General features: G+C 43.8%; 1 protein-coding gene across 3 annotated transcripts; it reads left to right on the top strand.

Moving 5' to 3' along the window:
• Positions 1-31369: 31369 nt before the first annotated feature.
• On the top strand, positions 31370-61894 carry FERMT1 (fermitin family member 1). 3 transcript variants are annotated; one of them, XM_036322423.1, is made up of 15 exons: positions 31370-31672; positions 34652-34820; positions 36217-36450; positions 40132-40278; positions 41553-41766; positions 44161-44263; positions 47715-47822; positions 49479-49610; positions 51649-51698; positions 54018-54142; positions 54943-55049; positions 56158-56379; positions 57209-57333; positions 58492-58633; positions 60579-61894. In XM_036322423.1, the coding sequence occupies exons 2-15, from the start codon at positions 34670-34672 to the stop codon at positions 60750-60752; spliced, it is 2034 nt and encodes a 677-aa protein (XP_036178316.1). In that variant the 5' UTR covers positions 31370-31672; positions 34652-34669; the 3' UTR covers positions 60753-61894. The 3 variants fall into 3 exon arrangements, with proteins under 3 accessions (XP_036178316.1, XP_036178315.1, XP_036178314.1); XM_036322422.1 differs by having other exon boundaries at positions 34649-34820; XM_036322421.1 differs by having other exon boundaries at positions 31371-31671; positions 34607-34820.
• Positions 61895-72089: the final 10195 nt, after the last annotated feature.

Genomic DNA, 72089 nt, shown 5'->3' with positions numbered 1-72089 from the left:
CCGGTCCAGTTTAAGAACCCATTGTGGCCCTCGAGTCAAAAAGTTTGCCCACCCCTGAAAGGTCCAAAGAGTTCACTCAGGACTTGATTTCTTCTCATCTCTATTTTATTTCCATGAAGTCAGCTTCATCTTACAGCTGGCTCCCCTTGTGTTTGCAAGAGGGCTTCCCTCAGTTCCTGCTTGAGTTGGGGAGGATGGGCTATGGATGAGATCCGGTGCAGGGCAGGAGCCGTAGAGGTGGGCAGCTTCAGAACTTGAGGGCTGCGGGTCAGCCAGGAATGACCTCCTTCCAAATGTGATAAGGATCCCTTGAGAGATGTCAAAAAGGGGACCCACATCATCAGATTTGCATTTTATAAAAATCACTCCTTGCCCAGCCAGAGTGGTTCAATTGGCTGAGGATCATCCTGTGCACCAATGGGTTCACAGTTCAGTTCCCTGTCAGAGCACATTCCTGGGTTTCAGGTTCAGTCTCCAGTTGGGCATATGCAAAAGGCAACCAAGTGATCTCTCTCTCTCTCTCTCTCTCTCTCTCTCTCTCTCTCTCTCTCTCTCTCTCTCTCCCTCTCAGGAAGCATGTCCTGAGGTGAGATTTTTTGTTTTTAATTTTGAATCACCACTTATGTGGAGGATGAACTGGAGGAGAAAGGTGAAGAGGGAGGTGGGTAGGGGTGGGACAGTCATCAAGAAGACCAGTTGTGAGACTACAGCGGTGTCCTGGGCGAGGTGAAATGACACTGGGACTAAGAAGATGTGGAGAGCATTAAGTGGATTCCTGAGCCTCAATCTTAATATAGTCAAGAATCTCCCGGCATTTGAGGAAAACTTCAATCATGAAAATAAGAAATGAAAATAAACAAGCAGACTAAAAGAACATGGGAGGAAATAATAGACATAGGGGTTGGGGATCAGAAAAAAAAAATGTTTTTTATGAATTATATTTAAAATCCTTATAAATAACAAAAGATATCATAGTATCCATGATATAAGAATAAGAGTACATAAGAAGAAACATTTGGGAACAAAATGAAAGATATCTAGGAAGTTAAAATTAACATGGCATAATATTTTTTAAATATATTTTATTGATTTTTTACAGAGAGGGGGGGAGAGGGATAGAGAGTTACAAACATCGATGAGAGAGAAACATTGATCAGCTGCCTCCTGCACACTCCCTACTGGGGATGTGCCCACAACCAAGGTACATGCCCTTGACCGGAATCGAACCTGGGACCCTTCAGTCCACAGGTTGATGCTCTATCCACTGAGCCAAACCAGTTTGAGCAACATGGCATAATATTTAAAAATCAATAAAGTATTTGGAAAATAAAGATGTGGAAATCTCCAGAAAGCAAAACAAAAAGTGTTGTTTTTTTAAATAGACTGCCTGGCCAGTGTGGCTCAGTGGCTGAGCATCAACTTATGGAAGGTCATGGTTCAATTCCCGGTGAGGGCACATGCTGGGGCTGAGGGCTTAATTCCTAATAGGGGATGTGCAGGAGGCAGCCACTTGATGATTCTCTCTTATCATTGACTAGAGGCCCAGTGCACAAAATTCATGCCCAGGTAAGGTCCCTAGGGGCTGCTGGCTCCCGGCTGCCGGCTGTGGCCTACCTTCATTCCACGCCACCCCCTGGTGGTCAGCACACGTCATAGTGAGCAATCAAACTCCCAGTCAGTAGAACTCCTGAGGGGACACTTTGCATATTAGGCTTTTACATATATAGATGTTTCTATCTCTCCCTCTCCCTTCCTTTCGCTGAAATCAATAAAAATATATCTTTAAAATATAGTAAACTAAAGATAACAGAATCAATTTATTAGTTCAGAAGAGGGATGAAAATTATCAAAGAAATTATTCATGGTATAGAGGACCTCATTTAAAAAAAAATATATTAAAACTGATAAATGAATTCACTAAAGTAGCAGGATACAAAATAAATATCTGGGGACCGGGGGGGCGGGGGGAGGAGATTATTCATTAAATTTCTCAGAACATGAACACATGAGTTTCTGAATGGAAAGAGGCCCCTGAGTGTCCAGCACAATAAAAAAAATAAACTCGCATTAAGGTACATCACCAAAAAGGTTCAGATTTTTGGAGGCAAAGAGGAGTTCTCAGAAGGAGAAAAAAAAATGGTTACATAATGAAAATAGAATAAGAATGGCATTAGACTTTTTTCAAAAGCAATCATGAAACCGAAAGAAAGAAAGAAAGAAAGAAAGAAAGAAAGAAAGAAAGAAAGAAAGAAAGAAAGAAAGAAAGAAAGAAAGAAAGAAAGAAAGAAAGAGAAAGAAAGAAAGAAAGAAAGAAAGAAAGAAAGAAAGAAAGAAAGAAAGAAAGAAAGAAAGAAAGAAAGAAAAAGAGATTTTTCTATCTAAAATTCTGTACTTGACTTTTGGTAAACACTCTCTAAAATGGCTCCCATTATCCCTGCCTCCTGGATTCATGCCCTTAAGGAACCTTCTGTCCTTGAATATAGGTAGTCAGGACCTAGTGACTGGCTTCGAATAAATCAAATACAAGTGTTGGAATGTCACTTCTGAGGTTAGGTTACAAAAGGACACGGGCTGCCTCCTGCCCCCTCGCTTGCTCACTCTGGTAGAAGCCAGCTGCCATGCTGGGAGCTGCCTATGGAGAGGCCCATGTGGCCAGGAACTGAGAGAGACCGCCAGCTAATGGCCAATGAGAAACTGCGGATTCAACCCCTGCGGACTGAATCCTGCAAATTACCACATGCGTGAGCTTGGAAGCAGATTCTGTTGAGATGACTATAGTCAGCTGACACCCTGACTGCAGCCTGTGAGCCAGAGCACCCAGCCAGATCCCTGATCCACAGAAACTGTGAGTTGACAAATGTTTGGTTTGTAAGCCACTACGTTTTGGGGTAACTGTTATGTACCAATAGATAACTAACACAAAACCCATGCTATCAATCCAATATAAGACTAAACTAGCCCTAACCAGTTTGGCTCAGCGGATAGAGCGTCGGCCTGCAGACTCAAGGGTCCCAGGTTCGATTCCGGTCAAGGGCATGTACCTTAGTTGCGGGCACATCCCCAGTAGGGGGTGTGCAGGAGGCAGCTGATCGATGTTTCTCTCTCATCGATGTTTCTAATTCTCTATCCCTCTCCCTTCCTCTCTGTAAAAAAATCAAAAAAAAAAAGACTAAACTAAAGACAACTTTCCAATATTCAAGGTCCCAAAGGATTTACCTCACTTCCTCCACTTTTTGTTAAAACAAGAAAACAAACACATGGACTCAGGAAAATTTAGGGAATCAAAACAAAAGAGAGGAAAAGGGAATCCCCAAAATGATGAAAAGGGAAGCCCCAGGGCATCAGCTGAGTGACAGCTCTAGAAAGCAATGGGCTCAGGTGAGAGCCCAAAGATAAAAGGCTCCAGGAAGGATGTCTTCAAGAAAAAAACATGACATTAAGAGATTATCTGATCTTTTTTAATAAATTAAAACATGTACATTTTTCTTAGAGAGTTTGGAGTACATTTGTCATAGATATATGAAAAGTAAGGGGGAAGAGAGAGAGAAAATGATTAATGCCTAAAAAAGTAGTTGAAGAAAGGAAATTTATTATATTATATTATAACTAGAGGCCTGTTGCACAAAGAGATTCATGCAATAGGCCTTCCCTTCTCCTGGCTGTGGGCACCGGTTTTCCTCCAGCACCCAGAACCCAGGCCTTCACTCTGGCCGGAGCTGCCTTCCGTCCTCTGTCTTCGTGGCCCCGGCCGGAGCCACCTTCCGTCTTCCATCTTCACTGCTCCGGCTCGCCTTCAGTCTTCACTCTGCCGCTTGGAGTCTATGTATGCAAATTAACCGCCATCTTTGTTGGTTAATTTGCATATCATGCTGATTAGCCAATGGGAGGCGTAGCGAAGGTACGGTCAATTACTCTGTTTGTCTATTATTAGATAGGATAATATAATAACACGGACATACATATGGCTTGATGTGTTCATTTGCTAGAGCTGCCATAATGAAGTACCACAAACTAAGGGACTTAAACAACTGAAATGTGCAGTCTTATAGTTCTGAAGGTTGGAAGTCCGAGACCAAGGCATCAGCCATTATTGTATGTGGTTCTAGTATGGAATTTGAGATATTGGACAAATGGATATCACTACTTATTCTCAAATTTGCTCATTTACTTCTCAAACTTAGAATTTCTTGGTAAGTCACCTGTGTCATGGGAGAGGCACGGAACAGATTTTTTCCCACAGCCCTCAAAAGGGCAACTTTGACTTGCAGAGAATAAAGGGGGGAGGGGACAGGAGAAGGCAAGCAGGCCCTTTAGACTGGGATGCAGATCTGACATCTGAAAAAGGAGAAAAGGAAGGGAGGATTGAGTAGGAAGATCCTCAGACCACAGCTCAGTTTTGAGGAAATTTAAGGCAAATCTTTGGGGAGAACCTTAGTCAAAGTTGCCCTGGAGTCACACAGCAGACAGGTACAGTACCCCTGCCGCACTGTCACGGCAGCGTGGTCTGGCTGTGATGGATGCAGAGGTGTGTCACTTGGAAATGTCAATCAGCTTCACTCCCTGCAGCAGACTCTCCTGAAGGGCGATGGCTACCGCGGGAGGCAAGCACAAAGAACATCCTTTGCGCCTTTGTCTGTACCAGCAAAAAATGTAATTCCCCTCAATGGCCATTTTGAGGGAGGTAACAAAATAACTAAATAGCCACACTATAAACTATTAAAAGGAGCCAGATAGATTTCTATGTATTGACATGAACAGATGTTCAAGACATATCACAGGAGTGAAAAAATAATAAGCTTGGAGGGAGTCAATGGGGGGAAAAGGAGGGGCACGTGTAATACTTTCAACAATAAAAATTATTACCAAAAAAAAGAAAGAAAACCTGCAGGGCTCTTTTCCTTCTACTGTGACCACAAAAGACCTTGCCTTAATTATGAAAAGCATTATTGCTTTTGACTATACATAAAAAATTCTGATCAACTTCCCATCATCATTTCCCTGTTCTTTGGGTATATTTTTAAATACTGCACATGTTAAGCAAGTATACACACAAGACATGATTCCCTTAGCTGCCTTTGGTAAACCCATGAATTGATGTGCTAATTTCTCTTTCATCAGCACTTTCCATTGTTCCTTCCTCAGCCACTGCTTGCCTTAGACTTTAGCAACTGTATTTCCATGGAAATGTGTATCTTTCATGAAAAGAACAGCCATTGACATCAATGATCTCTCTCAGTTTTGATCTTTGTCCAGGTCCTGCCTTCCACTTTTGAAATCTCATCCTTTCCCTTTGTCCATTTTTTTCCCTGGGAATAAGATAATCACTTTATTTTAGGGTCTTTGAACCCCCCAAGTATTGTATTTTGTTTGGAAAAATTATGGTGAGTTCTTCTCCCTGATTTTTTCTGTTGGTTGGTTTTCCAATAACTTGGAAGAATTTGCTCTGGGTCACTCCCTTCTTTCATCTGATTGGCCCCTGCCACACCTTCCCCTCTCCTCCCACCATGACCCGTTTTACACATCTCCCAGGTGGCTTGCTGATGTAAGTGGCCAAGAACTAGAGTCATTTTAACTGACAATGAATCATGGATAATAACAGCTCAGGCCCTGGCGTCAGACCTCCCTGGGTTCACATCTTGGCTCTCTCACTTACTAGCTGAATGGCTTCAGCCAAATTAGCTAACCAGTCCTCACCTGAAAAGAGGAACAGTAATGGCAATTACCTCTGAAGGGCATTGTGAGGGTCAAATGAGAAAAATGTACATCAAGTGCTTAGAGCTCTCTCTGCTGCTTGTTCAACTGGTCAGCTAGCCACAGAACCAACTGTTAATAGTGCTGCGCATTAAACAACTAAGTCATCAGAGGTGGGACCCTGGTGGGAAAGAAGAAAGTGCTTTGCATTTCTTTAAAGCAACAAGTTTATGGCCGTTCTTTCTATTTAGCAATAGGCACTGGGAACTGTTCCAGACACCTGCAAAGTGACCAAATTCTAGCTCTTAGGTTTGTGGAGACCTGGACGAAGTTAAGAGAGCCGTGACTCAGCAGAGTGACGCTCACTCTGCCAAGTCAGAATGTCACCATTACCGAATCTCAGCAGGAAACAGAATCCAGGGTGCCTCAAGTTCAATGAATTCCAAGTCATTAAAATCAAGAGGAGAGGACTGGGATTTTAACACAACATGTTTATAACATTTGTCACTGAAACGGGCCAGCTGCTTACGGGGACCATAAATAGTTCTGTCATTTCCCAATTTCCAGCTCTCACATTTAAAAAAGATTTTTTTTTAAGATCAAAACAATAAAAACAGAGGGATCATAAGATGATATATGACAGGATGTTAAGCAACGATAAATGACCTTTTAATACGTACACTCACTTAGTCATTGCTCTCAGATGGTCAGGCTTTCAAGTTGGAATTACAAATAATTCCTTCCGTCAGAGAGTCACAAACAACCCACTTATCAAAAATTGTCAAATAAATCTGTCACTCAATAGGGGTTACAAGGCATTCGTAAATGTGGCAGACTTCCCGAAGTAACAAGCCCCCCAACACCCTTGACTGTCTCTTAGGAGGAGAAAAAGCAAACGATTGAACCGTTGCCGGAGACTTGGAGATTCCAAAGACTGACGTGGCAGCCAAGGGGTCGACAGGAGCCAAGGAGGCCAGCTGCAGGCTGAGCCTGCAGGCTCAGCACTTGGCCAACACACATAGAGACTGTTTATTCTCAAGGCCCACCTGTCAGACAGGCTGTGCAGGTGTTGGCTAAACAGTGGTTTTTGCCTCTCTGGCCCTTCCATTATTCCTAAAGAGAGAGGACTGTAAAACAGAACCAGAACACCCACCTGGAGTCATGGACCCATTGAACTTTTAACCCTAAGGAATCCTTAATGACCATCTAACCCAGCGGTTCTCAACCTGTGGGTCGCGACCCCTTTGGGGGTCGAATGACCCTTTCACAGGGGTCTCCTAAGACCATCGGAAAACACATATATAATTACATATTGTTTTGTGATTAATCATTATGCTTTAATTATGTTCAATTTGTAACAATGAAACTGGGGGTCACCACAACATGAGGAACTGTATTAAAGGGTCGCGGCATTAGGAAGGTGGAGAACCACTGATCTAACCCATTCCCCCTTTATTTCACTCAGGAGAAGATGGTGCCCTAGAAATATCCCAGGTATTCATAAAGGCAGAGTCCAGAATAGACCCTGGACCTCCCAACCCCAGCCATTTCTTGGGGGCTCTAGGACAGTGGTTCTCAACCTTCCTAATGCCGCGACCCTTTAATACAGTTCCTCATGTTGTGGTGACCCCCAACCATAAAATTATTTTCATTGCTACTTCTTAACTGTAATTTTGCTACTGTTATGAATCGTAATGTAAATATCTGATATACAGGATGGTCTTAAGCGACCCCTGTGAAAGGGTGGTTCGACTCCCAAAGGGGTCGCGACCCACAGGTTGAGAACTGCTGCTCTACTAAAGCAAGGGAAGAGATACCACCTGTCTTCAAAGCTGCTGTTGTTGGTTCAATGTGAAGGACCTCACACATAATGCATGCTCAACAAATGATAGTGCCTACCCTTCCCCAGGGTAAAATATTACATTTTAGCTGGAGAATTAATATTTTAAAAATTGCAGTGTCAACTAAATTTGAAATAGAGTCACTTGCGTTTTTATCCAGAACATTTATTTAGTTGAAATAAATGAACAAATCTTTAGATACATTTATAGAATTTTTTTCAATTCCAATAACTGCCAAAAGAGAAAGTTTCTAACTCTTATTTGCCAAGATAAATATTAATGTAACTATTCCAACCAAATGCGCTTGCCATTAGCAATTGCCTTCCAGAGAGATTTTGCCGGAAACATATTTTTAGCCCCCCGCCCCCTTACAGGTCCCTCAAACATGTTTCATCTTTTCTTCTTATGAATTTAGCATAAGATTGTGTAGTATGTTCATTTTCTCTCATTCCCTCACCTAGCAGGGGGACTTATACTGTGTCAAATGAAAGCATGGGCTTAAGAATCAATCACTCAGATCTGGATTTTCAGTTGGGAGACTTGAATGAGTTGTTTCAAATCTCAGTTTCTTCATTTACAAAATGGGTATAATAATAGAGTTTACAGCCCTGGCCAGGTTGCTCAGTTGGTTAGAGTGTCATTCTCTGCACCAAAGGATTGCGGGTTCAATTCCCAGTTGGGGTGACTGCGGGATGTTTCTCTCTTGCACATGCTCTCTTCTCACTCTCCCTTCTTCTCTCTCTAAAATCAATTTTAAAAAATACCCAAGAGTGAGAATTTAAAATAATAATAATAATAGAGTTTACCCATAGGGCTATTGTGAAGGTTAAGTTGATTTCACCAAATATTTAAGAGTTTACTGTGTGCCAGGCACTGTGCTAAGCCCAGCGAATTCAGTAATGATGAGTGCTCGAGGCCCTCACTGGAGCCTAGAACAAGAGAGAAATAAGCCCTAAACAAATAATCACATAAAGAAATATGTAAAGACACCTCATCTCCATGAGAGGCAAAGTGACTGAAAAGGAGGAAGATCCACTGGGAATTTTCAGAATAGGTAGGTAAAGCAGAGGGACAAGAGATCCATTTCCTTACACCTGGTGCTTCCTCTGGGAGAGGCAATAGTAAGGCCGATGAGACCCAGAATTTGGGTGAATCATATCAGCAGTCATAGGATCTGTTCTTATCCCAACTCCTCCCAGGAAGTTAGTCAGGAGTTTCCCAAAACTGGAATATCTTGTAGAAGCTACACCTATTCCCAAACTACATGGAGGCGCTACCTTATGTTGTCACCTAGACCTGAAGGGAGTCTGCTGTTCACCTAAATGGCATCAGTTGGGATATCCCACAGCCTTTTTCTGCCTTGAGGGGGCTGAGGTGGGAAAATGACACAAATCCAGGGAATAAAGGAGCTGGGGTGATTGGGTTACCTGGTGGCCTGAAAGGTCATTGCTTTTGGAGAGTAATCCAAGCAGCGTGGTAAGAAACTCTCTGTAGGAAGCAGCCTCACTGGGAGGGGCCTGTAAAAAAGAGAAAATTCCAGTGGGGTTTTTTTGTTTGTTTGTTTTTGTTTTTTACAAATTTCTGACCTATTCCACTTTGTTTTTAAAACCTGTTAAATTGAACTTTTAAAAACAAAATACACCCAAATGAAAGAGAACTTTTATTTGACTGCTGGGGAGAGAAGGGAGGCTTATTTTGAGCAGAATATCTTTCAATGTCTCTTTCTGTTTCTAATTTCTCTACTTGAGGCCTTCTCCCTTAGAAGGCCCCATTCGAGAGAATTCCCTGGCAGCCAGCCCTCAGGAGCTGACTTTGGAGGTCAACCAGCCTTCTGCGGCTGCTCTCCAAGGCCCTCAGGCATGGAGTAGGGAAAGGTCAGGCAGAGAGGGGAGGCTGATGGCACTGCATTGTGTTGGCATTGCTCCGGGTCCAGGGAATGTCCAGCAGGAACAAATTCCATGAGCCCAGATCCCAGAACGAGTGGTTTTTCCCAATGATTCCTGTCAACTCCCCTTTAAACTGACAGAATGCATGTTTCAGATGACTGGAGGCCAGCCAATGCCGGGGCAGTGTGTGTCTGTGTGTGTGTGTGTGAGAGAGAGAGAGAGAGAGAGGAGCCTAAGAGAAACCAAGTCCAAGGCTGATGCTTTATAAATGTGGGGCTAATTACTTGACAAGGGGGCAAGTCAGGAGACACATAGAAGGACATTAGAGAAAGCCAGTTCCAAAGGAGGCTGCGTCTCCATTCTGCCACGCTAGAGCCACAGATTCCAGCGAAGTGGAGTGTGGCTGTGTTAACACTGACAGCAAGACCTTGTAACACTTCTCATCTGTCACATTTGTTTTCTCACAACACTCTGAGGCAGGTGGGACTGCTCCCATGTAATAAATAAGGAAATGATGGCCCTTGAGGCAGTGAGCGCTTGTGCCCTCAAGCCAGACCCAAGTCTTCTGACAGTGTGCTGGTACAGTCCACGAGACCACCCTCATCCGAGGGCATACGCGGCTCACCAGATGCCCTTCGCAAACCTTATGTGACTCTGACTTTAGCTCTGCTATGTGAAGAGTTGGGAAGGCGTCATCTTATTCTTATAACAAACTGGAACTAAACAAACTGAAAATCAATACTTTTCTTAAACTCATTATAAAACTGAGGTCCCAGAGCAAACCACCATCTCAAAATATGAAGAAACAGACACATCCAGAGAAATATAGCAACTGGCATCTGTTTATCTGATGCGGAAGCCACTGGAGGGGGAAATGGGTATGAATATTTAAATAGACTTTGAATGAATTACTGGAGACTGAATGTGGACTAGCATGAGAGTAATAAACTCCTGAGGCTGAGTCATGTGGGGCCCCCACAATTTCATGAGGCTTCTCTATAGGAACCCCTGTTCTCATATTGAGAATCTGAAAAGTATCTTCTCATGGCCTTGATAAGAGTAGGGATAAAGTAATGATAGGGAAATACACTCAGGACCTTCCCCATAACAAGGGGAAAGATTGCTAGAACCTTACCCCAGCTGAGGGAAGAACCTTCCTCCTACTCCAGCCCCTCCAACTCCTGTCTTATCTAAAGGGAAGAAACGCAGTCAACAGGGCAACGAGAAAATAGATTGGGAGCATCACAGCCATAGAAGGGAGCAGGAGACAGGGTAGGTGGGAGAACTGTACCACCAGAGACACAGGCCCACTAATAATTGGATACTTTATCACAAGGCTATAGGATACTGCCCTCATCACAACCTACCATTATAAGGTATAAAAACAGTGGGTGATAGCTGAAAGAGTTGCAAGACACAGTGTCTTTCTGAATTAACATAGAGATGCTCCAAAGAGAAGAGAAAAGACAAAACAAAGACACCAGAAGAATTTGAAGCCTCTGGTACCTATAGCTGCAACGAACATTAATCACAGTCCAAATCCTAGTCTGATAAGCACAAAACTTCATGCTGTAGACCCGTTTATTTCACGTCCTATTACCCAATACAATAGGTCCGGCTTTGAACAAAAAAATCACAATGCATGCAAAAGAAAAGAAAAGGGGAAAAAAGACAGTCTGAAGAAACAAAGCAATCATGAGAACCAGACTCAGATAAAACACAGATGTTGGAATTATCAGACAGGGAATTTTAAGTAACCATGATTGAAATGTTAAGGGCTTGTAATAGAAAATGCTGACAACATGCAAGATGGGTACTATATGCAGAGAGATGGAAACGCTTTAAGAAAAAGTCAAAAGAAAATACACAGTATCAGAAATGAAGAGTGTCTTTGACGGTATCATCAGTAGATTTAACAGGGCCAAGGAAGGAATCAGTGAACTTGAAGACAGGTCAGTGGAAACTGCTCAAGCTGAAATGCAAAGAGGAAAAAGAAAGAGAAAAACAACCCACAAAACATCCAATGACTATGGGACCATTTCAAAAGATATATACATAATTGGAATACCAGAAAGAGGGAAAAAAAAGAGAGAATGGAGCAGACGAAATATTTGAAGTAATCTCAAGTACTTTCCAAAATAACAATAAACAGCAAACTATAGATCTAGGAAGCTCAGCCAGTACCACATAAGATAAATACAAAATAAAAATTATCTATTCTATTCTATTCTATAATATCTGCAGAAAAACCAAAGACAAAGAGAAAATCTTGAAGGAAGACAAAGGAGAAAAACAAAAAACTAACCTATAGAGAAATATGGATAAGAATTTTAGTGTAGCCCTAAACAGTTTGGCTCAGTGGATAGACTGTCAGCCTATGGCAGTGATGGCAAACCTATGACACGTGTGTCAGAGGTGACACACGAACTCATTTTTTTGGTTGATTTTTCTTTGTTAAATGGCATTTAAATATATAAAATAAATATCAAAAATATACATCTTTGTTTTACTATGGTTGCAAATATCAAAAAATTTCTATATGTGACATGGCACCAGAGTTAAGTTAGGGTTTTTCAAAATGCTGACATACCGAGCTCAAAAGGTTCGCCATCACTGGCCTATGGACTGAAAGGTCCCAGGTTCGATTCCGGCCAAGGGTATGTACCTTGGTTGCGGGCACATCTCCAGTAGGGAGTGTGCAGGAGGCAGCTGAGTTGATGTTTCTCCCTCATTGATGTTTCTGACTTTCTATCCCTCTCCCTTCCTCTTTGTAAAAAAATCAATAAAATATATTTTTTAAAAAGAAAGAATTACAGTGTACTTCTCACCAGAAAGGTGAGAAAGAAAAGGGTGAAATCTTTATATTTGCTGGGGACGGGGGGGTGTATTACCAGTCAATATTCTCTATCCAGTGAAGTTACCCTTCCAAAGTAAGGAGAACAGAAACAGACTCATAGATACAGTGAAGATTTTGATGGTTGTCAGATGGAAGGGGGATTGATGAGATGAATTGGCCCTGTATGGTGTAGCTCAGTTGATTGGGCATTGTCCCCTGCACTGAAAGGTTGGCAGTTAAATTCCTGGCCAGGGCATATGCCAGTGATGAGAGTTCAAACCCCAGTAGGGAGTATGCAGGAGGCAGCTTATTGATGTTTGATGTTCACTCTCAGACTGACGTTTCTCTCTTCTTCTCCCCTCCTCTCCCTAAAAATCAATTAAAAAATCTTTTTTTAAAAAAGTACCAATTGGTTGTTACAAAATAGTCAAGGGGATGTAAAGTAGAGCATAGGGAATATAGTCAGTAATATTCTAATAACCATGTATGGTGTCAGATGGGTGCAAGATTTATGAGAATAATCACTTAGTAAGTTGTGTAATGTCTAATCACTTGAGTGTAAACCAAAAACTAATATAATAATGTATGTTAACTGTAATCTAAAATTTTTTTAATGATTTACAATAAATATATAGCAGTGCTCTAACACAATATATTTCACAAACCATGTGTTGCCTGTCATTGAGTGTCTCTCCTTAGGGGCAGGGGATAGGAGGCCAGCCACCTCCATCGCTGCCATCTTCAACTTCTAGCCTCTAAAAGTTCTTCAGGGATTGTCTTCATTCCAGCCAGCTTTCTAGGCGGGAAAAAGAACATGGTGATACAGAGGAGGTGATGCAGGCCTCATAGTAGCACACATTGCTCTACCTACCTTGCATTGGCTGGAAACCAATCACATGGCCACACTCAACTGCAAGGGATGTTGGGAACTGTAGTCTGGCTTCATGCTCAGGAGAGGAGAAGAAAATTATAGGAAGCGGCTACACTGTCATTGCCACATTAGACCCTGTCTCTATGTCATTCCCTCTTCACTCATCTGTGAATGGTTCTGTTACAACCTTCCTTTTAGGATTCTTATAAATTATCATCCTAAATGCCTCTGTAGTGGGTTGAATAGTGTCCCTCAAGAACTTGTATTCACCCAGAACCTCAACTAAATATGATCTTACTTGCAACAGGGTCACTGCCGATGTAATTAGCTGAAGGTCTTAGGTGAAATCATCTGGATTAGGGTGAGCCCTCAACCTAATGACTAGGGTCCTTATAAGAAGAGGAAAAGACAAAGAGAGACAGAAAAGAAGAAGATGGGACAGAGGCTGGCATTAAGCTGCCACTAAGGAACACCAACAGCCACCTGAGGCTGGAAAAGGCAAGGAGGAATTCTTCCCTAGAGCCCTTAGGAACTGTGTCCCTGCTGACATCCTGACTTCAGACCTCTAGCCTCCAGAACTGTGACAGAAGAAACTTACGTTGTTTTAGACCACCAAGTTTGTGGTCATTGTTATGGCTGCCCCAGGAAACTAAGAGAACCTCCCTCTCCATCACCTCCTGCATTCACCAGGTCTGGCTAATTTTACCCACTAACTACGTCTTTAATGTGTCTCCACTCACTACCAGTGACCAGTCCCTCACCGCCTTTCACCTGTTGTGTTGCAAAAGCCTCAAAATTAAATGGCCTATCTCTGATTTGCTCCCCCATCAAATCCATTTCTATAAGATCTTAACCTGACCTGAGTCGTTTCACTGTTAAAAACCCTTCAATGGCTCCCTATTGCCACAGGAGAGGGGAAATCCAAGTTCCCCACCATAACTACCTCGCCCTGGCTCCTGGCCACACCGCCTCACACACCAAGCTGCTTGCCTTTTCCCACGCTCCCAGGCTGACTCACACCCCACGCCACTGATCACACTGCCCTCTTCCTGGACACTTTCTTCCCATCTCTTGTCCCATCTCTTGGGGCCTTCCTCCACCGAACCCCCTCCATTCATCAAGACTCCATTTATATCACTTCAGCAGGAGGCCTCAGAACCATCCCCAGGCACTGATGAGGGCCCTGCACCTGTCATGTTGTGTGGGAAAGATCTTCTTCTGGGTCAGGCTACCTCACAAAACCCTGAATTCATAGCTACCCCCTAGTCACAGTGGCTAATGTGCGCTATTATCCAAAGTCCTTTGCATATATAAATTTGTTTAACCTTCACAACATTCCTATGATGTATTATCGTTCCCATTTTCCAGATGAGGAAACTGAGGTGAAGAAGTAATCTGATTAGGGGCCCTCAGCTAACAAGTGATGCTGGCAAGATTTAAACCCGCATCCATCTCCAGAGTTTTTGTCCTCTCCTCCATCCTACTTGTTTTTGTTGCCTGAGACACATAGAAGAAACATACTCTAAATATTTACTGCTCAGAGGAATAAAGCTTCAGTTAAAAACTAAGGAAATCCAAAAAGAAGTATAGACTGTTGTTCCTAATAGTGAATCAATATTGGTTCATTAGTTGTGACAAATGTACCCTAGCAATGTAAGATATTAACAATAGGGAAAACTGGTTACAGGGCAGATGAGACCTCCGTACTACCTTGGCAACTTTTCTGTAATTCTAAATTATTCCAAAATAAAAACTTTATTTTTTTAAAAAAAGCTTACTATTCCAGGCCAAGTTGGTAATGAGAATTTCTACAAGGAAGGATTTCATTTCTTTGGCTTAAGATTTCAACTACTAATTTGATTAAATTAAGGCTGTAATAAATTATATAAATTAAATTAAAATGAAATTTTCTATATATAGTCTTGTCAGTCATTTATACTTTTTATCCACATTTTCTTGGCTTCAGCTCTTGGTACAGATTTGTTCATGGAAATTTTACAAAGGAACAAAGGGAAAAATAGTATGGTAATTTTATTTATTTATTTTTAATACATTTTTATTGATTTCAGAGAGGAAAGGAGAGGGAGAGATAGAGACATCAATGATAAGAGAGTCATTGATTGGCTGCCTCCTTCACACCCCACATTGAGGCTCGAGCCTGCAATCCGGGCCGGGAATGGAGCCATGACCTCCTGGTTCATGGGTCGGCACTCAACCACTGAACCACGCCAGCTGGGCATAGTTGTAAATATGTCCACAGATTCTTTTATACTGGAAGTGGAGCCCAATTCCTCTTCTTCACTTCTAAGGAATAGAATGTGACAGCTGTGACGTGTGACTTTAGACTGGATTATAAGAGGCATGTGGCTTCTGCCTTGCTCTTTCTCTTAGATCACCCACTCTCGGGGAAGCCAGCCACCACAGTGTGAGGGCTCTCAAGCAGCCCTGGGAAGAGGTCCGTGTGGTCAGGAACTGAGGTGTCCTGCTTACAGCGACGTGAGAGCAACCCTCAGTAGCAGATCCTGGAGTCCAGCCTTCGTCCGATCACAGACTCTGGAGGGACCCAGAGCCACGGCCACACAGCTAAGTCACGCCCAAATTCCCGACCCAAAGAAACTGTAAGATAATGAATGTGTATTTGTTCAAGCTGCTATGGTTGGAACCACCTGCCCCTCAAATAGAACTGTCCTTGACAGACAATTAGTCTAGATATAGGGGCTCCTAACTTTGTCATTGTACTAGTTTCCTATTGCTGCTGTAACAAATTAGCATAAATTTAGTGACTTAAAACAGCACCGATTTATTCTCTTACAATTCTGGAGATCAGAAGTTCAAGTGGATCTCAAGGAGCTAAGATCAAGGTGTCGGCAGGGCCGTTTCCTTCTGGAGACTCAGGGAGAGAACGGTTTCCTTGACTCTCCGGGTTTCTAGAGGCTGCCACTTTCCATCCGTGGTCAAACCAGCAAGAACATCAGTCCTACCTTTTTCGGTTATCACACCCGCCTCTCTCATTCTGATCCTGACTCCCTCTTTCATGTACAGTGGGGCCTTGACTTATGAGTGTCCCAACTAATGAGTTTTTTGAGATACCAGCTGTCTCTCCGCCGGTTTTTTGCATTGAGTTGATAGAGTAATTTGAGTTAACGAGCTCCTTAACGAATTCCTTAATGAGCTCGGTCTCGGAACGAATTAAACTCATAAGTCAAGGCCCCACTGTATAAAGATCCTTGTGATTACATTGGGCCCACCTGGATTCTCCAAAATCATCTCCCCATTTCAAGGTCAGCTGATTAGCCACCTTAATTCTATCTGCATGCTTAATTCTTCTTTGCATGTAGTATAACATGTCACAGGTTCTGGGGGTCCGGACATGGGCAGCTTTGAGGAGCCCACCGTACTTATTCTGGTGAAACCTATGAACCGCTCTCAGGATAATGTTTTTAAATGCACTCAATAACATGCACATGATTACATGAATTCCACTGAATATGGTTATCAAAATGCTTTTTTTAAAATTGTGATAGAGTAATATGTGTGCTTCTCTTTTAACATATAAGCTCTAACAGTGAATCTAGTAACTACCTTAATTTCAAAGTGGAGATGAATGTATGTGATATTTCAAAATTATCTGCATTAATGTGGTATTAAAAGTTGTGATTTCTTTGGGTGACATAGTCCCAGGTACATCTGCCTCTGTGGTTTGTTGCTTACACTTAGAACCAAAGGAAATGCTACTTTTCTCTTAGAGGTTAATGGGTTTTTCCTTTTCAAACACACTGAATTTAGTTAAGGAACCTAGTAGAATCAAGGCATTTGCTTACTTTAAAAAAGAAAATAGTACTGCAGTAAGTTAAAGTAAAAGGCCATTATTCTTCTCAAATCCCTAGAAAGTCCCCCTTTTCAATTCATTTCAAATTTTATTAAGCACCTATTATGTACAGGGACCTTCAAATACCAAATACAAGCAAGGAAAACAACAAAAGTAATGGAAAGTCAGTGACAACCTGGAAATAAAGCAAGAATTCTGATAGTTTGTAGAGGAAAATATGTCCTCTAACTTAAAAAAATGTACATATTTGTGTTGCAAATCTAATGAAATTAAACCAAGGTGGGGGAAGGGTGGGAGGAAATGAGGGATACAGGATTTGCAAGCATGACAACAGTGACATCTAGTGGAAACTCTGTGGTGAAACAGCTCAAGCTTCTACCAAGAAACTCTGCCGATAATATAGAGAGCCCCATTCATTAAACATTTGTTGAATACCTATTATAGATTAACTCCTCCTTAGCCCAGGCTGGCAGCCCACTCATGTTCTTTTCCTTCCCTGGCTCCATCTCACACCATAATGGCCTCACAGGTACACAGCCAAGCCAAGTCCCAGATACAGAGCAGGTAAAGAAAATGAATCTGGCTAATCCTGTCTTTCTAAAACAGACTGACTGGATATTCAGTGCCAAAGTAAAAACCCACGCAGGTAGGAGATGACCAATTCTAGGTGAGGAATATTTGTCTGTGGAGACAAGGAAAAACTGCACTGCTGTAGCTTATGATATCGGAGGCCTGGAGGTGGGGTCATTGAATCCTCCACAAACTTTCCATGCTCTCTCCCACCTGGGTCATTCCTTCCCTTCCTCCAACATACCCAAAGTGCCTTAGAGTCGTGCAAGGGCCATGAGAGAAGAAGGGAAAGAGAAGAAGTAAGAGGGACAGTTTTGGAGGAAAGTGAGATCCCTGGCCACCCGCCGGACCTTAGGTGCACACACTTGTGGTGGGTCCACCGAGCAGGGGGCGACGGGTGGTCCCGGACTCTGTTCTCCTCCGTCCTGAGGTCCTACACCTCAAAGTCAGTTGGGAATCCACTGGAATGTGGGTGGTCAGAATCCAGTGACTGGAGAAGAGGCCCATGCAGGCTCCAGAAATATGTTTGGGGCCATTGGTGCAGGGAATTCCTGAGTCTCTGGCACTCAGAGTAAAGTAAGGTCTAGTTAGACGACAGGTGGACACTTCTCTTAGCCCCATGGACTCCTCAGCCAGTGGGATGGACGTGCCAGAGGAGGGCCATTGTCATGACTGAAGCAACTGTTTAAACATTTCTGGACCACACTTTGATAGCAAGGCTATAGCAGACATATTTTTTCTGTACTCAATGTTCCTTTTTTGGCGGGGAGGGGGACGGGGGGGGGGGGGGGGCAGAGAGAACCCTTCCCACCTCCATTCCATAGGAATCCTCCTCAGTCTATGTGATTCACTTGGGGGTGGTTCCACCCTCCCAAGAGCAGGTACATGCCCCAGGCCAGGCTGGTGGGGAGGCTTTCCAGGACATTGTTAGAACTACTCAGCTTTCTAACTTTGCAGGCCAGAAGGGAGTGGCAAGAAATATTCAAAGTGATGAATACCAAGAACCTACAACCAAGATTACTTTATCCAGCAAAGCTATCATTCAGAATTGAAGGTCAGATAAAGAGCTTCACAGATAAGGAAAAGCTAAAGGAGTTCATCACCACCAAAGCAGTATTATATGAAATGCTGAAAGGTATCCTTTAAGAAGAGGAAGAAAAAGGTAAAGATACAAATTATGAACAACAAATATGCATCTATCAACAAGTGAATCTAAGAATCAAGTGAATAAATAATCTGATGAACAGAATGAACTGGTAATTATAATAGAATCAGGGACATAGAAAGGGAATGGACTGATGATTCTTGGGGGGGAAAGGGGTGTGGGAGATGCGGGAGGAGACTGGACAAAAATCGTGCACCTATGGATGAGGACAGTGGGTGGGGAGTGAGGGCGGAGGGTGGGGCGGGAACTGGGAGGAGGGGAGTTATGGGGGGGAAAAAAGAGGAACAAATGTAATAATCTGAACAATAAAGATTTAATTAAAAAAAATAAAATAAAGAACTACTCAGCGTTTCCAGTGAGCATGGTGAAGGTCATCCTTCTCACCACGTTGAGTCAGCCTGAAAATGCTGTGATCACAGAGGAAATCAGCCAAGAGACAGCGAGTTAGAGGCAGGATTCTGGTGAAACCCTGGGTTCAGCCATTCCCCTGGACTTCTCACTTATGACCAATAAACTCCTTTCTCCCTGAGCTGGTTTGAAATGGGTCTCTTTGCTTGCAATGAACATTTTCCTGTTGTTATTCTTGATGCTAATGAAAGCTATAGACAGCAACTTATTTCCAAATGGAGACATTATTGCTCCCATTTCAAAGGTCCACCTCTCCCAGGAGCCTTCCCCAGGCCATGGGATCAGCAGGGGGCCTCCTGCATTGAAACCCACAGCTCCCGCTGCCTGGGGCCTCTCATCTGAACTACTCATTTACAGCACCATTTACAACACCATAGCAAACCCCAACAATGACAGATTAGATCTCCCAGCAGCCCAGGGAGGAGAAAGGAGACCTGGGAGAGGGAATGATTTTTAAATATTTTTTAATATATTTTTTATTGATTTCAGAGAGGGAGGGAGAGGGAGAGAGAAACATCAACGATGAGAGAGAATGGTCAATAGGCTGCCTCCTGCACGCCCCCCCCCCCCCCCCCCCCCCCCGGGGAATCAAGCCAGCAACCTGTGCATGTGCCCTGACTGGGATTTGAACCGTGACCTCCTGGTTCATCGGTCAATGCTCAACCACTGACCCATGCTGGCCGGGCAATTTTTCTTTCTTTTAATTTTTATATGGGTAGTTTTCTTTCTTTCTTTCTTTCTTTCTTTCTTTCTTTCTTTCTTTCTTTCTTTCTTTCTTTCTTTTTTGTCTTTATTGTTGAAAGTATTGCATGTCCCCTTTTCCCCCCATTCACCCCTTCTAGCCCGTGCCCCCGCCCCCGGACCCAGGCCTTCACCACCCTATTGTCTGTATAGGTCAGGCAATTTTAAAATATTTTGCCCAGCCAGAGTGGCTCAGTTGGTTGAGTGTTGTCCTGTGCCCCGAAAGGCTGCCAATTCTATTCCTGGTTGGGGCACATACCTAAGTTGCAGGTTCAATCCCTGGTTAGGGCTCATAGGGAAGGCAGCGGATTGATGTTTCTCTACAGTTCCATACCCTGCTCCTTGCCATCCAGCATTCTATTCGCCAGAGGCAACCACTTCTAATTTTTTCAGCTTTCTCTGGTTGTTAAATCTTTATCTCTTAGAGTCGAGCCTCAGTATTCGCAGATTCACTATTTGTGAGTTCCCCTGCTGACTAAATTTATTTGTAACTACAAAATCAATACTTGTGGCACTTTCATGGTGGACAGCAAAAAAATCCGGGTCAATTCTGACATACTCGTGCCCAGCTTCTGAGATGGAACAACACTCCACCTTCTTGTTGTTAATCCTCACTCAAGGATATTTTTCCATTGTTTTTTTTCTTTATTTATTGATTAAGGTATTACATACGTGTCCTTATCCTCCCCATTACCCCCCCAACCCCACTCCCTGCTCATGCCCTCAGCCCCCCGGTGTCTGTGTCCAGTGGTTATGCTTATATGCATGCATACAAGTCCTTTGGTTGATCTCTCCCCTTTACCCCCATCCTACCTTCCCTCTGAGGTTTGAGCATCTGATCAATGCTTCTCTGTCTCTGAATCTGTTTTTGTTCATCAGTTTATGTTGTTCAATACATTTCACAAATGAGTGAAATCATGTGATATTTATCTTTCTCTGACTGACTTATTTCACTTAGCATAATGCTCTCCAGGTCCATCCATGCTGTTGCAAATAGTAGGAGTTCCTTCCTTTTTATAGCAGCGTAGTATTCCATCGTGTAGATGTACCACAGTTTTTAATCCACTCATCTGCTGTTGGGCACTTAGGCTGTTTCCAAATCTTAGCTATTGTAAATTGTGCTGCTATGAACATAGGGGTGCATATAACCTTTCTGATTGGTGTTTCTGGTTTCTTGGGATATATTCCTAGAAGTGGGATCACTGGGTCAAATGGGAGTTCCACTTTTAGTTTATTGAGGAATAATAAAGTGGCTGCACCAGTCCGCATTCCCACCAGCAGTGCACGAGGGTTTTTTTCCCTCCACATCCTTGCCAGCACTTGTTTGTTGATTTGTTGATGATAGCCATTCTGACAGGTGTGAGATGGCACCTCATTGTAGTTTTGATTTGCATCTCTCAGATGATTAGTGACTTTGAGCATGTTTTCATATGTCTCTTGGCCTTCCTTATGTCCTCTTTCAAAAAGTATCCTTTAGTTCCACTGCCCATTTTTTGATTGGGTTGTTTATCTTCCTTTTATTAAGTTGTATGAGTTCCCTGTTAAATGTTGGAGATTAAATCCTTATCGTAGATAACATTGGCAAATATGTTTTCCCATGCAGTGGGCTTTCTTGTTGTTTTGTTCATGGTTTCTTTTGCAGAAGCTTTTTATTTTGATGTAGTCCCATTTGTTTATTTTCTCTTTAGTTTTTATTGCCCTAGGAGTTGTATCGGTGAAGATATTGCTTCAGCATATGTCTGAGATTTTGCTGCCTGTCGATTCCTCTAAGATTTTTATGGTTTCCCATCTTATGTTTAAGTCCTTTATCCATTTTTAATTTATTTTTGTGTATGGTATAAGTTGGTGGTCTAGTTTCATTTTTTTGCCTGTATCTGTCCAATTTTCCCAACACCATTTATTGAAGAGATTGTCTTGACTCCATTGTATGTTCTTGCCTCCTTTGTCAAATATTAATTGGACATAGTGGTTTGGGTCGATTTCTGGGTTCTCTATTCTATTCCATTGATCTGTATGTCTGTTCTTGTGCCAGTACCAGGCAGTTTTGAGAACAGTGGCTTTGTAATACAGCTTGATATCTGGTATTGAGATCCCTCCATTGGTTTTCAGAGAGAGTGGAAGGGAGAGAGAGAGACAGAGAGAGAGAGACATCGATGTGAGAGAGACACATCAGGGATCAAGCCTGCAACTGAGGTACGTGCCCTTGACTGGAATCAAACCTGGGACCCTTCAGTATTGGGCCAATGCTCTATCCACTGAGCCAAACTGGGCAACACTCCACCTTCTTGTTTCAGCTCTCATAGAGATAACTAGAGGATAGCGACCAGCGGGCAATGTCACGTAGACAGGAGTTTGAATCCCAACTCTGGCACTTATAAATGGGGTGGCCTCAGGTCAGCCACTTAACGCTTCTGAACCTCAGAAATTTTAAATATAGAATCTCCCAGAATGAGTTGTTTTGAGATTTAAGATTGTGATCTATGTGAGATACATTATGTGTGTACATATTTCCCCTAGCAGCAACATTGGCTAATTCAGTGTTCGTGGCTACTTTATGGAACATACTCCCATGAATAATGAGAATTGACTACATATAATATGTCTCTACTGCCAATTCTTAATTTACATCATCTGTGGACTTCCAGCTATAACAAATGAGTATTCAGTTCTCTTATATAATTCCCACCTCTACTATAGGTATATCTAGATTCATTTCTATTTTAGTTCGTCTCTTGGTTATTTTTGTTACTTTAAGTAGTATACTAACATTTCGATTACTTGTTCATCAACCACATCTCTTGGCACCCCATATTGTAATATGGGGGTCTTAGCACCGCTAACATTTGCTAACATCTTTTCCCCCATCTTTCTTCCACCCCAAATTCTGTCACTGTACCTTTATTTTGGCACTGTTGAGGTTGACTACAGGGTTTTGTGTATTTTTTTTCTCCAACCAATTCTGACTCTCTGACACCAACTGGGTGTCCTTCAAGTCCATTCAATTCAATTCAGTTATGACACTACCTACCTGGAGTCAGTGACAGATCCCATAGTTTAAGAATGCAGCCCTGCCGAAACCGGTTTGGCTCAGTGGATAGAGCGTCGGCCTGCGTACTGAAAGGTCCCAGGTTCGATTCCGGTCAAGGGCATGTACCTTGGTTGCGGGCATATCCCCAGTAGGGGGTGTGCAGGAGGCAGCTGATCAATGTTTCTCTCTCATCGATGTTTCTAACTCTCTATCTCTCTCCCTTCCTCTCTGTAAAAAATCAATAAAATATATTAAAAAAAAAAAAAAAAAAAAAAAAAAAAAAAAAAAAAAAAAAGAATGCAGCCCTAACTGGTTTGGCTCAGTGGATAGAGCGTCGGCCTGCGGCCTGAAGGGTCCCAGGTTCGATTCCAGTCAAGGGCATGTACCTTGGTAGCGGGCACATCCCCAGTAGGGGGTGTGCAGGAGGCAGCTGATCGATGTTTCTCTCTCATCTATGTTTCTAACTCTCTATCCCTCTCCCTTCCTCTCTGTAAAAAATCAATAAAAATATATTTTAAAAAAAAAAAATGCAATACAACGAGACTGCCTTCACTTCAGATGCTAGTTGCATCTGAATTAGGACCCCAGGTTACCCAAACTTCTGTCCTACTTGGCTACAAACTCAGGAGTTACCAAAACCCCCCTCCCTCAAGGCTCAATAACTTGCTCCAACAACTCACAGAACTCAGGAAGACGCTGTACTTACTATATCACTTAATTAAAAAGGATACAAATGAACAGGCAGATGATGAGGATCTTAGGGTGAGGTTCAGAGTGGTCTCACATGCAGAATTTGCTGAAATCTTGGTCATAGGGTGCACCATCTTCTTAGCATATAGGTGTATTCACCAGTTCAGAAGCTCTCCAAAACCCATTGTTTAAGGGTTTTTATAGAAGTTTCCTTCTGTGGGCATGACTGTGGAAGTCAATGATTAACTCCAGCCTCTCTCACCTCACTATAGAATAGAGGGTGGTGCTGAAAGTCCAAGATTTTAATCAAGCCCCAGTCTTCCTAGAGACTAGCGCCCCTCCTGAAGCTATCTAGGGGCCTGCCAATAGTCACCACATTAGAACAAAAGACACTCCTGTCACCCTTATCACTCAGGAAACTAAAGGGTTTTAGGAGCTCTGTGTCAGGAACCAGAAGAAGACAACTTCCGGTTGTCTTCTAATTGTGTTATACCACATTCACAATGTTTGCTTTCAGTCTCATAACCATAATTAGTCTTATTTGCTTTGGTTACTTATTAATTTTTGAACTTGAAAAAGTTATACTTCCTTTTTTACGGCCACTTGCTTCACAAATCATCATTGAGAATGTTTCTAAAACAGGATACGTAAGGATTAAATTTCTGAGCCCTAGCATGTCTGAAGATATCTTAGTTGTTAGTCTTGCTGGGTATAGAATGTAGATTTGGGTTCCTTTGGAGCAACCTTTTTTCCTTACTTAAAGCATATGGATTTGTTATTTTTCTTTTTTAAAAAATATATTTTATTGATTTTTTACAGAGAGGAAGGGAGAGAGATAGAGAGTTAGAAACATCAATCAGCTGCCTCCTGCACATCTCCTACTGGGGATGTGCCCACAACCCAGGTACATGCCCCTGACCGGAATCGAACCTGGGACCTTTCAGTCTGCAGGCCGACACTCTATCCACTGAGCCAAACCGGTTTCAGCTGGATTTGTTATTTTTCTATGGTGATCTTACATTTCACAATGCTGTACTTTGGGGTAGCTATTTCTTATTCACCGGGTGAATGTTAAATGACTCTTTAAACTGGAGATTCATGTTCCTCATCTAGGTGGTTTTTCATATTTCTGTGATAATTTATTCCACTCTATTTTTGCTTTTCTCTTATATTGATCCTCTAGGTTTCTTAACTTTTTAACTCATTTTCTTCTATATTAAATTTTGCCTGTCAATTATATCTCAATAAAACTGGAAAAATAATTGTTTTTAATTTTGCCTCACATAGTGGAAAATTTCTTCAATTGTTTGACAATGAGGAGTTGTTCATTTTTAAAAAATTTGTTTGGGAGTTCAGTGTCCAAGGTGTCACTGGTAAGCTTTGCTTTAGGGTAACTGGGTGGGGAGTTGGCCTTTATATAAAAGTTGCCTTTTCAAAGGAAAAATTTAACTTCTACAGAGTAGAGTCCTCTGGATTTTAGCTAGTTGGGTGGAGGCAGCTACACACTCACCCTACATGTGATTGGGGGGTGGGAGGATTGTGTTCTGCATAAAGACTCTCTATCCATTCCATTATTTTTGACAACACGGCTCACTTTCACTTTCTGTCTTACCTGGCATTTTCAAGACCTGAGTTTCTTTGAGAATATTCTAGAAAGCCTCAGTTACATCCCCATTTTCACATACTCCTAGACTATGAATTTCACTGTCCTGCTTCATTACTAACCACTCCTTGTTCAATTTTCTAGCTTCTAGAAAATTCTTGAAATCTCTAATGGCTGATGGCCTTTCTCCTGTTACCTTTGTCATTGCAAGTTTATACACTTTTATTCCTATACTATTATTTTTATCAGGGACTCAATTAGAGAGAAGAGGTAAATATGAGTAGCTGGCCAACCATCTTTAACCAAAAATCAATAGACTAAGTTAGATTTAGAAAAATAAAGGATTATAACCATTATCACTCTCAGCATTCTGGATTTTTTAGAAAGAAGTCACTTAACATGTTCTTTTTTCCCCCCACTAACCTGGGTACAGACTGTCACATTTCCCTGTGGTGCATTTTGAGAAAGTAAATAAATTCCTATGGGTTACTCTCCCTTACCTGTGAGCATGATAGGAGGACAGGTGAGCACAGTTCTACCTCCCTGTCATGAGATGCAACATTCTAGGAGTCTCTAATTCCTCCTCTCTGTCAGATGAGATTACTCCCACTCTTTCTTATGTATTTATTACCCTAGTATTTACTGAACATTGACCATGTGTCAGGCTCTGTCCTCAGAGCTTTACAATCATTGTCTCATTTCACAGAACCTTATGAGGTGGGTGTTATTATTCCTACTTTATAGAACCAAAACCAAACTAAAACATGCCCAAGCCCTCTGATCTATTGTCAGCAGTAGCAGCGGGTGAACACAGATTCATCAATCTCCAAACTTAAAACATCATGTTATGTAGTCATTGCCAGAGGTAAGAATAGCAGACATGATGCCCATCCAGTTGGAAAAATGTGGGTTACAAGAACAATCGGCTATGCATGGTCTTCCCTCCCTCCACTCATTGGAAGGTCATGGCTGGCTCCAATCCTCTGTACCTTCTTGGTGAGCTGCTTCAGGGTTAGGACATGCTCCTATTCCCTTTCTTCCCCTTCCCCCCTCCTTCCCAACCTCCTGTTTTAAATAATTTTAAACTTACAGAAAAATTGCAAAAATCATACACAAAGAATCTACACCCAGCTTCCTCTTGTTAACATCATACATAACCACAATACAATGATAGAAACCAGGAAATTAGTGTTAATACAATACTGTTAACTAATTTACTGCTTTATTCAAATTTCACAGGCTTTCCCACTGAAGTCATTTCTCTGTTCCAGTATTCAGTCCAGGATCTCACATGGCATTTAGTTGTCATGTCTCTTTAGTCTCCTCTGATCTGAGACAGTACCTCGGTTTTTCTGTCTCTCATGACCTTGACACTTCAGACGAGTATTAGCAATTTATTTTGTAGAACTAGAGGCCCAGTGCACGGATTTGTGCACATTGAAAGGAAATTAATTAGAAGAAATACTTTAGAGGCTGGGGAGGGACCACAGTAGGGCTCCAGGGCATGTTGGGCTTGTCTCGCCCAGTCCCGATAGGCCAAACCCCAGCAGCAAGCTAACCTACCAGTCAGAGTGTCTGACCCCTGGTGGTCAGTGCGCATCATAGCGACTGGTTGAACAGTCAGATGATCAGTCAGACACTTAGCATATTAGGCTTTTATTATATAGGATGTTCTCCAATATAGGTTTGTCTGATACTTTCTTACGATTAAATTGAGGTTTATGTAATTTGGGCAGGAACAACATGGAAGTGATGCTATTGCCCTTCTCAGTGCATCATATCAGGAGGTGTGTGAAGTCAATATGCATTATTCCAGATGATGTATGTTCATTTTGACCACTTGATTAAGGTGATATCTGCATTTTTCTCCACTCTCATGTTAGTATCTTTCCCTGTGTAATTGACAAATACTTTGCAGGGAGATATTTTGAGGCTACAAATATGCTTTTTCTCATCATATTTTTACTCACTAATTTTAAAATTCATCAGTGATTCTTGCCTATGATTATTGAATAGAAACTTCAAGTACATCCTCTCTCCACATTTTGTTCACTTCCAAATTAAAACTGTGCCTGAGTGTATCTGAGCGACAAAGTCTAGGAGGTAGGCCTGTGTCCTGGCTATAAGAAATCTTGGGGATTGGAGTTCTAATTTCAGACTGGGACTTTCCAAGGATAGGAGGAAGCCACAAATATGACTGACATCCACTACAATTGCCAAAATATTTTAAAGTGAGAAAAGCGAAAGGCAAAACAGTATCTATAAAATACTATCACCTGCATAATTAGCCTATATGCATAAACTACCTCTGGGAGGTTCCGGAGGAAACTGGTGACAGCTTTCTCCAAGAAAGGAAACTTTATAATCAAGAGAGGTGGGAGACTTGTCAGTGTATCAGGTATAATCCTTTGTGCCCTTTGATGGAGATGGATGCAAAGGAAGGAGAGAGAGAGGGACCATTTTTCTTGCTCCACTCATTCTCAACGGTGACACCAGCACCATGGCCTCCAGCAAGGCCTTCTTACTTTTCTTTGCTCTTCCTCACCCTTCTTCATCTGGTGGGGATAGATACATAGGACACACCCTCTCCACCCTCGCAAGCAGAAAATTATAGAACTTGCCCGGGCATAGAAAGTGCTTATTACCCACCCAGCTGGAAAGGAGGGTGTCACTATAATAGGCACATTCTGCTTCTTTGCACTGAACACAACATGTTCTCCATAAACACAAGCGTTGCCATTTCTTAGTTGCCAGACTTTCAATATGTTTATAAACTAAATACTCAATTTAAATACTTACAGCAGATAATGCTGCTTTGTCAAATAAAAACATCAATTAAAAAAAAACTCCTCCTCTTTTCTCCTCCCAGAAGCTTTTTCATTCTAACGTAGAATTTTTTAAATTCTGAGGCTGCGTCCAGTGGAAGTGGAAGGTGTTATAGGAAGGAAGTCGCTTGTGTTTAACAAGTTAAAGTAACTGGGACTTTCAGTCCCTCTACTTGTCTATTTCCCCTTTCTGTCCAGTGAATGAAGAACATGGCCAGATCTCTTGTCCAGCCCAGTCTACTCACATCCCATATGATAATGCAAACATGACTAACTTATCTTCTGAGGATACTATCAGGTCAGTTTTTCAGGATATGGGTATCTGATAATAGTTATTGTTTTAATATTTGCCCATGTAAAACTTTGAGGTCAAGAGATATAGTTCCTCTTTATCCTCCACCTCTGCTAACTGAGACGCAATAACTATCTGCTAACTAAAAAATACCTAACAGTTTTCTACAGGTTGTTACAGGCAACTATTAAGCTCTACGCCAACGCTTCAAATTCCATCTCAAAAATCACCTCCTTGCCCTGCTGGTGTGGCTCAGCAGTTGAGCATCGACCCAGGAACCAAGAGGTCACCGGTTTGATTTGGGTCAGGGCACATACCCAGGTTGTGGGCTCAATCCCCAGTAGGGGTGTGTGCAGGAGGCAGCCAATCAATCATGTTCCTCTTCCATCGATGTTTCTATTTCTCTATCCCTCTCCCCTCCTCTAAATAAATAAAGAAGGTTTATTTTTTTTTAATCACCTCCTTTTTGCAGTCTTTTGTCATACTCCTCACCACTCCGCACACCTGCAGAAAGAAGATGGCCCTCCTCTGAATTCCGTAGCATCAGAGTTATGACCTGAAGATAAACTCTGTGCTAGTTCATCTGAATATTTTCAGTGCATATTATGGTGTCTATTTCACAGGAACATAATGGTTGAATGAATAAATAAGCTAATTCATTGTTTGATTTATATGTGATTAATTAAATAACTGACTCAAAGTGTTGGTTGTACTTGTTTTTTAAGAGGAAGAAAAGATGAGGATGGCTTGTTTATGTACATATGAAATTTTGAAGTCCAGAATACACTTCTTAATCCACTTCTAACCTGGGACCTTAGGAAATGGATGAGTTGTACCTGTTTCACAGGTAGTAAGTTTTTTTAAAAAACCCAAGAACACACAATATGGATGAAACTCAAAAACATAACGTTGAACAAAAGAAACCAGACACAAAAGAGTACACATCATCTGATTGCATTTATATATGGCACAAAGACTGGCAAAACCCTTCTAGGGAGTTAGAAGTCAAGATGATGGTTACTCTTGGCGGGGAATGGCAGTAACTGGAAGAGGAACTAGGAGACTTCTGGGGACTGGTAATGTCCTGTGTCTTGATCTCGACACTCAATACACAGTTTGTGAAAATTCATCAGCTGTATATTCATGATTTGTGCTCTTTCATAAATATCTATAATAATAAAAGCAAATTATGCTACTTAGACTGGACAGCCAAACGACCTTTCAGACATCATTCCAGACAACCTTCTGGACAAAGCCATGGTGGCGGGGGCTGAGGTAGAGGCGATTAGGGGCGATGAAGCAGGCAGGCCAGCAGTTAGGGGTGATGACACAGGCAGGCAGGCAAGTGGTTGGGGGCGATGAGGCAGGCAGGCAGAGTGGTTAGGGGTGATCCAGGCAGGCAGGTGAGTGGTTAGAACAGCCGTGGGCAAACTACGGCCCGGAGGCCGGATCCGGCCCGTTTGAAATGAATAAAACTAAAAAAAAAAAAAAAAAAAGACCGTACCCTTTTATGTAATGATGTTTACTTTGAATTTATATTAGTTCACACAAACACTCCATCCATGCTTTTGTTCCGGCCCTCCGGTCCAGTTTAAGAACCCATTGTGGCCCTCGAGTCAAAAAGTTTGCCCACCCCTGAGTTAGAAGCCAGCAATCCCAGATTGCAAGAGGGGTGTCTGACTGCCGGACATCCCTGAGGGGTCCCAAATTGCAAGAGGGTGTAGGCCGGGCTGAAGGACTCTCCCTCCTGTGCACGAATTTCATGCACTGGGCCTCTAGTATAATATATAATGAATGCATATATTTCAATTAAACACTTTAAAAACAGTACATAAATTTGTTCATTATATGAAAATTCATCAGCTGTATATTCATAATAGGTGCTCTTTCACACATATAATTATATATAATAAATGTATAATATATAATAACTTTCAGTCTCCAGAAAGTAAACCTTTACACTCTTTATGCTCAAGATAAGAGCGTATTTGTTAAGTCGGTGTTGGGCATGTAGAGACTGGGACCAGATGACAGTTGTGGGACCAGATGACAATTGACCCTATTCCCAGAGTTGAGAAACTCCACCAAATTAGGAAATTCAGTTTTAAGATTTTCATTATGTGCTGACAAGTGTTAAAATGACCTTGTAAAATACTTTCAAAACTACAACAATGACTAAATATGATAATGTACGAGCAAAAATAAGGATTCCAATTCTAAATTCCACCACATTTTAAATTCATATTTACGTTGTCGCAGGCTGTATGTACTTGATGCGAATCGCTAAAGCCTGTGTTATGCTGCATGGAATTCTCCATGGAATGGAGGCGCGTAGTCCATCCCTCCGCCCATTTTACAGATAAGTTAACTGTAATTTCCATGTCTGCTTTGTAAACAGTGTATCCTGTGAGCTCAGCTCAAGGCCTGGCACAAAATAAACACTCTACAAGTGTGTGTAATATGAACGAAGAAGGCGTGGAGAGGTTGTGTAAATTCCCCGAGGTCACCCACCCTTCACCGCTCCCTTGGGAAGTGAATCCGACAGGAAGGTGGCCAGCCGGGCTGGGTGTGAATCTGGGGTGAGCCACCCCAGACTTCCGCGTGGGGCGTGCCCTTAGGGTGCCCGGGGTCTTCCATGGTGCGTACTTTGGGCGCCTCACCCTCCTCGGGGGGGTTACATCACCCTCTTACTCAGAGACGGACCGCTTTCGTTTCTCCCACCGGGCGCCTCCAGGGTCTGTAAAGGGGAGTTTCTAGCCCGGAGCTGGGAGTCTCCGGCCGGGGCGTTCCCTAGTGTGAGCCATGGCTGTACCTGGAGGGCAGGGGAAAAGGAGCCGGGCTTTAATAACCTGTGCTCGTCGGGAGGGCGCCGGGGGAACCGGGAAAACTGAAGGCGGTCTCAGGTAGCAAGATCGGAGCAGGGAGTGAGCGTGTGGCCCAGGTCCCCTCTCCTCCCCACGCCCCCGCCCCCGCGCCGCGGAGCAGCCCTTGGACCACCCTTTGCCCTTAAAAAGCCTGCGGAGCGCGCCTCCTCTCCCGGGAGCGAGACCCAGCAGGCCCGGCGCCGAGCGTGCCCTCGCCTGCCGAGCCGGGCGCTGGCCGCAGTGCCCCGGAGGCCGCGGGGCGGGAACCGTGCACCCGGCTCGCCGCGTCCCCGTCCGCGTCCGCGTCCGGCTGGGGGCGGGCGCCGCGCCTCGGCGGGAGGTCCCGTGCCTCCGAGCCCGGCGTCCGCGAGCCTCCCTCGCCCGCCGCAGCCCAGCCGAGCCGCAGCCGCGACCGTGCGCCCCCGGCGCCCGCCCCCGACTCCGCCCGGGTGGCCTCCGTCCTGGCCTCTAGGGGCGCAACCCTCCACGTGCAGGTCTGCGAGGCTGCACGCCACGGGCTCCGAGAAAGAAGGTGGGTGCCGAGGGGCTAGGGCTAGAGGGGGCGGGAGATCGGTAGGGAGCGGCGGCTTAGGTGGGCCCCGACCCCTGCCCCCTGACTCTCTCCAGCTCGCTTTCACTTAAATGGCTGTTGAATTAAAAAGAACGCCCTTGGCGAGCGGCAACCTCCTGCAGCCTTGCGCAGCGCGCCACGCCAAGTAAACTGTCCCGCCGTGGGTGCTGCCTGCATGGGGGGTAAGGGGCGGGTTCCCACCCACCCACTATCCACCCGGGACCCCGGGCCCTGCAGAACTGACAAGACTGGCCTTCCGAAACGCACGCTCTGATCTTTCAGGGGAAGACGCATGGAGGCTCTTTCCCTATCGATCTATCTATCATCTGTCTGTCTAATGATCAATCTATCATCCTTTGTCTCGTTTTCTGGTCTGTCTGCCTTCCTTATTTCCTTCTTTTCTGCCCACCCCCCTGTCCCTCTGTCTCACTTTCGTTCCTGCATTTTCTCGAAAGGACAGGAGGAGGTAGGCAGCCGGGCTTCGTTCGCCCCAGGCAGGCATTTCTGCTGGTGGCCTTGCTTCTTGTTCTGGCCTCCAAGATGCCCTTTCGCGGTTGAAGTTCGCTGCTCTGCTCAACAAGTAGCAGCTTGCTGCGGATGAGAAATTCAATAAAAATGAAGGCGCGGAAAGATAGGGTAGGAATGTGGGAAAACCAGATTGTCTAATTTTAGCCTGGGTTTGTTGTGAGGGAATCACCATCTGTTGCCTCAATGAGAAGTGTTTTGATTGCCCAGGTAAGGAAAGAAAAGTCCTTTATGTATGATTGCCCATGGACTCACCTTCAAAGACAAGTTATTTTCTTTATGGACAAAACGTTTTAAATAACTAAACTCCAGATCATAGCATTTGAGAAATTGTAAAGCTGTTAAAGTCCAACAGCTCAATGCCCTGTTAGGAGTTTGTCTGTGAAGATGATATCTTTATTGTCTCCTCACTGGGAAAGATTTACATGAGTAGAAATGCTTAGTAAAGGCTACGGAGAGTTTAGCTCAAGTATTCTTAAGAGTTTTATTTCCTATTGGTGTTGCAACAGTATCAAGGATGTGTCCCCGTGTGGTGGTTAAGAGTTTAAAGTTAGAAAGACCTAGATTTCCGTCTGGGCTCTCTCTACCATCTAACTTGCTGTGTGCTTTCCGGCAAGTTGCCTAGCTTCTCTGATCCTGGGCTTCCTCGTTTCTAAATGGGATTGCTGACAGGGTGGAGACAACACAAGAATAGTAGTTAACACAGAATACACCACCCAGTAAGTACATAATAAACAATACTTGCGGCTGATGAAGAGGAAAGGGGTAGTTAGGCCTGATATACCCATGGCACGGCTGCCCCAGCAAAGGGGTCTGCAGATTCGCGTATGTGCATGGGAAGGGACAAGCATTATTACATCACTGTCCCTCTGGTCATGAAAACATTAGGAGCTACTTCTGAACTTTTGAATTGATTCAAACAAATAAAATCTGTCCTATGCCTATTCAGAATTGCATGTTTATCTGTTTTGTGTATTTCGAGATGCTCTGAGGCTTACAATTATGAACAGTTTCAAACAAACACCAAATTGGTATGATCCTGGTGGACTAATGATTGCTTATTATTAAAAATAGTGTTCCTCCGAAGTCGCTATAGTCCCCGGCTTGATCTTGATGTGGGTGGGTGGAGGGGGGAACTGAGCCCTGGGGCTAAGGTCTCACTGGGCTGCTCCAACTCAAAAGTGAGCCACAGACTGGTGTCGCAGGGAGTTCGTGACGCATGCAGGGCCCACCGACACCTGCTGAATAGAACCTGCATGTTAATGAGATCTGGAGAGGAATTCACAGGCACTTTCGGTTCAATCAGCCCTTTCTCAGGAATTTGAGTGCACCAATGTTGTTGTTTTTTAAATAGGGCTTATGAAAACATGGATTTCTCATAAGCTGTCTTTACCTAGCCAAGGGAAAAAGATTTATCACTTACATGACTGATTTTGATTTAAAATCTTTAGATAGCCAGGAGACATATTATCACTTGCTTTCTGTTTACAAGTAACAGAGAGCCCAGCCAGTGTTGCTCAGTGGTTGAGCCAGTCAACCCATGAACCAAGAGGTCATAGGTTTGATTCCCGTTCAGAGCACATGCCTGAGTTTCGGGCTCTATCCCCAGTAGGGGGTGTGCAGGAGGCAGCTAATCATTGTTTCTCTCTCATCATTGATGTTTCTATCTCTCTCCCTCTCCCTCCTTCTCTCCTAAAATCAATAAGAAAATATACTTAAAACTAACAGAGAGCTAATATTTTAAGTTCTGCCAAGTCTGGATTCCAGGGTTCCTATTACCCCCTTGAGACGTTTCTGTTTTGATACTGCTTAGCTGAAATAGACACTATTTTGCTATATTTTTAGTTTTTGAATTTTCATACTGGAAGATGTCATTAATATTTATAGGAGGAACATAATAATACATATGTATTATATTACAGATAGAGAAAGATTTTAATGACATCCTTTTAAATCAGCTTTATTAAGGTATAATTTGCATACAACAGAATGTATTCAATGGTACATTTAAAATCTGTGTGTTTTATAGTATGCGAATTATCCTTAATAAAGTGGATTCTTTTTAAAGGTATCATCAAGGATTGCCATGATTTGTTGCCTGCTGCTAGAATAGTTCAGAGAAGATCAAGAAAAGTCAGTAGAGAGGGAAAATGAAGGTTGACGCATTGAGCAGGCACAGAAAATAAAAAGCCCAGTGGTCTTGGGAGAAATGAAAGATAAATTTAGAAGGCTTGAGACCCTTTGTATAATACTTTCTTGTCTTTAAAATTAAGATGCTGATTTAATATCTGGGGCACTGAGAATGCCGCAGACTTTTTTCAAGATGAGGCCAAAATAAAAAAAGTAAACGTAAAAACGTTTTGCTCTGCCGGGTCACCTCATGTTCTGATCTCTGTCCGCCCTTCGATGCAGCAGACACCCGCATTTGCCACGATGCTCTCAGCCAATGACTTTGCATCTGCTTCTTGGGAGCTCGTGGTCCGAGTGGACCGTCCAGATGAAGAGGAGCAGAAAGACGTCACCCTGACAGTGTCCGGGGACCTGCACGTTGGGGGGGTGATGCTCAAGTTAGTAGAGAAGATCAGTAAGTTTCTGTTTTGTTCTGGTGTCTCTATATCTGAAACCCTCTCTGTTGCATCGCCGCTGATCTAAGTTGTCTGATCACCTATGTTTTTCTGATCCTTTATCTGGTAATGGCCCAGAGAGCTAGCACCCTTCCCCCAAGAAGAAGAGAACTAAGGGGCCCTACAAGAGTCTCAGACTAACCCGCCCTTAACAACCCTTGTAAAAACTTGACTCCCTGGCGACAAACCAAAGCTTCCCGGTAGGGAAAATGCCCTGTGTCCACAAGAATGGGCCCATTCTACGGGTGACATCTAGGGTGACCGCAGGCTTTTTCGAAGGTGCTGGACTCCTGTTAGTGCTTGATTGCTCAGTGATAAAGTCAGCTTGGTGCTAATTTGTCTTTTAACACATACCCACCGGTTGCTACTCTCTCTTCCTAAACAGAGAAAGAGATCTTCAGGGTCAGAGTTTCACATCAGGAGTCGACACGATCACCTAGAATTTAATAACGTTCTGTCTGCCTTGTCTTTATTTCTGTCTTCTAAGGCCATGGTGTGGGCTCTTCGTTGACACTAGTGAAAGAAAGCCCAGTGAATTTTCCAAGTCGTGTAACCACCACCCAAGTCAAGAAATAGAACATTACTTATTCCCCCAGCCCCGTCTCGTACCTGACCCCTCCTTGTCACTGCCCCGCCAAAGGTAGCCACTAAGTTAAAAAGAGAGGGAAAGAGAGAGAAATCACTTTTTTCAAAGGAAATAACAACACTGCTGGCTCTTCATTTAGCAAAATAAAAGATTGACTATTCACTTTAATGAAGGGAAACGATTCAACGTTGATGCCAACATTGAAGAAGGGGGCAGTTTCCGTGTTGATGCTCACTCTCAGAAAATATTCGGCTCTGATTTCAGTGTAGACACTTTGGATACTGGGGATATGAGGGTTCTGATAAAAGAGCTGGGCATTACCGAGAAGGGTGACATGTCAGCTTTATAGAACTTCCGTGCGGGCTCTGATTGGGCGCTGTGGATATCCCCTTGTGACCCAGGGGGCAAGAATACATTTCTAGCGGGGAAATTATCTTGATTAAACAAAGCAGAGCGCTCCTGGTCTTCCCAGGAAGGACCATGGCCCTGGGAGATTGAAGGGAGAGAACTTCAGCATTTCAAGATGAACAGAATTTGTGTATGTCTGTTCCTTCCGCAGCATTGAAGTATCAGTGATGGTAAGATTCAGGCTGTTTTCTACCTGTCCCGCCTTAGACTCTTTGAAGAGAAGCCAAAAATCGTTGAGCCTAGGGTTGTACCAGGAGATGGGGCGCTGAAGAGCGGCCCTTTGTTTGCATTTTTGCACACGATGGAATTGACTGGCGTGCCCTCCCTCTCGTTGTACTTCACTGTGTTTTCTATTTTTGCAGACATAGCCCAAGACTGGTCAGACTTTGCCCTTTGGTGGGAACAAAAGCGTTGCTGGCTCCTGAAAACGCACTGGACCCTGGACAAATGTGGAGTCCAGGCAGATGCAAAGCTCGTCTTCACCCCTCAGCATAAAATGCTTCGCCTCCGCCTGCCGAACGTGAAGACGGTGCGATTGCGAGTCAGCTTCTCTGCTGTGGTGTTCAGAGCTGTCAGTGATATCTGCAAAGCCCTGAGTGAGTACCCCGGAGGGGCCCCTGTGCCCTTTGGACTTTTGGGCAGGAAAATGCTGTGTGCTTCCTGCCTTTGCTCCCAGAGTACGCCCTCCTTAGGAAGCACACTTTTCAAACCCAATTTTGCGGACTGGAGCCATTGAAGTGGCATTAATCCAAATGGGACATTACTGAGATACTTCAGATTCATTTTTACAAAGCTTAAAACTGCTTCAAAAGAGATGTATACTCAGAAGAAACAAGCCCATTACAATCCCCCAAATTCATTTCTCTTAGCCATAGTAAATCATCATTATATTTAAGACAAACAAAAAAAGAGTTCCATTAAGTCATTATCACCTTGGAGCCAATGCATCTTTATTAGTTTTGAGAGAATGGTGGAGTAATGTCTTCATTGCTTCTCTTACACTTGGCTCCAATAGCCCTATCCACAAAAATCCTGTGCAGAAAAGTACACTTAATTATGGAATGGAACGAATTGATACCATCTCATAAGTTTAACAGCCATTAAGGACAGCATCACCCAAACCCTTTCTTTTTTTTTTTGTGGGACTTCCTTAGTGGAAGCAAACCCTGCCTTGTGAGGGTGTTCTTATTTTATATTAGAGACCCGGTGCACGGATTCGTGCACCGTTGGTGTCCCTCAGTCTGGCCTATGCCCTCTCGCAATCTGGGACCACTCTGGTTTCGGCCTGTTCTGGCAGGCCGACATCCCCCGAGGGATGTAATAGTGAGCGAAGTGGCAAGTGGCCAGGGAGGAGCCCGAGCCCTAGCCGGCACCACACCACTCCCACTCATCCCGGCCCTGCTGCGCCTGCTGCCACAGAGGCAGGAGAGGCTTGCACCACCGCAGCTGTGCTCACCAGCTACGAGCCCGGCACTCTGGCACCCGTCAGCTGAGTGGCGCTCCCGCTGTGGGAACACACTGACAACCAGGTTGCAGCTCCTTCATTGAGTGTCTGCCCCTGGTGGTGGTCAGTGCACATCATAGCAACCGGTAAATGGTCAAGCAGTCAACCGGTCGCTTAGAGTTTTATATAGAGAGATTTTTTTGAAAGTGTGTAGGTAAATTCTTTGGTCCCAAGGCTAAGATCTATCTTCCCCATGAAGCTTTAAACTGCTCATTCATTCCTTCAACAAACATGTGTTATAACTAGAGGCCCGATGCACGAAGATTTGTGCAAGAGTAGGCCTTTCTTCCCCCAGCTGCTGGCACCGGCTTTCCTCTGGCACCCGGGACCTGGGCTGCTTTGCTTTGGCCGCTGCCACCAGGCACCCGGAACTAGGGCTGCTTTGCTCCAGCCACTGCCAGGCACCCAGAACTGGGGCTGCTTCATTCTGGCCGCCACCACCAGGCACCCGGAACTAGGGCTGCTTTGCTCCGGCCACTGCCAGGCACCTGGGACCAAGGCTGCTTTGCTCCAGCCACTGCCAGGCACCCAGGACCAGGGCTGCTTCATTCCGGCCACCACCACCAGGCACCCGGAACTGGGGCTGCTTTGCTCCGGCAGCCGCCAGGCACCCACCGGGACCTGGGCTGCTTCGCTCCAGCCACTGCCACCACCCACCCAGTTCCCTGTGGTTCCCCATCTGGTCCAGTGTTCATTCTGGTCGTGATGCTTATGGCCTCTGGCCCTTTGTAATATAGGATTAGGCAAGCACTGTGGTGAATACTAAGGGTATGTTAGTCATAAAAAGTAGCCCCAAATCTCTTCCCTCCTGAAGCTTACATTCCAGTGTACAGAGACAGAAAATAAATAATAAATGTAAAAACTAAGATGTTAAAAGGAGATAGTAGGGCAAACAGAAAAAGTATAATAGTATATATAGACTTGGGAATGCCAGTATTGGGCATTGGAGGCTGGTATGTATTTAACAGGGTGAAGAGAGAAACCTTTTTTTTTTTTTTTGAGCATGCCCAGCACAATGCCTGCACGCATTAGCTGTTTAATAACGTGAGTGACAAGTGAACAGAACCTCCCATTATGGAATGTAAGTTCCAAAGTGTCCCTGCTGCTTGGTGAGCAAGTGGCAAACACCAGGCACCCTGATTTCAGTAACATTCTCATGAGGATTGGAAAACCATTTCTTTTTTGTGGGACTTAATAAAGATTGAATTACACCAAATGTCGCAGTAGACTGGAAGCACACATCATACCTGGAACCAAATTCTTGAGGTTTTGAAGTAAATAGAAGCAGTCAGATGTTCTTCTCTTTTCCAGATTATCTATCTTCATGGTAGTTCTAAAAGGCCCAACTGGCATTTCTACTAATCTCTTTCTATCTGATCAATAGAAGGTAGATCAAATTCACCAAAACTATGGGTTTTTCCTCAAGGAAAAGGAAAGGCAAATGTTAGACTTGGAGATAGAGTTTTGTTTGTTTTGTTTTGGTGTTATGTTTTGTTTCTAATGTTTACCACCCTGGACATCTTGATTCATCTCTAGGTTTTGTGTATAAATTATGCATTTGAAGTGGTCACAGGTGCCTGCTGCAACCTGATGATCAGACATCCTTGGTTACTGGGGAGAGAATCGAGCTGAACTACCAGCCTCAGTCTCCGCACAAAGCAGTGTTTGAGCTGAGAAGTGGGAGGGATCAGTTCATTTACCTCTGATTCTAGCCACATTCCCTGGCTTTTCCCTGGGATCATAGCGGCTCAGTGTGGTTAATGGCAATGCTAAACGTATTTCATTAATAGAGGAAAATGGGGATAATCTTCAGTTCTCCAGAAGCAGACCCTGAGATAAGGATTCCAGTGCAAATATTTATTTATTTGAGGGGTGAGGGGGTAATGCCGGGAAACACTGATAACGAATGGGGACGTGAGACTGGGCAGAGAAGGCCACCAATAAGAGATTGTCCCAGCAGAGACATGCCTCAGAGCCATCCCACCCAAGGGCCGAGGGAGCTGGGTGTTAATACGCCACTCATCAGTCACCGGGGCTGCCCTTGGAGAGCGTTCATTCTCTGAACTCGTGTGGCCGGTTGCGCTGTATCTGGGCAGAGTAGACTCCGGTGTTCAGAGCAAGCCCATGGGCAGACAGACACATGTCCTAGCTGCCATTGGCAGTCAAGTCGGAGTGCACTGAAAGGGTGAGGCCAAGAAGAGGCGGGCAGGCACCAATGATGTCTGCCACAGGGATGAAAGTAGCAGCTGGACATCATGTAAGAAAAGGGCTCTCTGGATCTGTGGTCCAGGAAGAAAAAAGGTGGGGCCCTTGGCTGTTGTTTAAAAAACTGAATAAAAAAGATAAGGAGTGGGGGGCAAAAGGGAGAAAGAAAGGGAGGAAAGAGGGAAGGGAAATTGGTAGTAAGTAGGTTGCATAAGAATAGCAAAATTTGGTTGAGGCTGGGTGATGAGTCCATGGATGGGCCATTATACTATTCCCTTTGCTTTAGATACATCTGAAAAATTTTCACAATAAATCAAAAAACAAAATAGAAATTTTACTAGACTATATCTCCCTCCACTATTTGACCTCCCTACACCCTTATTGGGGGGGGGGGGGGGCTCTTATTCCCCTCTGTTTCTTTAAAAAGTAGTGCAATCTAGTTCAATTACTTCTCCAGAATTTCCTGAGAAATGGTTTCAAATGCCCAACAGGAATTTTTATTTTATTTTATTTTATTTTATTTTAACTTTTCAGTTTTTCTTCTTTGTTTTTTATACTTATTTATTAGATATTAGAAGACCAGAAGAACTTTCCTTGTTAAAGCCTTCTAGCGACTATTTTAAAAAGAAGAAGAAAAAAGACAAGAATAATAAGGAGCCCTTAATTGAAGACATTTTAAATCTGGAGAATTCTCCAACAATTTCTGGGCCACCAGGTAAGAATTGTGACAGGTGCTTTGTTGTTTTAATTCATTCTTAAAGCCGAGAGTTTCTTAAAATTTTTTTGTACTTTTTTTAATCCTCATCCAAGATTATTTTTTTCATTGATTTTTAGACATAGTGGAAGGGATGGAGGAAAGAGGGAGGGAAAGAGGAAAAGAGAGAAAGAAACAGAGTGAGAGAGAAACATTGATGGGAGAGAGACACATTGATTGGTTTCCTCCCACTCATGCCCCGGGAATTGAACCTGAGACCCTTTGGGCCTCAAGCCAACTCTAACCACTGAGCAACCCGGCCAGAGCAAGAGTTACCTCAATTTTTAAATCCTAGGAACTCTCCTCCCCTCTGCTCTGTCTTTCCTCTTGTCCCTCCCTTCTCCTTTCTCCCCCAAACAAAGAAGGGCTAAAATTGCAAGAGTCCTATGATGAGGAAAGGATATCCAATTAATTTTAGAACTAACAGAATTTTTTTGACAAGATATGCTTTATAGCTCATTATGTTAATTGCATGTATTATGTTTCTGATGAATTAGAAACCTTAATAGAACTGGCTGTGAATTTGAGGGAGGAAACAGATTATTTGGATCACTCAAATATACTTCTGTTTTCCTGGTTCAATCTTCCTGTGACTCTTGTATGAATTCCATTTAAATTTTGCACTGGACATGTAACAGGAGAACAGGTAAAAATTCTAGAAAGGCTTCATTCTTTTCTTGTTATATAAGAATATAAAAAGCTAGCTTGTTTGCAACATTTGAGGGTTTTCTTGCATAGTATATGCCAGTGCAAAGAATGAAAGGAATTATTTGCACTTTTCATATGCAAAGTAAAGGCAGATGATATATAAACCATTAATTAGCTGGGTTCTTAAAATTGGCAAGTGCTGCTATTTCTTTAAAGAATTTGCCCAAAATATAGTCTGTACATACATTCTGTGAGATCTCTGGTTCTCCAATAGCGTGAAAACTCACAGCTCAAGCAGAGGCATTTTGAATTGTTGAGAAGGACATCGTCTCCCTCACTTGTGTGGGTTGACTGTGGAAGCTTTTACAGCCTGTCAGTTCCCAAGTTTTCAGTAGCTAAACATTCAGGCAAGAGCTTTACCCGTGTATAACTCCTCCCGCATCAGTCATGACTCCTCTGATTATTTTAAATGTTACAGCTATTTAAATTCAAAATCCATTTCAGTGTCAGCAATCTGTACTTACTTTTCCAGAGATTTCCACTCCCTGAATCTCATATCCTAGTGTGTGTTCCCCTTTGCCTTACAGTAAGTCCTGGCTTGTACAGTAAAACCATGACTCCCACGTATGACCCCGTCAACGGAACGCCGGTGTCATCCACCATGACGTGGTTCAGTGACAGCCCTTTGACCGAACAAAACTGCAACATCCTCGCATTCAGCCAACCCCCGCAGTCACCGGAGGCGCTGGCTGACATGTACCAGTCCCGGTCTCTGGTCGATAAAACCAAGCTTAACGCGGGGTAAGGATGTGGCTCCGTGTTGCTTCTCTGTGAACTGACACTGATGTAGTAAGAGAGATGCCGCAGAGATGGGGAGAGGTTGTTTATTTTTTAAATTAGAGTGCCTGGGGATTGCACAGTGCTAGCAAAAGTCAGGACTGACTATAGCAACAAAAAGGAAAAAACAAGGCCTTTGGTCATTTCAATACATGTAAAGTGTGACGTCCCTTATGTGTTGGGATAACCCAATGGTTTACCATATGCAAATAGGAATTCTTTCCCCCTGAGGTGTGCAAAGTGTATTTTATGGGAGGTCGAGCAGTTCGTAAGTGGGTTGGAACCCATGGGTCAGGGGGAGGCCCAAGGTGGCCCACCTGCCCGCACGGTCTTGTAAAATGCCACTTCTCTCTACAGGCATTCTAGAGCAAGTCCAGCTTTGCCTCAAGCGGGCTCAGAAGACACACTCAAACTATTTCTCAGACCACTGGCTCTTTTCACTCCCCACTGTTCACCAAATAAAGTCAGCTTGTGGGCAGCATTCCACTCCCTGTGGTATCTGGCCCAGCACTGTCTTCCTGTCCTACTGTGTACCCCGCCCCCATGGCGCACCCGAGGCCTCTCCTCCCCGCCTCCTGCTCTCCAGTCAGCCCTGCTCATCCTTTTCGGCCCAGTCACTCTCTCCTTCGTAGATGTCACCATTCAAGGTCGTCACTTCTCTGTAGTTCTGTTCTCATACTTTGCTTGCCCAGAGTCACTCTCTTCCTTTATTAGGAGGCTTGGTCTCTCCCACTGGACCAAGTCCTTTGGGATGGAGATTGCATCTTGGGGGCTAATTTAATAGAAGTTCAAGCCATTTTCCTTCAGTGTTACTGGCTGGCATTCATGCCCACCTGGTTTTGTGGTTACTGTTTAATCGTCATCCCTCCACCTCTCACCATTACCCAGTGTGTGTGTTTTGTCAACCTTAGGACTAAACTATCCAGTATAGGAGTCACTAGCCACATGTAGATATTTACATCTAAATTTGAATTTAATTAAAATGGAAATGTGGCCAAAACCGGTTTGGCTCAGTGGACAGAGCGTCAGCTTGCGGACTGAAAGGTCCCAGGTTCGATTCCGGTCAAGGGCATGTACCTGGGTTGCGGCACATCCCCAGTAGGAGATGTGCAGGAGGCAGCTGATCGATGTTTCTCTCTCATCGATGTTTCTAACTATCTATCTCTCTCCCTTCCTCTCTGTAAAAAATCAATAAAATATATTTAAAATAAAATAAAATAAAATAAAATAAAATAAAATAAAATGGAAATGTGGCACTAGCCACATGTAAATCTTCAGTAGCCACATGTGGCTAGTGCAGCCGTGGGCAAACTACGGCCCGTCCGGCCCGTTTGAAATGAATAAAACTACTGAAAAAAAAGACCGTACCCTTTTATGTAATGATGTTTACTTTGAATTTATATTAGTTCACACAAACACTCCATCCATGCTTTTGTTCCGGCCCTCCGGTCCAGTTTAAAAACCCATTGTGGCCCTCGAGTCAAAAAGTTTGCCCACCCCTGGGCTAGTGGCTACTCTATTGGACAGGGCCATACAGAATGTTGTTGTAATTATAGAAAGTTCAGGGCAATAAGATAGAGCCAGTTTTGGGTCGGACCACCTAGTGTAGGGGAGAGGCTGTGCGGGGAACTCACCCAGTGTAGGGGAGAGGCTGTGCAGGCAGTCACCCGTGTAGGGGAGAGGCTGTGCGGGCAGTCACCCGTGTAGGGGAGAGGCTGTGCGGGCAGTCACCCGTGTAGGGGAGAGGCTGTGCGGGCAGTCACCCAGTGTAGGGGAGAAGCTGTGCGGGCAGTCACCCGGTGTAGGGGAGAAGCTGTGCGGGCAGTCACCCGGTGTAGGGGAGAGGCTGTGCGGGCAGTCACCCAGTGTAGGGGAGAAGCTGTGCGGGCAGTCACCCGGTGTAGGGGAGAGGCGGTGCGGGCAGTCAGCAAGTGCAGATTCTCATTCTGGCTCCGCCACGAGGTACAGGACCTTAAGCATAAACAGAGTCACTGAGACTATTTTAACATCTATAAAACTGAGAAAATAAAAACTGCTCTGGCAGAAAAATAAATAAATAAATTATATATAAATATCTATACACACACATACCTAGCATTGGGAAAGCTGTAAGATAAAATATAGCTATAAGCTAGTTTCAAGTCCTCTCCCTTACTGGTTTTTTGGTCACATTACTTACTCGGATTTTGTTCAAGGAGATGTGTGTATATAATGTAAATATATATAACATATTACATGGTGCATTTATTACATAGAACATATTATATAACATAGATAACATGTAAACATATTATATAATGCTGTAACATATATGTATAAAACTGATCGACTTTTGTAACTCATCTGACTGTTTTCTAGTTGGCTGGACTCCTCGCGTTCCCTCATGGAACAGGGCATCCAGGAGGATGAGCAGCTGCTGTTACGATTTAAATACTACACCTTCTTTGACCTGAATCCCAAGGTAAGATCCTCTTTCTCTATTCTCTCTCTTTTTTAAAATATGAATCCATGGAAGTGTACAGCTGAGTCATTTAGTCGTCAGAGTTAGGATTAACGTGTGTAATCTTCTGCTACCTCTTCAGAGTTAGATCAGTAAATGCCTTCTGCTCCCTGGTTTGCATCTTCGGGTTCTAGCGAGCTTGGTCAGCTGCCGCGACTGTGTGGGAGTCTCTGGGGGTCTTCGTGCCCAGCAGGTGCATGCTCCCCTCTCCATTCACAGGAACAAGAAGAGAGCGTTCAGGGAGCCAGAGTGCTTAGCGTTTGGGAAGGAGGCGTTGTCAGGACCTAGGTTAAGAGCAGGTTCTCATGAAAAAACCAGGACCCCATGATGGCGCACAGCAGACTCCCCACGGTGGCGATGAGAAAGAGGGGTCATCTATGTAAATAAAGGCCCGGCTAGTCGCCAGGTCGCATCTGAGGTGTGTGTCTCCCACCTGAAGTTTACTGGGCAACTGATTCCTCTCCCTGGCCCTGGTTTGCCCGTTCGTACAGTTGTGCGTCAGCAGATAAATGGCCAAAATGTAGAAAATAGAAACTGGGTCACTGCTTCTCTGAGTGCACAGGGCAGTTCATCGCACTGTTCCCGCCCAGTTTGGTGTTTGGCGATGCTCTATCCATGTGCTCACTGCCGGGCACGTGTTCGACGGGCTTGCCTCAGGCCACCTGTTCCGCGCAGAACCTTTTCTCACCCAAGCAGTGTCACTGCCTCTTGTGGCACAGCCTTCCCCTCGGTCATTTTCTCCGCCAACAGCCCTTCCTCATTCGAAGATTACAAAATTGTTCTCTTCATGGTTCCTCCTCAGAGGTTTAGTTGTTATGTTTAGATTCCTTATAAGTCGTTTGAGATATAATTCACATACCATACATTTCACCCATTTACTCGGTACGAATGAATGGTTTTTAGTATATTCACTGAGTTGTGCAACTGTCACCACCGTCTCATTTCAGAACACCTTCGCCATCCTAACAAGAAACTCGTTATCCACTAGGAGCCGCCCTCCCTTCCCTCCCAACCTCCCGGCCCTAGGCAAGCATCAGTCAGTCTTCCTTCTGTCCCTATGGATTTGCCTATCCTGGACGTTTCATATAAATGGGGTTATATAATATGTGGTACTTTGTGACTAGTTTCTTTTGTTTAGCATAATATTTTCAAGGTCAGTTCATATTGTACCACGAACCGGTATTTCGTTTCTTTTTATTGTCAAATAATATCCCATTGAATGTATGTGCCACATTTTATTTATCCATCAGTTGATGGACATTTGGAATGATTCTACTTGGGGGTTATTATGAATAATGCTGCTAAGAACATTCATGTACAGGTTTGGGTTTTGTTTTTTGGTTTGTTTGGTTTTTTTTATTTCTTTTTATTGTGGTAAAACATACATAACAATTTCCATTTTAACCATTTTTAAATTGTTTTTTAAAGATTTTCTCCCAGTAAATAGCTTATCTTTTCTTTTTTTAAAATATATTTTTAATTGATATTTAGAGAGGACGGGAGAGAGAGAAACATCAATGAGAATCATTGATTGGCTGCCTCATGCACACCTCCTACTGGGGATCAGCCCGCAACCCAGTCATGTGCCCTTGACCAGAATCGAACTTGGGACCCTTCAGTCCGCAGGCCGATGCTCTATCCACTGAACCAAACCAGCTAGGGCCATTTTAATCATTTTTAGGTCCACAATTCAGTGGCATTAAGTACATTTATAATGTTATGAAGCTACCACCATTGTCCATTTCCAGAACATTTTTTATCATCCTATACAAAAACTCTGTACCCATTAAACAATAACTCCCCATTTAACCCTTCCTCCAGCCCTGTAACCTCTGTTCTACTTCCTATCTTTATGAATTTGCCTATTGAAGGTACTTCATAAAAGTGGAATCACACAATAGTTGTCCTTTTGTGTCTGGCTTATTTCACTTAGTATAATATCTTATAGTTGTAACGTGCATGAGAATTTCATTCCTTCTGAAGGCTGGATGATATCCCATTGTGTGTATATATTACATTGTGTTTATTTATTCATCCATTTATGGGCATTGGGGTTGCTTCTGCCTTTTGGCTATTGTGAATAATGCTATGGTGAGCATTGGTGTCCACGTATCTGTTTGAGTCCCTCTTTTCCTTTTTTTTTCACCTCTATATACTTACAAGTGGAATTGCTGGATCATACTCCATGTTTAACTTTTTGAGGAGCTACCAAACTGTTTTCCATAGAGGCTGCACCATAGTCCCACCAGCAATGAATAAGGGTTCCAATTTCTCCACATCCTCAGTAACATTTGTTATGATCTGTCTTTTGCATTAAAGCCTACTGAGTGTGAAGTGGTATCTCATTGTCTATCTGTAATTAATATTTTTTGGATGATGAGAGATTGTTTTTTTTATTTTGGATTTTTATTTTCCAAATGTCAAGGCATTGTTAACACTCTAGTCTTGAATTCTTTCTTCCCCTGCTGCTATAAAATGCCATTTTTATTTTATATTAAACTTATATACATATATAGGTCTGTTTCTAGATCCTGTGTTATTGACATTTTGTCTACCACTATACGAATACCACACCATTTTAGTTGCTGCAGCTTTATAATATGTTTTAATGTCTGGGAGAACAGGTGTCTTCCCAATATTGTTCTTTTTCAAAATGTGCCTCGTGATATTCAAAATTCGTGTGAGGGGCTCGGCTCTCGCAGCACTGGCTGCCTCGCCCACTGGTCCTTGCAGGTCTTTCTGCCGTCCACATCTCTGTATTATATAGGATTGGTTTTTTCCAGCTTAACTTAAAAATTAGCTTGTATAAAGTTTTATTTAAAAATCCCTATCAGCCCTGGCTAATATGGCTAAGATGGTTGGGCATCATCCCATCCTGGGCATGGTTCAATTTCTGGTCAGGGCACACGCCCGGGTTTGGGGCTTGATTCCAGTGAGGGATATGCAGGAGGCAGTAATCAATGTTATGCTCTGACATTGATATGTATCTCTCTCCCTCTCCCTTCCTCTCTCTCTAAAAATCAACAAAATGAAATAAAATAAAAATTCCTATCAGATTCTGATTAGGATTGCACTGAGTTTGCAGATCAGCAATCCCTCCTCCTTTTTTTGGTTATCACATAAACCAATTTTACTATCTGCTTTTCATACCAATAAGAAGGTGAAGTAATGCAATCTAAGATGGGTTGGTTGGTCCCCTTGAAAAAACCCAGGGAAATATTTTGAGAAAGTTCTAAATTTAGAAATAAAAAGAGCTGGGGCAGTGTGTCCCTTTTAGTTACCTGAACTAAAGTTCAGTGCATCTGTCTAACAAGGAACGGCCTGCCATTCCAGAATTTTGTATTGTGGAATAGGAATGTGCCCCCTACACCACCACCACCACACACACACACATAACTCTTTCTTTCTCTAGTATGATGCTGTCCGAATAAACCAGCTCTATGAACAAGCCAGGTGGGCCATTGTCTTAGAAGAAATTGACTGCACAGAGGAAGAAATGTTGATCTTTGCAGCACTGCAGGTATGGGAACTTCAGGACCTCCTCTCTGGAAGGAGACAAAGCAAGTTTGTTTTGCTTAAGTTTCACTGTATTCATACTGGCCTTTTCTTGGAAGAAAGCACTAAAAATGAGGGGAGTGAATTAGAATTTTATTTTTATTTACAGGCGCTCCCCTGCACTTTTAGGGAAAGAGAGGGCGCCCCCCCCCCCACCCGGCACTTTTGGGGGAGAAGGCGGGAGGAGCGCGGTCGCGCTCCGCCGGCACTTTTGGGGCGAGAAGGAGGAGGAGCGCGGTCGCGCTCCCCCGGCACCTTTGGGGGGGGGGGGGGGAGATAGGAGGCACTCAAAGCAATTTAGCCCAGGATGCGCCCGTTAATGGAACGGGTCATTAATTGTGGAAAGTTACCGCCGCAGTCAGCAGGAGCAAATGCCCCACAGAAATGCCGTTTGAACAGCCCTGTTCGACCAAGTGCGGTCGCAATGTCACAGCAAAAGGGCTGCGGGAATCACACCCGCCCTCCCTTCCCCTCCCCTCCCCATCCATCCCGACCAGAACCCATCCCGCTCGCACCCCACCTCCCCCGCAATCCTGCTGTTTAAACTTTGGCAAGCCGCTAACTCCCTAACTTGTGGCAACTTTTTACCTTCCTGTCTGGAGAGTTGGGGGAGGGGGGGCGCACTAGGATGAATTCTCGGAGCTGGAAGAGTTTTAAAAAGGGGCGCAGACAGGCCGGGAAATGCCCCGCAGGTGGGACGGCCCGGGAAAGCAGGGCTCTGCGGCGCCTCCAAGCGGCTCCCCTTCCCCCAGCCATTCCCGCTGCTCCATTCCCGGGCCTCCCGCAGCCCGCGCCCGGCCCCGAACTCGGATCCCTGCAGTCGTCTCCCCTCCGCGCCACCACCCACTCCGCGGGGTTCTCCCTGCCCCATTAGACAGAAAGCTTCCCGCGGACCCCCGTCTGCACTCAACCGTCCCTCCTGCAGCGCCTCCCACGCTGCCCCTCGGCTCTCAGTCCCCGCCCGCACCCCTGCCCCGGCAGCAGCAGCGGCCCCCTCCCCCTACTTACCGCGAGCACAGCTGTTGCACCCGTGCGGCAGGTCTGGAAAGTGTCTTCCCGGCCTCCCCGGCCCCACCTCCCGCCACCGTGCCCTCCCCTGCGACCCCCCGGAGCCAGGGCCCGAGCGCAGTGGGCAGCGTCCCCCGGGCGGGGCGCGCAGAGGCGCCGGGGGCTGCGGGCGGTGGTCGCGCTCCGGCCCCCCTCGGCCGGGCGCCCTCCCGCGTGGCCGGGTCTGCTCCCGGGCCGCCTCTCCAGCGCCGGCCGCCAGGCATTCCCGGCGGGTTCCCCCCTCGCGCTCCACTCCCTTCCATCTTGACTTTTGCCGACGTGGAAATTTTTGTGAATTAGAATTTTAAATGCTCCTTGTACACACATGTGTATAACTGATGCAATGCTGACTCTTCCCCAATACAAACTCAGCCAGTGATGTAGAAGAGCCGAATCTGAGCATGACCAACCCTAGATCTCAGAATGATTCGGGTTGAAATGTCATTTTCTCTGCACAGAAGGGAGGTCTCCGTGGAGATGTTTGGTATTACAGGGGAGTTGTCTCCAATAGAAGGAAGAACTGGCTAACGGATTTATTGTGCTTATACCATTTCTAACACCTGTTTCTCTGCAGTATCACATTAGCAAATTGTCGTCGTCCGCTGAAATACAGGACTTGACAAGTGAGTCTGAGGTCGATGAAGTGGAGGCAGCACTTTCTAATTTGGAAGTGACCCTAGAAGGTGGAAAAGCGGACAACACTTTGGTACGGACTTTTCTGATAACTCCGAACTGTGGCTTTGTTCTGGCTAACCAATGTAGGTGATATTTTGGTTTTTTATCAGAAATAAGAGAGTATTTTGTCTGAATTTGAGAAAAGAAAACATGCTGGTCATCTGACAAGCTTAAACCTAGCCAGAACTGAACAGCTTTCCCTGGTCAGCTCTGTAAGGGACTATGCCAGCTGTGGGCAAACTACAGCCCGCGGGCCGGATCCGGCCCGTTTGAAATGAATAAAACTAAAAAAAAAAAAAGACCGTACCCTTTTATGTAATGATGTTTACTTTGAATTTATATTAGTTCACACAAACACTCCATCCATGCTTTTGTTCCGGCCCTCCGGTGCAGTTTAAGAACCCATTGTGGCCCTCGAGTCAAAAAGTTTGCCCACCCCTGGACTATGCAGTACTATTCTCATTACACTAATGACAATACTATCATTTCACGTGTCTTCTTTGGGATGAGTTGGCCTGGTATGAGAGAAAGACTGCTGAGGACTCCATTCCACTACATGGAACGCGGAATTGGTTCCTTAAGTCTAGAAAGAACCCTCAGTCTACTGTATGGGGCAGCTGTAGAAATAGAGAAAATGCCTTACAGGTAACAAAGCCTAGTTACCTATTTACCTTAGGGGTGGGGAAACCTTATTTTTTGCCAAGGGCCATTTGGATATTTATAACATTATTCACAGGCCATACAAAATTATTAACTTAAAAATTAGCCTGCTGTATTTGTCCAGACATTTCATTAACTCACCCCTGAGGCCTTGGCAGCACCAGATCAAGTGATTTCATGGGCCGGATGGTCCCCACCCCTGATTACCTTTCCACTGGCAAGGCGGACAGAAGTGAGGGCCTTTTTCTGGAACATTATAAACATTTCCTGAACGCTTTTGACTTTAGTAAAACGTAAAGAAGGGATACAGGTTGATCGCGTTTTGCTCCTTACCCATGAAATGTGGCTGAATGTCGGCTTTATCATGGGAATGCCCCGCTGCTTGATGCATTTGTTGGGTGCCACACTTTTGTTTAACTTCCTTAATCATGGAAGTGGCTTAACCACATTGATTCAGAGAGGCGGATCCATAGTAGTTAGGTTTTTTAAAAGTAATTGATAAAAATGAGTCACTGTATTCTTATGTATTTAATATGTGTTCGCTTGTGATTAAAGTCCTTAACATAGGGAGTTGGTTCATGCAAAACTAAATACCTGAAACAAACTCAAACCAAGGTTCTTCAGGGAGTCAGAGCCTCCTCATGTGTATAGGAGACACCAGCCCCATGAAACTGGAGTTCTTTTTTTGTCTACGTCCACCACTAAATACATACAACAGGAAAGTGTTCCTTCTTAGAACAGATGAAAGTTTCCCTCCTCCCGCCCTCAAGATGTTTTCTGTCAAGGCCTTGTGATGTCAAACAATAGGCTTTTCAGTTTGAAAACAAGCACCAGCCTACGCTGTAGAATGAACTTTGAACCAGGTACCTTTGGAGAGTTTAATCAGTAAACCAGGTGTAGCTAGGGTTACTCACTCTGATGCCCAAGTTGTAAAAGACTTCTGTTTGTACGTAAAAGTAGTTGTTTCTAAGTCAAATGTTTCACTTGAATGGTAGGCGCAGGGCATGCTTGGTTAAATTTTTAATCTCTTTTTCTCCTTTGTGTGATATGTGACATATACAGAAAAATGAAAACCAGAAATGAACAGCCTACCAAATGAGTATTAAATTCTCTCCCAAGTCACCATCAAACCAATATCCAGAACTTGGCCAGATGCCACCACAGAGGCCCCTGCATGTGCCCCATCCCACTCCCACCCCTGCCCCACCTCCATCCCCTTCCCCCAAGGCAACTATTGGATGTGTGGCTAGTGTGACTGAGGAACTGAGTTTGTCATTTTATACCATTGTAATTAATTCAAATTCAAATGGCTACACGTGGTGTGTGGCTACAGCGTTGGGCAGTGCAGGTATAAAGGATCAGCACCATGTGTCTAATCACTGCTTATGAAATATTACGTTTTTCCTTAGGAGGACATCACTGACATCCCTAAACTTGCAGATAATCTCAAATTATTTAGGTAAGTCATCCTTAAAGGGAAAAGGGATTACTCATAACAAACCCTTATAGGTAAAGAGTCCGGGAGTTTAAATTGAAGATCCATTAAGCCAGTGGTTCTCAACCTGTGGGTCGCGACCCCTGAAAATACATCCTGCATATCAGATATTTACAATATTTACAAGCAAAATTACAGTTATGAAGTAGCAACGAAAATAATTTTATGGTTGGGGGTCACCACAACATGAGGAACTATATTAAAGGGTCGTGGCATTAGGAAGGTTGAGAACCACTGCAAGCAGATTCATGGTTCAAAGATAAGTGCATCAGACAGACAGACGGGCCGATACTAGCTCCACAGCACACGCTGGCTGGGTGACCTTGGGAGCTGTCCTTTTGTCTCTGAGCCTCCGTTTCCTGATCTATAAAATAAGGATATACCTCCTCCTGAGTTTGTTGAGAAGATTAAATAACACATATGAAGCGCTGAGCATGGGGCCTGGCTCATAGTACATGGTGGTGTAAACATGGCCAGGGTCAGCCAGAACGAACCCAGATGTCAGACTGGAAGACTGGAGTTTCTGTGACTGTCCATCTGGGAGGCTCGACTCTGACACCATTTCCCGGTTCTTTCACAGTTTGAAAATCAATTGCCACTGGAACTTGGATCTCAGGCTTATAGAGAGATAACCTTAGTTATCTACCTATTTCTGATTAACCCCCTCCCCCCGCCCCCCCAGTCACCTCATGTCAATCAGAAACTTAAAAAGGCAGAGAAGTTTTTATTTCATGGGGAAAAAAGGACTGCCATAGCTGTGATGGTGCCAAGGTATGTTAGGATGAAAGGGATAAGGTCCCTTTGAAGTTCTGTCAGTTACTGTGTCACTTCATGGTTTGTTGACTTAATAACAAACACTTCACGGGGTCATTGGCTTGGAAACCAGTTGCTTTTGATAATACGGAATGCAAAGAAAGACTTAGAAAGAATGAAAATGAACCAGGTATAAATGAGAAAAAGGAACCCAAAGGTTTGCCCCTGAGTTTCTACAGCAAGCATGTCAAACTCACAGGCTAACACAAGCCAAATAAACAAGGTTTAAGTTTATGTGGGCCGCAAAAAAACAGAAGCTTCAAATTTCATAGAAACGTAGGTTTATCTCAATAGAGACATGCTGAATACAAAGGGCTGAAATAAATGAGTAATTGTTAACGTAAAATAATAGAACATTTTAATAAAAATTAATATTTTTTCTTGAACATTAACTTGCCAGACACTGAATAACTGCACAAATTAATAAGCATAACGCCAATAAACCTATTTTTCTTTTTCTCCAAAAGCAAAGTATTTCCTGTTGCGCACACCAAACAAGTCAGTCTAAGACTAATGACGTGGCAATCGGCTGCTAAAATATTCACTGCTAGTATTAGTGGAGAGAAATGGTGTGCCTGCATGTAAGGCGCGTAAGGGAAATAAATGCAACACAATTATAGTAGTCAGTCATTAGTGAATGTTGTAGTTCGTTATTAATAATTATGTATAACAGGATATTGTAAAAATTAAGTTATGAAATTTTATTAAAATGTTTCTTACATACCATTATACTGACTGGGCCATAAAAATATTTGTTGTGGGCCACATGTGGCCCATGGGCCTCGAGTTTGACATGCTTGTTCTACAGGTTTATTTTCTTTTTAAAATGTGATCTTAGGATGTGGTCTCAAACTAAAGGGTCATTAATAGTTGCAACCATGCATATTGTGATAGAGCTACAGAAAAGCAGTAATAATTTGAATCCACAAATACATCTTCATAAATCCTATGTAATAAGAGTCTAATATGCTAAGTGAGCAACGTTTTCTGGCCCCCAAAGATATCACTGTTAGGAATCTTCCCCCAAAATAGCATCTGTATAGATTAGCTGTAGGTTTTAGTGCTTTCCATGGCTCACTGGGAATTCTCTGGTGATTTCTCTTAAGGGTCAAGAGGAAACTACAGAAGAGCTTACCTACTTTGATATCTGCTATTTATGTCTGACAACTTGAAGGTTATGCAGTTCACAATGACAGTTTCTTCAGATCTAAGAAGTGTATGGAAATTTTATATGTCACAGATTCATGGATGTTTCTCCCAATTATTATTATTTATTTAGCACTTATTATTAACCTCTACATCTCAGAGCAAACCCCATTTCTCGTTTTTAGAAATGACTTGGCAATTTGCAAATTGCTTTTAAAGATAAAGCCTATGTTGTTTGAAAGTGCGTTTGGATGTGCTTGAAATGTGCAATGTTTCCTACATTTCCAGATGTTGTTTCAACGTTTCCTATACTTTCATTTGCAGGCCCAAGAAGCTAATATTAAAAGCTTTCAAACAATATTGGTTCGTCTTTAAAGACACGTCTATAACCTACTTTAAAAGTAAGGAACTTGAAGAAGGAGAACCAGTAGAAAAGTTAAATCTCAGAGGTAAGTGGGCTACCTTGCTGTGGCTTGTCATGACCCAGCAAGCCAATGAAAGCCAAGACTTCTACCCAGGGAAGCGAGGTTGACTTCCAGTGTGCCCCTGTGTTCAAAAGGCCCCTGCCCGCAGCTCTGGCCCCCCCTGGGGTCAGAGGACCTGGAATGTGGTTTAATAAACATGGTTATTTATAGTCTGTAGTTTCTTCTTTCCCAGTGTGTTCAAATCTATGCAGTGGTGGTAATTGGTGTCATAAGTATAATACATTGTAGGCTCCTGATAAGCTTTCTGAATTTCAGAACTGTTATGTTTAATTCAACGAACAGTTATGTTTAATTCAATGTTGCTTTAATGCCTATTCTAACTTCTAAAAGTGATTGTGAGTGTCCTGGTAACTCTATTAGTTGAAATATTATATTAACCCTACACTCAATTCCCTTATCATTGTGGCAATCAGAGAATTTCCTGGGTTTTGAGTTATTTTGAAGTTCATAATTGTTCCTATGAGTTAGTTCACATTCATAATGGTTCTTATAGGTTAGGATAGCCAAATCAATCTTAAAACTGAATTCAATTGATGATATATTTTTTAAAATCATAAAAGAAAATATTTTTCTCTATCCATGTTACTTGTTTGTAAGTCCTATCTACTTAGCCTTTAGTTAATGTTATCAGCTTGCTCCTCCATTTTTTAGAAGAGAACAAAATCTAAGGGGCTTATTTAAAAGTCTTTCTTTTAGATGCACACCTGATATTTATTTAGTACATTCTCCACAACTCAGTTGTGACCCTGCCTTTTGTTATTCAGGCTGTGAAGTTGTGCCAGATGTGAATGTAGCAGGAAGAAAATTTGGAATCAAGTTACTAATCCCTGTTGCTGATGGTATGAATGAAGTGTATCTGAGATGTGACCATGTAAGTAAAACCATACATACGTTCAGTCATTTCACCTTAATTAAACCTAAGGACAAACCATCTGAGGTATTTTCTCAAATGAGAACACTATTGTATCAGTCAGCTATTGTTTGTAACAAACAACCACAAAAATCACAATGACATATCCCAATAAACACTTGTTTCTGAAACATCTGCAGTAGGCCAGGGGTGGATGAAGCAGGCTGGTGTCAGCAGGGCAGATCTGGCTAAGCTTGGCTCTCCACTGCAGTTTGAGCTCATTGATTTATTCTAAGTCCTGAGCCCCCTGGGGAGGCTCTTCTCACAATGATGGCAGGAATGCAAGAAAGCAACTGGAAACAGATGAGACCTCCTAACATGTAGGCTTGCAATTGGTCATTTCCACCCTTATTCCATTGGCCAAAGCAAGCCTCGTTGCTGGGCCCAACATCAAGTGGGGGTAATTACACTCTGGCTGTCGTGGGAGGGACTGTAAAATTACATGGCAACGGGTGTGGAGATTGAGGCCAGTAAGTCAATGGACCACACCTACTGTTGCTCTGAAGAATTTCACTCTTCAGCTGCATCCCCTCGGCTTCTGGGACCACTCCTCTTTACTCCCTAAGGTTAGAAAAATGCAGACAGATAGGAGGCACCCTCTCTGGTTCAGAGCTCATCAATGGACCTGATTCCTACTATGGACTAGTCTTTACTAACGATAGGCCAGGGTAGAAATAACATAGGAAATCAGTTCATGATTTTTTTCTTGTTCTGTCAGAGAGATCAGATGTGATCTGAAAATGGAAATCTATATCAAGGAAGGCTGTCTGGTACTTGAGGGTTTCAGCTGTCTGTGCTCCATAGCACACATCCTTGGTTCATCTTTAAATTCATGGAATTTAGCAAGACTGACATCGCTATTCTCTAGCCCCTTAACTAGACATTCAACACAAGAATCAAAGGCCATTGCTGGGTGTTAAGTTAGGTGAACAATGGCCACTCAGAACATATGCCACTTTAATCTTTCCATGCTCAGAAGGTGACAGTTTTGTATTATAAAGATGAAAGCCCAAGTCCTGCTGTTCCCAGGACTTGAACTTCCTTCTCAGCCTTCCTGTATTTGCTGCAGGAGAATCAGTATGCCCAGTGGATGGCTGCCTGTATCTTGGCATCAAAGGGCAAAACCATGGCAGATAGCTCCTACCAGCCAGAAGTCCTCAACATTCTTTCCTTTCTGAGGATGAAAAACCGAAACTCAACATCTTCCATGGCTTCCAGTCCAGAAAACATGGACATGAACCCGGAATGTTTTGTGTCACCCCGGTGTGCAAAAAAACACAAGTCTAAACAGGTACTGCTAATCTTGTTGGGGTAATGGTTTGCAGTGAATTCTGTCTTTTCTGAAATAAAATGAGCAATTAAAATGATTGAGGCTATCATCATGAAAAATCAGTTGATGGGCAAATTTGACTATAGATGATATTAAGAAATTATTGTTAATTATGTTAGAAGTTATCTGTACCGCTAATTGAATATAGCAATATGCCCTGATATAGTTTAATTAAAAATAAGGCCCTAGCCGGTTTGGCTCATAGAGTGTCGGCCTGCAGACTGAAAGGTCCCAGGTTCAATTCCAGTCAAGGGCACATGCCCAGGTTTCTGGCGTCATCCCCAGTAGGGGGCATGCAGGAGGCAGCTGATCAATGATTGTCTCTCATCATTGATGTTTCTCTCTCCCTCTCCCTTCCTCTCTGAAATCAATAAAAATATTTTTTTAAATTATTTGGTCCATAAAAATTAAATTTTTTAATTATGCTTCCATAAGCATGGGTTAAAAAGTCGAACAGATAAACTGAATCAAGTAGACCCATTGTCCATGGACACCCCAATACCCCAGAAAGAGGAACCCAGAACTCTCCATCTGCATGACCCTTAGAAGCTCTTGTGTTGGTTGATCTAGTTTCAGCTTCTCCCTGGGGATTTCAGAGAGAGAGAGAGAGAGAGAGAGAGAGAGAGAGAGAGAGAGAGAGAGAGAGAATATGAATGAGAATGACTCGTATTTGAAAAGCTGCAGGTGGACCTCCCTTTTATTTTTCTCACAGCAATCTGGAACTAATCGGATGGTTACAGAGCAGTCAGCGCATGCTAAGGAGAGTTTGACATCTCTTGTCTCTGTTTAGCTGGCAGCCCGGATTATGGAAGCCCACCAGAACGTGGCCCAGATGTCCCTGGTTGAAGCCAAGCTGCGGTTCATTCAGGCATGGCAGTCTCTACCCGAATTCGGCCTCACCTATTACCTTGTCAGGTGATTACAATGTTCACTTGCATCTCTCACTTTCCTTTCCATTTTAAGTGGTTTTCTTGGAACCGTTCGTTCTCACTCTGGGTGTAGAACTCTTTTTATTTTTAGAACACTGCCCTTTCACAAATGGCCCAAGACTTTTGGCTGCTCAAAAAGATCTTCTGTCCCTCTGTCCAAGGTGCCATACCCATGAATCTTATAAAAGCTGGGAAAGGAAATTTGGTCCGTTTAGAACAGTGATGGCGAACCTTTTGAGCTCAGCGTGTCAGCGTTTTGAAAAACCCTAACTTAACTCTGATGCCGTGTCACATATAGAAATTTTTTGATATTTGCAACCATAGTAAAACAAAGATTTATATTTTTGATATTTATTTTATATATTTAAATGCCATTTAACAAAGAAAAGTCAACCCAAAAAAATGAGTTCACGTGTCACCTCTGACACGCGTGTCACAGGTTCGCCATCACTGGTTTAGAATAACAACATTTGCAAAACCACAGAGAGAAATCACCCATTGATTTTATGAAACCTGTGACCTCCTTTCTGGTCAAGTTTCCCCCACTAGACTATAAGCTCCATGAAGTCAGGGATTTTCCATCCATTTAGGTCACTGCTATCGTCTCGGTGCCTAGAAGGGTGCCTGGCATACACAATTGGTGCTAATTTTGAATTAATTAATTTGACTCCCTTTTATTTTGCTTTCCTAGCCTAAAGCAGTGGTTCTCAACCCTGGCTGCACATTAGAATCACCTGGGAATCTTTAAAATCCTGATTTCTGGGCCTTATCCTCCAGAAGTTCTGTTTCTTTGTTATGGGGTGGGGCCACAACATTAGTAACAAAGAAAGAGTTTCCGGAGGATGAGGCCCAGAAATCAGGATTTTAAAAAGATTCCCAGGTGATTCTAATGTGCAGCCAAGGTTGAGAACCACTGCTCTAAAGTCAGTTTCACTTAAAGAATGCCTTTGGGACAGTCTTAATTCTCTCTATTGTCATATTCTCTAGATCACAATAAAAATGCCCTTCTATAGAAAGATAACCGTTCATTGTCCATTTTTCATAGATGATTTAGAAATGCTGCTATTATTTATCTTTAAGAAGTCGTATGTGAATAAACAGCATATTACAAGAAGCAGTTACTTCTTTTAATTATCTTTTTCAGATTTAAAGGAAGCAAGAAAGATGACATTCTGGGAGTTTCATATAATAGGCTGATTAGAATCGATGCAGCCACTGGGGTTCCAATTACAACATGGAGATTCGCCAACATGAAACAGTGGAATGTAAATTGGGAAATCCGGCAGGTAAAGTGAAAGCTTCGGGTATATTTGGTGTTGAGCCTATAAATGTGTGCCCTCAAAATTGCAGATTATCCTGATTTTAAAAGCTGTTCTTATATTTAGAGCTCAGAAACCACAAGCATGTGCCATTGTCTGCTCGAATAACCACAGGCAGTTCTGGGCAGCTTCCTAACAAGAACAGATCAGAAATGCCTTTGAATTACCCCACTAGGTGGCTCAGTCTCCGTACAGATTCTAAAATTGCTGAGCAGTTTGATTCATTTCCTTCAGCTCACCATGGGATTATATAAGACTTAGCAGAAACTACATGAGATGCAACTGTCACCCAAAATAAATGCAAAAATCGGACTGGCTGCCAAAATGTCTAACTGGTGGAGGGCTCTGAGGCTCCATTGCCCACCTGGAGAGCATTCCAGGGCCCCAAAGGGGAAAAACGCTAGAGAAGCAAGTTTAGGAATTCTCCAGCTCTCAGCACCCCATCGTTCACACCTCGGGCACTAAGTTCCGGCCAAGGCTATAGCATGGGAAATTCTAGAGCAGCTTAGCATCCTGCTGGATTGGGATCTCTCTTCCCTCCTTTCCTCGTTTTTCCAGCAGAAAACATTCGATGTAGAGGCATGGGAAGAGACTCACACCTTTTTTTATTACGGAGAGAAGGAGACAGAGAGAGATCAGTTTGTTATTTGTGCATTCACTGGTTGCTTCTTGTATGTGCCCTGACCGGAGGTCGAACCCGCAGCCTTGTCGTATCAGGATGATGCTCTAACCAACGGAGCTACCCGGAAACTCACACTTATTTTTTTAAGAACTATGGATTCCTGTCAGCAGAGTTGTTAGCCATGTGGGCGCTCATTGTTTAGAGTGAAGGTCTGAGATTAGATGGCTTCCAAGGGAGTGGTTCTGAAATTGTGTTGCATATTAGGATTGCCTGGGAGTTTTAAAATGCCACTGCCCAGGCCACTCCCAAGACCAATTAAAGCTGCATGTCTAGGGCAGTAGCTGGGCATCAATAATTTTTAAAGGGCCTCAGGTGGTTGCAATGGGCCTCCACGGTTGAGAACCCTTCATGTTTCTTCTAGTGCTGAGAGTTTATGACTCTCAGCTGGGAAGGGGTGAGGGCCAGGGGCTGGAGGAAATTTCAGGTGGACCTTTTACTCTCCATTAAAAAGTCTGTAATGTACCTTCCCTTTGACACCTGGAGTGCTTAAAAAGTCCTACATCTAAACAAGAGACAGACAGAAAGTATGTGTGTGTGTTGGGAGTTAAGAGTGTTTTGCGCCCTAGCTGGTTTTGCTCAGTGGATAGAGCAGGGGTGGGCAAACTTTTTGACTCGAGGGCCACAATGGGTTCTTAAACTGGACCGGAGGGCCGGAACAAAAGCATGGATGGAGTGTTTGTGTGAACTAATATAAATTCAAAGTAAACATCATTACATAAAAGGGTACGGTCTTTTTTTTGTTTTTTTTTTTTTAGTTTTATGCATTTCAAACGGGCTGGATCCGGCCCGCGGGCCGTAGTTTGTCCACAGCTGGGATAGAGCATCGGCCTGCAGACTGAGGGTCCTGGGTTCAATTCCGGTTAAGGGCACATGTTCAGGTTGTGGGCTTAATCCCCAGTATGGGGGGCGTGCAAGAGGCAGCCCATCAATGATTCTCTCTCATCGTTGATGTTTCTATCTCTCTCTCCCTCTCCTGTCCTCTCTGAAATAAATAAAAATATTTTAAAAAAATAAAAATAGTGTTTTGCCAAAGTTGACACCACAAGAGGGCGCAGAGAGCAAAGATGTTTTCTGTAAGGGCAAGTGGTGGGGTTTTTTTGTAGGATTTGGGGAGAAATCCATCCGTCAGCTATCTCGATAGTCCTCAGCTCTGGGGCCATCTCCAGCAAAGCAGCTTCTTTCCCATCTTTCCGTGTCAGAGGTTAAGCTTCCCTGTGCTTCCTCTTCCAGGTGGCGATCGAGTTTGACCAGAACGTCTCCATTGCGTTCTCCTGCCTGAGTGCAGATTGCAAGGTGGTGCACGAATACATCGGTGGCTACATTTTCTTGTCTACCCGCTCCAAGGGCCAGAATGAAACACTGGACGAGGACCTGTTCCACAAGTTGACGGGCGGTCAGGAATGAAGCAAAGCTGGCCTGCTGGGCCTACACACAGAGGGCAAGCCAAAGGCGGTCCTGCCCGGACAGTGGGATCCGTGGCTTGACTGTGTATAGATTCCAGACTGACAGACAACGTATATTCACCACCATCACCCAGATCCTCGCCTCATTTCAAACACAGTGCCTACCACTACCACCCCCTTTTGCTTGCTTTGCCCTGTGCTGTGAGCAGTGGGAGGAGCCTCAGTTAACTTTTCTGTAAAATGGGAGTGTGGGAGAAAGGGTAGTGCTCTAAGATTACTCGAAGGCCCAGCCTATAGCTTCAGCTCTGACTTACAGAACCTGCAAGTGAATGGCCAGAAGTTGTTCCTGTGCTTATCTGCTCCATTGCTAAGTCAGCGTAGAAAGCCAACTTTAAAAGCACATGTAGCAAGAGAAAATCTATCCCACAAGCTCAGGTATGAAAAGAAATAGGTCATTCCTTAACAACTGCTTTTAGCTCCCATCTTGTGGTGGAGGGAATCCACAGATACACATTTCCCATGAAGGTCAAGGTCTCGGGAGGATAGAGAGAGGAGAGGCGGGATTTTCTGATACCAGTTGGTGACAAGGGGTCAAAATAGTGGCCCTCAATGCCATCAGTCCACAGCGACTTCTGCCAAGGTGACCACGGACCCATCTGGTTTGGACATTGGTCCTCTCAGATTACTGCTGTGTCCCACAAGTCCCATTCCAATCTAAGGATCCCTCGACCACCTGTATATCCTCGATGACATGGGTGACATGGGTACAGGGAACCTATTCCTCAACTCAGCCCCATGTCTCCACTGCTTGTACTCTGGGTTGGGGCTCAGGAAGACAGGCCCAAATCTCTCTGTTCATAAAACCACCTCCCCACATCCAGCTTCCAGTGAGGTCCCCACCCAACTGGTCACAAAGAGAAGGGCAGGACGCAGGCCTGGCCACTGGCTTCCATCTGCACAGCCTTTGTCTGGTCTTGGGGGCACGGAAGCCTTGCCCTTATCACTCATCAGTGTTCTCCTGGATTTGGTATCTGTTTATATGACTTCTGGCCTTTCCCCTTAAAGGCCTTGGCTTTCTTAAATCAAAAGCCAATTATAGACTTCTTTTCTCTCTGCCTTAAGAAACAAGTGTAGGCCAATCAACAGCTGCCTCAGTTGTCATTTTCTGGTTCAGTTTGTCAGCACTGGGAGGAGTGGGTTTTGAGAAGATGAAAAGCAATACCAAGGGTAGAGGGAAATATCAGATAGTATTTTATTATTTTTTTTATAGCGTTCTTCTGTCACACAAAGGACTTGGGCTGACAAGGGAAGGCAGAGATTCCATTTCCATTTTGAAATTCTCTAAGATGCACACTCCAGGGGACCTGGCCAGAGTTCAGATGCCAGAATACATCAGCTAGCTGTTGCTGTATTTCCCAGCACAACCTTTTTTTATTATTGACTAGAGGCCCGGTGCACGAAATTTGTGCACTGGGGCGGCGGGGATTGTCCTTCAGCCCAGCCTGCACCCTCTCCAATCCGGGACCCCTCAGGGGATGTCCGACTGCCGGTTTAGGATCAGGCCTAAACCGGCAGTCGGACATCCCTCTCACAATCCAAAACTGCTGGCTCCTAACCACTCACCCGCCTGCCTGCCTGATTGACCCTAACCACTTCTGCCTGCCAGCCTGATCACCCCCTAACTGCTCCCCTGCTGGCCTCATTGACACCTAACTGCTCCCCTGCTGGCCAGATCACCCCCAATTGCCCTCCCCTGCAGGCCTGGTCCCTCCCGCAACTGCCCTCCCCTTCTGACAACGTGGGGGTGGCCATCTTGTGACGACATGAGGGTGGCCGTCTTGTGGCGGCCATCTTGTGATGACGGGGTGGCCATCTAGTGACACAAGGGTATGGGGTCAATTTGCATATTACCTCTTTATTATATAGGATTTCGGAGAGGAAGGTAGAGATAGGAACATCAATGATGAGACCTAGCCTGGAATCAAACCCAGGACCTTCTGGTTCATAGGTTGATGCTCAACCACTGAGCCATGCCAGCAGGATGTCAGCACAGCCTTTTGAAAAGAGATGTCCAGGATTCCTGGAGCCACAGTGAGACAGCCTTGGATAGGGACCCCCGGGCCTGTCACTGGAAATTCCTTTCAGCCTCTCCTTAGAGGTGAATGTGAATGAGCACTCCCCTGGTGCCAGCTGGACTTCTGAGGCCTGCCTGCGAAGCTCGGAGGTGGCTTAGGCACTTGGGAAGAACTTCATTCGAAATGTTTTCTACAGAAACAAGTGCTGAGCTCACTGCGTTAAACTTGGTATTGGTCATTTCTGTAGAGTCCTGGGCTCTATTCTTTTAGAATCCAGTCAGGTCTTTAAGATGATGATGGGCCCTACATTAAAAGAATGCTCCTTGCCCTGGCCAGTTTGGCTCAGTGGATAGAGTGTCAGCCTGCAGATGGAAGGGTCTCGGGTTCGAATTCCAACAAGGGCACATACCTTGGTTGCAGGCTCAATCCCTGGCCAAGGTTGGGCACATGTGGGAGGCAAGCAGTCGATGTGTCTCTCTCACCTTGACGTTTCTCTCTGTCTCGTTCCACTCTCTCTGACAAGCAATGGAAAAAATAATCTCGGGAGAGGATTAACAAAGAAATAAAAAAGAATGCTGCTTGGTGTGACATGTCACCAGCCTGCAGCCGAGTGCAGCTCTGCATCACTGACCAAAGCAGACCTGCAGTACAGCCCTCTTCCTTAGCTTCTCAGGCTTGTCTGGCATTGCCATGGAAACGCTGAAAGAACCTGTTTCAACCAAACTTTCAGGGAACATCTCTCCCACGACTACACAGCCACATCCCAAAGGAATAACCAAGTGTGACATGAAAACCTTAAATGCTGCTGCTATTCCAAAGAGGACTTTTTTTTTTTTTACTTTGTGCGCAAAAGGTCATCTGATGACTTCTGATAAAATTTTAAATTAATGGGTGCCTTTCAACCCCATTTGCTTTCTTGTCTACCCTGCATTGGGAAATCTGCCCTTTTTGTTGTTTTTATGACTTTTCTAATTAAATGGTTTATATGGATTTGAGTATGGTCTCGTGTGCTCTCTCCAGTCTGCTGTCTCTAACCAATATTTCCCTCTGTGATGAAGAAGGAGTGCAGCTTTCAGGTTTAACGTGTGATTGTCCTCACAATTCTGAGATTTGAGCTCGTTCTCCCCAGGGAGACTGACTTCGAAATCTGTTGGTTTCAACTCCGCTCTCCTTGACCTTCACCAGATTTCCTGACATGTCCTGGGCTCTTCCGTTCCGGGTCTGCCTCTTGGAAACAGCCCCAGAGAGCAAGGAAACACCCAGAGGCAGGGGAGCATCAGAGGGCCTCTGATTTGATGGCCAAGTGTCAAGGGCATTTCTTTGATGTATTAATAGATGGTCCATATGGGCCATGTACCTCTTCATGCAACTTCTCCCATCAATCCATAGGGGGCAGGAACCGTTTGCCTTCTTATTTCACAAAGGAGAACACAGGCTCAGCCAGGTTGGGGGTGGAGTGGGGTGCATTGAGGGAAAAGGTGAAGGGACTAAGAAGTACAACTTAGCAGTAACACAATAGTCATGGAATGTAAAGTCCAGCACAGGGAATATAGTCAATAATATTATAACAACTGTATCATGTCAGGGGGGCACTTATATAAATGTCTAACCACTATATCTGAAACAGATGATATTGAATGCTAACTGTAATTGGAAAAAAATAATAACAGTAAAGTAACTTTACCCAAGGCAACACCACCAGTAAGCAGTGGAACTGATTCAAAACCAGGTTTGTCTTAACTCCCAAAACCACTAAGTTTAAACCAGAAAACCCCACCCTTCCATTCCCAGCGCTGCTCAGCCTTGAAATGCCTGCGCCCAGCCCCAGCCCCAATGCAGGCTTCCCCTGAGTTAGTCCCCGAAGCCCTCACTAGTAGGAGAGAGCACAGTGTTGGGGATTGGCTGCCCCAAAGTTAATGGGAGGCCCAGGTGGATCAGAAAGGTCTGGGAGCCAGAAAAGTGAGTTCCCTAGAGAGTATTTTATTTATGATTCTGGGTAAGTTTGGTGTTCAGCCCCAAAGTCAAAAAGGGAAGCAAATGAGTCTTTCATTTAAAAAACTCATCTTTTGCCCTGACCTATTTGGCTCAGTGGAGAGAGCGTTGGCCTGAGGACTGAAGGGTCCCAGGTTTGATTCCAGTCAAGGGCATGTAACTTGGTTGCGGGCACCTCCCCAGTAGGGGGTGTGCATGAGGTAGCTGGTCGATGTTTCTAACTCTCTATCCCTCTCCCTTCCTCTCTGTAAAAATCAATAAAATACATTTTAAAAAAATAAAATAAAAAACTCATCTTTTATTTGTAGGCACTAGAAGCCAAGACATCTTGTAATATTTCTAAAATCATTAAAATCTTGCCCAGCCAGCATGGCTCAATGGTTGAACGTCAACCTATGGACCAGGAAGTCACGGTTCGATTCCCAGTCAGGGCACAGGTTGTGGGCTCGATCCCCAGTGTGGGGCATGCAGGAGGCAGCAAATCAATGATTCTTTCTCATCATTGTTTCTATCTCTCCCTCCTTTCTCTGAAATCAATAAAAATATATTTTTTAAAAATAAATCATTAAAAGCTTTTTAAATTATAACTTCTTTTTCACTTCAGTACATTTAACATCTCATTCGTTTTCATTATTTTCCCACACTGTTGTGATTGTCGTGCCTGCCCTACCCCTCGTACACCCCCGAAACTCTGGGGAAGGGCCAGGGTGGGAGGGAGCATTCTTCTTTGCTATTTCACCCTCCTTTTCCCTTTATGCCTCCTACCTCCAGGGGCTTTTGGGTCCTGGAAATCATGGATGGGAAAACTAAATGTCAGCACCTGGCCTTTTCTTGTGTGAAAGTGTCCTATCCCCTTTCTCAGCACCTGGTACTCACTGGAGCTGTGGACATACCGAGTGCCCTCAGGAGAGACAGAACACCAGCCCGCTCCCATTCTCTGTCCTCACAATGCCTGTGCTGGCCCTGAACTCCCGCTGTCCTTGGGATGAATGGTTCTCAGACTTCCTTAGAGCGAACCCTTCTTGCTGAATGAAGGGCAGGACCTAGTAAGCCACCCTTGAGCCCGGAGTTCCATGGGAGCCACTCAGGATAACGCCAGATTAGATGATTTAGAAAAAGCTTCCCCACATTTGCCCACATATCCCATGACACATCAAGACGCAGTTGCCTCAGAAGAGCCCCTATGAATTAAAACACACAAAAGCAATGGCAATTAAAGGTTTATCTTTAGAGTCACTAATGCTCCTGACTAACAACTGTGGAAAGATTCTTTTCACTAAACAGACTGCCTCCCTTCCTCTGACTTCTATGTGACCTTGAAGACCCATGATTCCCCTTTGTGCATCAGTTTCTTCAGCTGTCAAAGAGGGAAAATCCGAGAGCCACTTTCCTCAGGGGACCTCTGAGTAATGAAGGTTGACTGGAAACTTAGGATGTTATTTCTATTCTTCTGCCAGTGAAAGTTGAGGGGGAAGGCCTTTGGCTGCTCCTTGAGATCCCTGGGATGCAAAAGGGTGCCCTGAGGAGGAGGCAGAATCATTTGAGAAGAGCCCAGAGTCTCAAGGGAGGGGAGGGTTCAAAGCCCCAAGCTTGTGTTGTCTGATTCAGAGCCTTAGTGACCCCCAAAGAGGGCCCAGGACAGGAAGGCAAGTGAGGTTACAAAAAATAAATAATTTTTAGAAACTATATATAGGGGTGTGTGTGTGTGTGTGTGTGTGTGTGTGTGTGTGTGTGTGTGTTTGAGAAAAGAGTAGGGCTCTACACATAGGCACAAGTGTTGGTGATGGGGTACCTGGTTTGGACTGGTAAAGAACACCCCACTTCTGCCCACTATGGCTATCAGAAGAAAGCAAGGACACTCTTTCAGGCAATGCTATGGAAGGTCAGAGAGCCAGTGCTGCAATAGTGGGGTACTCCAGGAGCTGGGTAGGTTTGAGGATGGAGGTCTGATGAAGTGCTTACAAAGGGGCTCTGGAGCCTGGCCAGTTTTCTCAGTGGTTAGAGCCCCAGCTGGTGGACCAAAGGGTTGAAGGGTCAATTCCAGGTCAAGGGCACATTGCAGGCTCCATCCCTGGCCCTGGTCTGGGCATATTTAGGAGGCAACCAATCGATGTATCTCTCTCACATCATTTCTCTCTCTCTCTCTCTCTCACTCCTTTCTCTCCATTTAAAAAAAAAATCAATGGAAAAAATCCTCAGGTGAGGATTTTAAAAAAAAAAGTCAAAGGGGCTCAAGATCTCTGCGCTACCCCTAACTTCCTCAAATGTTCCCAAAGAACCAGGCCAGCCCATATGACTGATGCTATCTTAATAAAAGTAGCAGAATCAGTGTTTCTTCCTAGGAGTTATAAAGCCCACACATCCAACTTCAAAATGGGGATGCTGCCTTCCCCACCATGGCACTGGGCTATTGGAAAAAAATACTTAAGGGAATGATACAAAGATGTTTTTAAAATGAGAAAATGCCCAGCTGGCTGAGCGTCGACCTATGAACCAGAAAGTCACAGTTCAATTCCAGGTCAGGGCACATGCCCAGGTTCAGATCTGCTGCATGTGTCTTATTCTGTGCCCATGTGTTGCCAGGGGGACCTGTTTTCACAGTAGATGGCAGGAGTGCAAGAGGCCAGCCAAATTGTATCAGCACATTGGAGGGCCTCTGCTCACATCATACCCACTAGTATCCCATTGGCCAAAGGGAGTCCTATGGCCAAGACCACATCAGTGGGGCAGGAATATACACTACTCACAGTGGGAGGGGTGCAAGTATTTGCTGAACAATAATCCAACTATCACACAAACTATCATATTTCTACATGATAAAATGTAGAAAACAACTACAAAAATACTTCTATGTTATCATTCAAAATAAAAATACTTTACATTTGTATTACAGTTTATAGTTTTTAAAAAATATATTTTTTTATTGATTTTAGAGAGGAAGGGAGAGGGAGAGAGAGATAGAAACATCAGTGATGAGAGAGAATCATTGATCACTGCCTCCTGCATGACCCACACTGGGGATTGAGCCCACAACCCGGGCATGTGCCCTGACCGGGAATTGAACCATGACTTTCTGGTTTATTTTTTTCCCACCTTCACCCATTTTCCCCATCCGATGCCCTCATTTCTGTCAAGCATAGTTTGTTCTCCATTTCTATGAATTTGGTTTTTTAAGATCCCACATGTAAGTGAATTATAGAGTATTTGTCCTTTTCTGTCTATCCTATTTCACTTAGTATAACACCCTCAAGGTCCATCCATGTTGTCTCAAATGGCAAGATTTCCTTCTTTTTATAGCTAAATAATATTACATTGTAATGTGTACCACGTTTTCTTTATCTATTCATCCATTGATGAACACTTAGGTTGGTTGCATGTCTTGGCCATAGTGAATGATGATGCAATGAAAACGGGGGTGTGGATACCTCTTCAAGGTAATTGTTTCATTTCCTTCTATAAATACCCAGAAGTGGAATTTCTGGATCATTTGGTAGCTCTATCTTTAATTTTTTGAAGAACCACTCTACTGTTTTCCATAGTGGCTACACCCAATTACATCCCCATTTTAAGATATTTTCTTGCTTGTTTTTCTAATCCAATCTAGTAAATTCTCTTACGGATTCTAAAACTAATCATGTTTTCACCATAGCCCAAAACTAAGCACATTAGTCTGGTCAAAAAGAAATTGAAACAACACAAGAGGAAAAGCCAAGCTCCAGTTTGAGAGTATGTGTCTCCTCATCTGCAAAGCAAGGGTTTGGGTTGTATGGTTTCTTGTAGCCCTTTGTACTCCAACATTCTTTGATTATGGTCCATTTGCCCCCACAATCAGGTACATCCAGGTACATCTTCCACTCTAATGTAACAATCTAGGGTCTTTGCACCATTCATGTGCTTTTCTTCCAAATCTGCCACCATGCTACCAACTCAGCACCACTATCTAAGTCAGGCCACAGAGTTCTATAACTTTGATTTTGGGGCAGGTTGACGGGTTGCCAAGGCACTCAAATATGCCCCAGGGACAAAAATGATACTAAGAGGTTAAATGACCACGTCAACCAATGTTAGAGCAAGTGAAATCAGCCTTCTGCCTCCCCAAAGAGCAGTCTTACAATAATAGAGCTAATGTTACATACCTAAAAGAATTAGAATGCTAACATGTGTGAAGGCCTATCACTTGTACTTGCCATGAGTTCTCTCTACTCAACTGGGGGTAAGGTAGGTATCATCAGCACCATTGTACAAATTAAAAAAGTGCAGTGGTGTGCTGGTTAATGTTTCATAATGCTACTAGAGGCCCGGTGCACGAATTCATGCATGGGTGGGGTCCCTCGGCCTGGCTGGCAATCGAGGCCTATTGGGGGCCAGCCAGTTGGGAGGAGGGACACCAGGAGGTTGGCCAGCAAGTGGGGGAGGAAGGGGCCGTGGGAAGTTGGCAGCCGGCCCCCCCATTGGGGCCGATCAGGGGTGCCAGCTGGGGGCCGCGAGAGGTTGGCTGTGGGAGCGCACTGACCACCAGGGGGCAGCTTCTGCATTGAGCGTCTGCCCCCTGATGGTCAGTGCGCATCATAGCGACTGGTCAACCAGTCATTCCAGTTGTTACAGTTGTTCGGTTGCTTAGGCTTTTATATATATAGATCGGTGGAAGGGAGCACCAATTTGCCAATTTCCCTGTTGTAAATACTCCCACCACAGCCAAGACACCAACATGACATCAGTGAATACAGAACTGGAAAGAGGTTAAAAACACCCAGCTTGACTGGGACAAGCCCTGGCTTGACAGGGACAAGCCAGCTTTAGCACACACCGGAATTGTGTACAGAAAAGTCAATAACTTGTCAAGGTCACCCAACTAGAATGTGGGAAGCAAGGATTTGAACTTAGACCTTCTGACCTGAGCTATGCTCTTTAGCACCACTCTTGATAGTGCCACATGAATGACAAGGGCTCTTGAGCTAAGAGCTCAAGAACATATTTGGGTAAGGACTACCATAGACATTTTGCCTCCATTTATATTATACCAGATTTCAAAGGCCAAAGGAGTAAAGATTTCTACTACAAAAATCTTCAGATCCCAACTGCTGGCCCACTTGTCTAAATATGACATTTGATTGCAAATCTGGGTCAGAGGTGGAGTTCAGGAGGGGAGGAAAGAGTTCTGCCTTCTGCCCAACAGAGCAGACACCAGACTGTGGCCAGAGACAACCCCATTCACCCCATAACTGGTTGGCCTAGTCTTGCTATTGCATATAAATGATTAATGTTGATTTCACCAGAGAGAGGTGACTTTTCCTCATGGACTAAGCTCTTTTTTTAGACGCTGAGTGAAATGTTCTTATTCTGACCTTTTTCTCCCTTCATAAGTGGTCCTTTGGATCAGGTAGACATTGGGAGAGCAAATGGACAGCCAAACACTTGGCAAGAAGTTGTTAAATAATCCATTGCTTATAACCTAAGCAAAGTTCACTCTAGGATAAGGGGCTGCAAACACAAATGCATCCAGGAGTAGGTGACGTACGTGGGCACAGTTGGTCAGACATAAGAGCACAGGGATTTATGAGGCATGCCCTGCCTAGTAGTCACATATTTAAACATATGTGCATAAGCATATAAATATAATATATATTAGGACTTAATGCAGCCTATGACCTACAGTTGTAAAGCCATGCTAGGGTTCAGCCAATTATAGTTCAACCATACTTGCATATATATTATATATTATATATTATATTTTTTCTATTACATAATCTATGCAATTTATATTATATAAATATATGTAATTTATATTGCATATTATGTAATTTATATAACTTAAGTGTGTTATATAAATTAAATATATACCTATAGAGATTTCTATCAATTAGAATTGCTTAGCTACAAGAGAGAAAATCAAAAATAATAGAGGCTCAAACAAGAGAGGTTTTTCTTTATTCCACTCAAAACTCCTAAGACAAGCTTATGCCAATAAGGCATATGCATATGCATATATAATGTCAGGAACCCATATCCTTTTATTTTTCACTCCGCCACGCACGATTTCTACTCACAAGTCAACTCATAGTCCAACATGGCTGCTTTAGCTCCAGGCGTTATGTCACATGGCTTCAATTAACTACAAGGGAGGTTGAAATATTTGGTCTTCATTCAAAGTAGCCATGGGCTCAACTAAGAACAAAGGTTCTTTTAGTGATACAGAAGGTGAGAATAGCCCTAACTGGTTTGGCTCAGTGGATAGAGCATAGGCCTGTGGACTGAAGGGTCCCAGGTTCGATTCCGGTCAAGGGCATGTATCTTGGTTGCGGGCACATCCCCAGTAGGGAGTGTGTAGGAAGCAGCTGAATCGATGTTTCTAACTCTCTATCTCTCTCCCTCTTCCTTCCTCTCTGTAAAAAAATCAATAAAATAAATTTTTAAAAAATAAAAGGTGAGAATAGATATTGGGAGATAAGCACGCCCTCAGTCATAAGCACTTGCTATGTGCCAGGCATTATGTTAGCTGCTAAGGATAATATATCAAACAGGCCTTTTAATCAAACAAGAGACAGACATTGAAGCAAATAACTCTATAATGCTGTACAATAAGTACTATTCTTTTAAAAATATATTTTTTATTGATTTCAGAGAGGAAGAGAAAGGGAGAGAGAAAAACGTCAATGATGAGAGAGAATCATTGATCATCTGCCTCCTGCATGCCCCCTACTGGGGATCAAGCCTGAAACCTAGGCATCTGCCCTGACCAAAAATCGAACTGTGACCTCCTGGCTCATAGGTCAATGCTTAACCACTGAGCCATGCAGGCCGGGCAGTATTATTCTTGATATATTAAAAAAGAAATATGAGAACAACAACCAAAAAAGAAAAAGTGATTTTGTTGGAATTAGGAAATCTTTAGGAAAGATTTCCCAAAGGAGGAGACATTTAGGTTTGGCCTTGAAAGATGTGTAAGAGTTTGCCAAGTGGGGAGAAGGGTGGGAATTAGGTCAAGCTTGGCAAAGGGGCCATTAGTAGAGAGAGAGCCATGAGGTGCCATGATCAGATGTGCATTTTAGAAATATAAGTTTGGCAGCTGATGGAGGATAGATGAAGGGAGGCCACACTGGAAGTTAGAGAGTCAGATTAGAGGCTGCTGTGGCAACTGAGTTAAAAGACTTGAGGACTGGAGCTAAGCCAGTGGATAGAGAGGCAGGGCAATTAGAGGGCTGTCTCATAACTAGGATCAGCAGACTTGGGGATTGTGACTAACACTATTATTTACCTACCCAAACCACTCC

This window comes from Myotis myotis, unplaced genomic scaffold (genome assembly GCF_014108235.1).
Source record: "Myotis myotis isolate mMyoMyo1 unplaced genomic scaffold, mMyoMyo1.p scaffold_m19_p_9, whole genome shotgun sequence".
NCBI lineage: Eukaryota > Metazoa > Chordata > Mammalia > Chiroptera > Vespertilionidae > Myotis > Myotis myotis.
Note: the sequence above shows the minus strand (reverse complement) of the source record. Positions and strands in the feature narration are given on the sequence as shown.

Bases quoted from the DNA above. Each gene is read 5' to 3' on its own strand.
- FERMT1 (XM_036322421.1), top strand. From the start codon at position 34,643: ATGCAGCAGACACCCGCATTTGCCACGATGCTCTCAGCCAATGACTTT. The intron at 34,821-36,216 runs GTAAGTTTCTGT...CTATTTTTGCAG, and splicing joins CAAGTTAGTAGAGAAGATCA to ACATAGCCCAAGACTGGTCA. The intron at 40,279-41,552 runs GTAAGAATTGTG...TTTGCCTTACAG, and splicing joins AACAATTTCTGGGCCACCAG to TAAGTCCTGGCTTGTACAGT.